Source organism: Carassius gibelio, chromosome B25 (genome assembly GCF_023724105.1).
Source record: "Carassius gibelio isolate Cgi1373 ecotype wild population from Czech Republic chromosome B25, carGib1.2-hapl.c, whole genome shotgun sequence".
In the NCBI taxonomy this organism is placed as follows: domain Eukaryota; kingdom Metazoa; phylum Chordata; class Actinopteri; order Cypriniformes; family Cyprinidae; genus Carassius; species Carassius gibelio.
The window spans coordinates 19,203,847-19,275,935 of record NC_068420.1 but is presented as its reverse complement, the minus strand read 5'-3'; the positions used below and the strand labels follow the sequence as shown (position 1 = coordinate 19,275,935).

Here is a 72,089-nt window from a genome sequence, read left to right as displayed (position 1 = left end):
CACGTGATTGTTTTTATACAATAACTACAATGTTAAGTATAATATCAGGTATTTATAGTTGTCTGCAGATGTTTGCACAGGTGTTGGTGGAGTTCTCTGTGGGGATCCACTGCAGGCCGCTCGAGCACGAAGACCGAAAATAAAGATGAATCTCATCAAACTGATCCAAATACTGAACACAAAGATATATATAAATGTATATGCATATTATAAAGCACCCCATGAAAACAAAAATCTATCTAACTGTCCGGCTCCAGACCTCTGGTTCTCAAACTCGTCGCTTGTCCCGGGGATCATCTGAGACAAGGTCTTTACAGGGGATCTGTATCTGGGATCTAGTTGTCCTGTTCTCCGCTGTCTTTCAGGGATGTAGAGGTCCTCTCTAGGTGCTGATCCATCTGGGCTGGATTGAATTGTACCCATCAATTTTTTTATGAATGTATACCACAGTATGTATTTTCAAATAATTAAAAATAATTGTAATTGTAAATTAATAATTATAAATTAATTTATCATAATTTTAACCATTAAATTACACTTGAAGTTAATAGGAATTAAAATGTTAATTTTTGTTAACAAATAGCTATTTTTAAATACAAGACAAAGTTTATTCTAGTTAACCATAAATGCTTGTCCTTACATGGTTTTTCCACCTTACAGAAAATTATGAATGAAAGTAATTATGAATATATATATATCTAATATTCCTACACAATTGGTCAAAAACACTGAAATTCAGCTAATTGTGATTAATATCAATTTAAACTAATTAATACAATTTAATTTTATAGCAAGTAAAATTATATAACAGTATAATTTTTGAAAGTATGCTTGGCTATATTATTTCCATAATGAGCACACATTATTTTTTAACATCAGGGGTACATCTCATGTTTCTCAATGCAGTGTGTCTGTGTCATGCTGCACTTTCACATCTTGATGGAGACAATTCAAAACAATTCAATCTCAGGCTCCAATCCTGACCCACCACGAACTTTCTGTCAGAGACAGTTAACCTCTGTGCACTGAAATAATGTTATGACCTAGCTTAGTGTACAAATGATAATGCTTCATTGTATTTATTCACATAACATTAAGTTTCTCTGCTATGTTTAGTATCATGTAAATTTGTAGATTAGTTCGAACTGGGTTTAATAACAACATGAAAATATTTTGTCCTCATAGAAATATTGAAGCTTTAAGGGAAGAATTAATTTTTGTCATAATTCAACAAATGTCAGAGGAGCATCTGACAAGGATCTGATCTCTGTAAAGGGGAGCAATATATTGTGAAAGTCCTTCTCAAACTGCACTGAATCCAACAGACAGCTGATTAATTAATGAACACACTGAAAGTAATTGATCTGAGTCGTGTCAGTCTGCACTCTGTGGATAGAAATGTGTTGAGCTGATCATTATAAAATTTACTATAAATACTCTGCAGATTTACATTAAACACTTCAGATTTACACTGAACACACTGCAGGAATAGTACATCCGGAGAAACTGGTTAGTTCGCTTTTGTCTCACATTAATTTCTGAGAAAACAAGAGGATCTCAGTGACTCTTCATTTTAAAATTCCACACACATTAAATTTGTCAACATAAAATCAGTTTTTTCTGTCAGCCCAAACATCAGAAGAGTTTATTGAATAGTTTTCCAAGCTCAGTTAGACATCGTCTGAGCAACACAATTTCAACAAGTGTTTTTACACCAAAACAAAAATTACTGCTTCACAAAATCATCATGTGATAATAAATCCTTGAAACAGAGACTGTCTCTTTCACGTATCTACTTACTTGTGAAGGCATCACAGCACACAACACACAGAATAAACAGTAACACAATAACAACATAATAATTGCAATACATATAAATTACATACGTGTAGGAAGTAATAATAAGCACACTTTATTTTTAAACATCAGGGGTACATCTTATGTTTCTCAATGCAGTGTGTCTGTGTCATGAAACAATTCAGTCTCAGGCTCCAATCCTAAATCTGATAATGTTTCAATATATTTATTCACATAATATTAAGCTTCTCTGCTATGTTTAGTATCATGTAAATAAGTAGATTAGTTAGAACCGGTTTTAATAATGTCACAAGGTGACGATCTTTAGGGGCGGAACCAAAATTCGGGAAGTTTGGTTCCGCCCGGAAGTGTGGAAAGTGTGTGAAAAACAGAACACCGGAACGTCCGGTAGCGCCGTAAGAGGGAAAATCAGGGAATTCGATGCACCTGTGCCTAGTTAGGGACAGCGGTTGGTGATTGGAGGATACGCTGGACAAGGCAGTACTTAAGGCCAAGTTATTTCACAGTCTGGGAGCTCTTTCTGGTGTGTGTGAAGCACTGTGTCGTGCCCGTCTTGGTGCGCTGCTGGTGGCTGTCTAACTCTCTCTCTCCCTCAGGCTGGAATTGTATGATTGTGAAGACATCGCGAACCTTAAAGGTTGAGAAGTGAACGGATTATACGGCGAATTGAGACGACGTGAAAAAGGGGATTGGAAGCGGCATTGATGTGAGTACTAAGAGCAAGCCGAAAGTGCCCTGTATATTGACCTGGCGTTGTGTAGATCTCCCCAGGAGGAGGAGGGCGGCCCTACCCCTAATATAGCGTGGTGGGAGAGCCGAAGGAATACTTATTGAAGTAGTCACAACGACGACATCACTAGCTAGGCCGCATATTCCATCGCCAGATCCGAACCAAGCGAAGTGAAGGAAGACGGGTGTCCTTTTCGTACACTGAGTGTGGTGGGTGAGTCTTTGTGCTGTGAAAACCTAAAATGTTGACGTGGTGCTGTATATTGCTGTGGGTTGCGGTGTATTGCCGTGTGTCCTGTCAGATAAACCCCCGCCTTCACGCACTCCGTCGCGGGAGGACAAGGAGACTGCTGGTTCTAGCCTAGTTCAGTACAGTATATGTTGTGAGCGTGCTTCAGATCTCCGGAGATAGCACGGTACGCTGTGTTCAGCCCAGAGGTGGGAGCTATTCAAAGCAAACTAACTGTGCTTTGTGTCCAATCTGATACCTGTGGAGAGAAAAGGAAAAAGAGAGTGAGTAACACAAGGAGAAACAGAGGAAACCTGTACTTACAGTACGCTGTGTTCAGCCCAGAGGTGAGAGCCATTTAAAGCAAACTAACTGTGCTATTGTGCCCAAGTTGATACCTGTGGAGAGAAAAGGAGAGAGAGTGAATAACACGAGGAGGAATAGAGCGAACCCTGTACTTACGGTACGTTGTGTCCAGCCCAGAGGTGAAAGCCATCCAAAGCAGAGTAACTGTGTTTTGTGTCCAAGTTGATACCTGTAGAGAGGAGGAGAGAGAGTGGATAACGTGAGGAGAAATAGAGCGAAACCTGTACTTACAGTACGCTGTGTCCAGCCCAGAGGTGAGAGCCATTCAAAGCAAACTAACTGTGCTATTGTGCCCAAGTTGATACCTGTGGAGAGAAAAGGAGAGAGAGTGGGTAACACGAGGAGAGACCGAGGAAACCTGTACTTACGCCGCTGCCTGTGGAGAAAGAGAAAGCGAGTGAGCACCCAAGGAACGAACTGTGTGAACCAGTACTTACTGTGAGCTGCAATCAGCGAAGAGGTGAGAGCAAAACCAAGCCGAATTAACTGTGCCTTTGCGTCCCAGCCGTTGCCTGTGGAGGAAGAGAAAGAGAGTGAGCACCCCGAGAACGAACTGTGTGAACCAGTACTTACCGTGAGTTGTATTCAGCGAAGAGGAGGAAGAAGGAGGGCGCTACGGATACCTAAGACTCTGGCCGGGCCCCGAGTCCCACGCCCCGGATCCCCGTGGCCCCCTTGCTCCCTGACCTCTTCCCGGCCATAGCCCATCTGGAGGGCCGAGTCAGAGTTTAGTTTTAATTGCCCTTTCCCTATTCCCCAAGCTATTTTTAAATATTTAAATAAAGATTGTTTTATCACTTACTTGTTCTCGTGTTGTTTGGCCATTGGGTTGGCTTTGGGGACCTCCTCGAGGTGGAAGTTGAGAAGGGGTGTGGCTTAGTCAAAGCATAGCCGCCCCTGGGTGTGACAATAACAACATGAAAATAGTCTGGTGTCTGTGAGTGAAGTCCTCAGAATTGAAGTTTTAAGGGAAGAATTCATTTTTGTCATAATTCAACAATTGTCAGAGGAGCGTCTGACAAGAATCTGATCTCTGTAAAGGGGAGCAAAAGTCCTCCTCAAACTGCACTGAATCAGACAGTTAATTGATGAACACACTGAAAGTACTTGATCGGTGTCGTGTCAGACTGCACTCTGTGGATAGAAAAGGGTTGAGCTGCTCAATATAAAATTTATTGTAAATACTCTACAGATTTACATTAAACACTTCAGATTTACAGTGAACACACTGCAGGAATAGTACATCCGGAGAAACTGGTTTGTTCGCTTTTGCCTCACATTAAGTTCTGAGAAAACAAGAGGATCTCGGTGACTCTTCATTTCAAAATCAGTTTTTCTGTCAGTCCAAACACAGACAGAGGCAGATGGATTTCAGAAAGCAGAAGATAAAGTGATAATAATAATCATTAGAGTTTATTGAATAGTTTTCCAAGCTCAGTTAGACATCAAGTGTTATTACACCAAAACAAAAATTACTGCTTCACAATATCACGTGATAATAAATCCTTGAAACAGAGACTGTCTCTTTCACGTAACGACTTACTATATATATATAGTATACGTATAGGAAGTAATATTGTAGAGATAAAGAAACAGCATGAATGATGTACAATACAAATGTGTGTTTGCTCTCTTAAATATGCTCTATTATAGACCATAAATATCAAATCTGTTATTAATTTCTGTAGTTAAATCTATAATCAGACTGTTGACCCTATCACTATCCCTTAACCTGTCCTTAACCTTAATCATATTCCACATCAATAGCAGTGACAATATTCTGCAATTTAATATAAAGACAATAATGTATATAATAGTTACAGACAACTAATACAAAGAGAGATTGAGTATACATAGTAGTCTTCACATTCATGTTTAACAACATTTAAATGTATAGCATGCAATTACCGTATTTTTCTGACTATAATTTGCACCTGAGTATAAATTGCATCAGTCCAAAAAAATGTCATGATGAGGAAAAAAAACATATGTAAGTCGCACTGGACTATAAGTCGCATTTATTTAGAACCAAGAGAAAACATTACCGTCTACAGCAGCGAGAGGGCGCTTTGTGTCTTCAGTGTAGAAAATTAATGTCAAATTAATTTTGATAAATAAGTCGCACCTGACTATAAGTCACAGGACCAGCCAAACTATGAAAAAAAGTGTGACTTCTAGTCCGGAAAATATGGTACTAGTTCTGTTGTTAAATTCACACATTCTATACTCCATAAATCAAATCTTCTAATAATCAGACATAGGACCATGACTCAGTCAGTTGTTTGTCTGTTTTGTAATCTTACACAGTGACAGAGAGGAATTAAAAACCTTAAATCCAGCATAGAGGGGTTCAGTGAATGTGTGTGTGAATGTGTGTAAGTGTGTGAGTGTGTGTGTGTCAGAGACGCTGTAGAAGGACAGAGTGCCAGCCGGCCAGTCCAGATACACTGCTACTCTTTTAGAGGGTGAAGGGGCAGGGATGTGGTTGCTGTCATTGTTGTGCCAGAAAACAAACCCATTAACACTGCAGAAGAGACACCAGGACTTGTCATTGTATCCAAACTTTCCAACAGTCACTTCCTTCCTGTCAATTGTTTTATAGGCCACTGCTACACGAACCCAGCCAGTCCGCTCTACCTCCCAGTAATGACGTCCAGTCAGACTCTCTCGACACAGAACCTGAGGAATATCTTTAAATCTGTCTGGATGATCAGGATACAGCTGGTGTTCATCCACATATTTCACCTCTCTATTCTCAGACAGAATGAGTTGAGTGCTCGCTGTGTTTGGATCCAGTGTGAGATCACAGAAATCTGAATACAAGAATTTAGATGAAAACAGCTGTATAATTTTCTTTGTTTTCATAAAATATGCCAGAGTGCACTAGACAAAGAACCTACATTTTTGCAATCCTGGTTGGATCCTGAAAGGCTCTCCATGGTCCAAACTGAAATTACACACATACATACAATCATAAAGTAACTGGAATAGTTATTCACATACAGTCCTTAAATTTTATTATTCCAGTTCATTTGTATAAAATTTTCCCAATAAATATTGTTACAAAATAGTTTACAGAGCTCTGTGTCTCATTGTTTGAATATATTAAGTCCATAGTGTACAGGTTTACAGGAAATATGAGTAACAAGATTTTGTTTTGTTTTTTATGAAAGTGTACTTTAGACATTGTACTAAACATAAGCAACTTTAAACTTCATATGAACTAACTCTTGATTAGAGTATTAGTAGACTGTTAGGTTAGAGTTGGCTTTAATATAATAAACTAACATATACCCTCACCTGAAGGATTATTAGGAACAATTTGTGAAAGGTTGTCAAACACAGTATTAGTATGGTGTTCTAAATAATCCTTTAGGTGAGTGTACTTGCAAAGCTACTTAGAGTCAGTGTATTGTCTATTGGGGAACAGCAGATTTTAAGCAGATGGTCTAATAATACGCGTATGTTTATTAGCTGACTTAAACTTGCAATTTTACTTTTAGTCTGCAGAATGTCTGAAGAGGAAAGATAAATTATTTGAGGATAGGGATTTAATTAGTATATGCAGAGATGTGAAGTGTGGGCTCTTGCTGCACACAGTATTTCTAAACCTGTACCCCACATACTTGAGTGTCTTTAGTGAGCAGTTTTGATCCTTCAGTTTGTCAGAGAGAAGCTGGACTCCTGATTGACCTGGGTGATTGTAGCTCAGATCCAGCTCTCTCAGGTGTGAGGAGTTTGAGCTTAGAGCTGAAGACAGATAACGACAGCCTTCCTCTGTCACCATACAGCCAGACAACCTACAAACACACATCAACAGATTACATCATCTGTGAAGCCCTCTACTCTCAAATACCTGAGGAATCTTTGTTGATCTCAGTTTTAAACCAGTATTCATGGATTTCTCGTCTTATAAAACAATATGCAGAAATGCTCTGAAGTGACAAGAAAGATCATGTAACAATCAATCAAATCCAACACAACATCTTGAAAAAGTTTAATAAAAATATTTTTAACTTGACAGCACATTAAAAACACAACTCTTAACTTTGTGCTGAACTATGTCACAAAAAGTAAAATAGTCTGCAGACATATTATATTAGTGTAATCTATAGACATTGCAGAAAGATGTTTTTTTTTTTAATCAGACATCATCAAGTCTTTAGGCAAACTTCCCAAACCTGACACCATATCCCCCGTCAGCTTAATTTTAAAGAATTAACTGGTCAAAAAGAGGGAAAGTGTTGGGTGACAACTGATCTTAAAGACCTGCTGCCTTGACAAATCTTGAGAATTTATGAATGTGTGATGTTCTAAAGACCTCAGTATCTCCAGTTTACAGTTTTGACTCTTCAGCCCATCAGAGAGCAGCTTCACTCCTGAATCCTGCAAGTCATTGTTACTCAGGTCCAGCTCTCTAAGGACAGAGTTTGATGATTGTAGAGCGGATGACACAATCTTACAATGTTCATCAGTGAGATTACAGCCAGTAAGTATGAAACAGAACAGAACACAAACTAATCAAATTCTTAACCTCATTCTACAATTAGCATTGCAAAATATATTTAATTGATGTTAAACAGATCAGAACATTCTAAAAATAAGCAAAACAAAACCCGGTTGAAAAAAAAATGGTACATGCTGGTTAGTTATGTTGGTTTAAGCTGGTTGTTAGGTGTTCATGTGCTGGTTCTAAGCTGGCACTGAGCAGGAGCTAGTTGCTTAGGATCAGTTTAGAACTAGCACATCGACAGCTTAAACCAGCTCAAACCAGCTCAAACCAGCGGCCATGCATTAAAACATACCTAACCGGCATATGCTGTTTTAACAGGGTAGAAAAGTATAACTTCAGAAACCATTCAGAAAGGACATAGGTTAAACACTCACAGAGCTTTTCTGCAGTTAATCACAGCTGATATCAATCTTCTTCTACCTTCATCTGATGTATTGTATTTCTTGAGATCCAGCTCATCCAGCACCTCCCCTGACATCTGAAGCATGTAGGCGATTGCTGAGCACTGAGATGGAGAGAGTTTCTTCTCTGAGTGTTTGTCTGATTTCATAAACTCCTGAATCTCTCTGGACAGAGTCTGATCCTTCACTTCCAGCAGACAGAGGAACAGATTGATGGCTCTTTCAGAGGAGACTGCTTTTCCATCTTTGATCTTCTCTTTAATGTAAAGTGTGGTTTTACCAATGCTCTCTGAGCTGTTTTCTGTGTGTGTGTCAGCAGATCCACTAAGAGTCTCTGATTGGACTCCAGTGAGATGCCCAGCAAGAACCGCAGGAACAGATCCAGGTGTCCATTTTTACTTTCTAAGGCTTTATCTACTGCACCTTTATGCAAATTGTGCATTACATCCAAAACCTTTAGAGCTTTCATTGTGCTGCTTAAATAGCAATAAAGCACATAGAAAGCAGCAAAAACTCTTAAACGCTCAGATGAATGAAGCAGTAGACTTTCCTCTGATGAATCACTGATTCTTCCTTAAAGATCTCAGTGCAAATCTCAGAAAACACTGAGGTGTCAGTGACGTCTATGCCGCTTTCAATCAGGTCCTCCTCATAGAACATCACATTGCCCTTCATCAGCTGATTGAAAGCCACTTCAGCAAGTTTCACAATCACTTCTCTGCTAGACATTAGGAGTTTCTCTGGAGTTACTCTTTCATCAGACTTTCTCTTAATCTGGATCAGCAGAAAGTGGATGTACATTTCAGTCAGAGTTTGAGGGATTTCTGCATTGAGATTTTCTTTGAGGAGGTTTTGAAGCACAGTGGATGAGATCCAGCAGAAGACGGGGATGTGGCACATGATGTGGAGGCTTCTTGCTCTTCTGATGTGTGAGATGATTCTGCTGGCTTGATCCTGGTCACTGATTCTCTTCCTGAAATATTCCTCTTTCTGAGGGTCATTAAATCCCTGAATTTCTGTCACACGGTTAATGTATTTGGAGGGGATCTGATTGGCTGCTGCTGGTCTGGAGGTGATCCAGATGAGAGCAGAGGGAAGCAGGTCTCCTCTGATGAGGTTTGACATCAACACACACACTGATGAAGATTCATTCACATCACAAACTTTCTCATCATCTGAAAACATCAGAGTGATTCTGCTTTCATCCAGACCATCTAGGATGAACACAACTTTACACTCTTCATAATTCTTTGAGTCCAGATCTTGAAGCTCAGGATGAAAGTCCAGCAGAAGTCTGTGAAGACTGTACAGATTATGTTGAATCAAATTCAGCTCTCGAAATGGAAACACAAACATGAAATCTACATCCTGATTGTCTTTTCCCTCAGCCCAGTCCACAATGAACTTCTGCACAGAGACAGTTTTTCCAATTCCAGCGATGCCTTTAGTAAGAACAGCCTTGATTTTCTCTTTCTCTTCACATCCTGGTTCAGGTAATGGTTTAAAGATGTCATTACAGCTGATTGGATTGTGTTTTGTTCTGGGTGTTTTCTCCATCTGTAAAACCTCATGTTCTTCATTCACTCCTTCTCTCTCTCCTTCTATGATGTAGAGCTGTGTGAAGATCCTGTTCAAGAGGGTTTCATTTCCTTGTAGTTTGTTTCCCTCAAATAAGTGTTTATACTTGTTCTTCATGCTGGTTTTGTGGTGGTCTTTGACTCTCTGCAGGACTGCTTCAGGTCTTTCCACCCTTATGTGGGTCTGATTGTGGGATGCGATTTTATCATCTTTGTCCACATTGCTGAAATTAAAAGGAAGAACAGCCAAAATGGAAATAACAGTAATTGCAATGGCTGCTGAAGATTATAAGAAACATATCAGTGTGGATTTTCTATGTTGCATATTTTATAGAACATTTAGTGTTAATTAGGGTTTAAATCAGGGCAGTAAATCAGCAGCTAAATATGTATACTAACTGTGGGGCAGAGGTCCCTTTTCCAGCACTGAATGAAAGGGGTCTAGGCATAGATTGTGCACTCTTCACAGACACACTGCTGCTGGGTCCTGCAGATTCTGATCTCAGTCTCTTCTTTCTGCTGATAGTGAAAAGAGTCAAACAAGAATGCATAGTACATATAAACACACACACACACACACACTCTCACACACACAAAGTATTATTGTATATTAAGATACATATTTGCTCTATTTGATAAAGAGATAAGCATTGTCCATTAATGATTTTCCCCCTTTTATTTACCATTCAGTATTGTTATAATTATTAAAGCTATTTTAATTATTATTATTGTATTTGTTTAATAAAATATACAGACATTACATAATAATAAAATAACTACATTACATTGGCTATTAATTTAGTTAAGATTCATTCAGTTTATTGGATACAGCATTGATAGACATCAGCCAATGCAAACAATCACCAGATTAAAGTTTATAACTTCTCAGAAATTCTGCAACCCATCAAATACAGATTGAACATGGCAACAGAAGCCAACATGGGTAATACACTGATCCAACAAACCCAACAAATATGTATAATAGTGCTGTTCAGCATATGTTGGTGCAGTGTGAATAAGTCTACAGAAATCAAACCCATGATCTTGTCATTGTGAGAGCCGTGCTCTACTGTCTGAGTTACAGAGATATAAATCACATTCATAAAATAATGCAAAAGTGCTGATGCCATACCTGGAGTCACTGGAGGTGTCTTCATTCTCTCTTTTCTCGTGTAAACTCATTTTGGAAGCACTTTCCTCCAATTCTAAATATATATGTATAAAAATGTCACATTTAACTAAATAATCTCACAACAGATGTAAGCACTTCTCTGTTGTTCCTTTAAAGTAATGAGATTAAATGAGATAAGCATATCCCTCACTGATTTCAAAATTCAATATAAAATATAAAGTTAAAAAGAAAAAGTTTAATAGACAGACACAGTTATTGTCAGTAACTTTGGATACTCACTTGTTAAGCAAAATGTGCAGTTTTATGCAGTACAAATGATAATGTTCTGCACGATGAGTTTTTACTCAAATCCACTCAATTCAGTGTATTCTGGGACAGCAGAAATAAAACTAACTAAAACAAAGCACATAACTCAAACTCAAAATAACTCCTGGTAAACTCAAACTCAAAGGTAACTCAAGATCAGCTTGTGTGAGGAACTGCCATACATCATTTGCATTGTGTAAGCACAGAAAATATGTAAATGTATAAATATTAACTCCATTGTTTGTCCTGTAAGCTAAAACAAATATATAAAAACTACAGATATTTTTTTAAGTGCACATCATGAGTTTTAACAAGCATCTCATATTCTTTCATTTGTTCAAGAGAATCAACAATCATTGGTTTATTGATATTATATGATAAATAGTATAATTAGTACAGTTTAAAAGTTTAAAATTATTCTGTCAACAAAATATCTTTAAATTCACAATAACTTACCATCACAATTACCATTACCAACTTATTTCTACACATCTACTGTATGTGGTTACATAAAGAACAAGTTCTGAACTTACCGCACTGTGCTGCCACTTAAAAGTCCAGGCATAGAATAAAACTATTAGCAAAATATTATCCTTTCTTTTACTTTCATTTAGTCAGCTGGTCAAAGTTGACTCTTGTCTCTTTCTCGTCTTGTTCTCCCTCTAGTGGTGCAGAGCATCATCATCATCATCATCATCATCATCATCATCATCGTCATCATCATCATCTCAGGTGAGTCTCAAAGCTGTTGTGTTGTTTGTAACTCAACACAGACAATACGAATGGAAATTAAACTAGTTTTCAGGATGTGTGTGCTGTGTAATATGGCAAATAAGGGATTTCTGTTTGTTTGTTTGTTTGTCAGCACTAATGACAGTGTTCTGCTGAATTTTGACTCTCTTCTGCTCCTCATCCTCCTTCAGGAACTGATGAAGTGTCTCAAACGCCTGTCTGTAATAATATAATATATAATAATATAATAACATATGAATATTGTATAAATATGTATGGAAAAAAGTCCATTACTCGATGGCGCCGCGCATGGCTGCTTCAGTGCTTGGCTCTCCAGTGTTTGTACTGTTTTTGTTCGTTTTTCCTGTTTTTTGTTTAACAAACACTATCAGTTTCACCAGGGATGAACTGCTGAACATTCGGCAGAACACACCACAAGATCTTTTACCAGATTTAAATTATTCAGACGTTTTACTGAACGTTGTTATCGGAGGAGCGGCGGCGCTGATCAAACGCTTCAGGACGCGCAGACGGGGGAAGCGAGCGGGAGCGCTCGTCAGACTCAGGAAGCGCGGATTTCGAACGCCGTTGCCTAGCATCCATCTGGCAAATCTCCGCTCTCTACTCAACAAAACAGACGAACTCCTTCTGCTCTCTCGGACAAATAAGGATTTCTCTCACTCTGCTGCTCTGTGTTTCACGGAAACCTGGCTGAATGACACCATACCGGACAGCGCGCTCTATCTGCCGGGCTTTCAGCTGTTCAGAGCGGATCGCGAATCAGAATCCACGGGGAAATCGCGCGGCGGCGGGACATGCTTTTACATCAATGAGCGGTGGTGTAGAGATGTAACTGTGTTAAAGAAGATGTGCTGTCCTGATCTAGAAATGCAGTTTGTCAACTGCAAGCCGTTCTATTCCCCGCGGGAGTTTCACTCGTTCATTCTGGTTAGTGTTTACATCCATCCGCAAGCGAACGTGAGCTCAGCTTTACAGAAACTTGCTGATCAGATCACAGAGACAGAACAACAACACCCGGACTCTGTTTTAATCATTCTGGGGGACTTTAATAAAGCCAATCTCTCCCGTGAACTGCCAAAATACAGACAGCATGTTACATGTCCCACCAGAGACAGTAATATATTGGATCACTGCTACACTACAATAAAGGATGCATATCACTCTGTTCCACGAGCAGCTTTGGGAAATTCTGATCACTGTCTGGTTCATCTTATACCATCCTACAAACAGAAACTTAAATCTGCTAAACCTGTAGTAAGGACTGTGAAGAGATGGACCAGCGAAACGGAGCAGGATTTACAATCTTGTTTTGACCTCACTGATTGGAGTGTTTTTGAAGCTGCTACCACCGATCTGGACGAACTCACAGAGACTGTAACATCCTATATTAGTTTCTGTGAGGATGTTTGCATTCCTACCAAGACTTATTTAACATTCAACAACGATAAGCCATGGTTTACAGTAAAACTCAGACATCTTCGTCAGGCCAAAGAGGATGCCTACAGAAATGGGGACAGGGTCTTGTACAATCAGGCCAGGAACACACTGAACAAAGAGATCAGAGCGGCTAAAAAGAACTACGCTAAAAAGTTGGAAGACCAGTTTTCTTCCAACGACTCAACTTCAGTTTGGAGAGGACTGAGGGCCATCACAAACTACAAGACACCATCCCCTTGCACTGAGGCTAATCAACGGCTTGCTAACGACCTGAATGAGTTTTATTGCAGATTTGAAACCCCCAACACCCATTCTGACCATCTCCCTGCACAACCATTAACACCTCCTGCAATCCCCCGTTCTACACCTACTGCTCTTCAAATCTGTGAAGATGATGTGCGCCAGGTCTTCAAGAAGAACAAAAGAAGAAAAGCACCAGGCCCAGATGGTGTTACACCAGCCTGTCTGAAAATCTGTGCTGACCAGCTGGCCCCCATCTTTTCACAGATCTTCAACAGATCCCTGGAGTTGTGTGAAGTACCTTGCTGCTTCAAACGCTCCACCATCATCCCCATCCCAAAGAAACCCAAGATAACAGGACTTAACGACTACAGACCTGTGGCTCTAACGTCTGTCGTCATGAAGTCGTTTGAAAAACTGGTTCTGGGTTATCTGAAGGACATCACTGGACCCTTACTGGACCCCCTGCAGTTTGCTTACCGAGCAAACAGGTCCGTGGATGATGCAATCAACATAGGATTGCACTTCATCCTGCAACATCTGGACAAAACAGGGACTTATGTGAGGATCCTGTTTGTGGACTTTAGTTCGGCTTTCAACACCATCATCCCAACAGCCCTCCAGACCAAACTGACCCAGCTCTCTGTTCCTAGCTCTATCTGTCAGTGGATCACCAGCTTTCTGACAGATAGGCAACAGTTAGTGAGACTGGGGAAATTCACATCAAACAGCTGCTCCACCAACACTGGTGCCCCTCAGGGATGTGTTCTCTCCCCTCTGCTCTTCTCTCTTTACACCAACGACTGCACCTCTAAAGACCCCTCTGTCAAGCTCCTGAAGTTTGCAGATGACACTACAGTCATCGGCCTCATTCAGGACGGTGATGAGTCTGCTTACAGACAAGAGGTTGAGCAGCTGGCTGTCTGGTGCAGTCTTAACAACCTGGAGCTGAACACCCTCAAAACAGTGGAGATGATCGTGGACTTCAGGAGAAACCCACCTGCACTTTCCCCACTCACCATCATGAACAGCCCTGTGACTGCAGTGGAGTCATTCAGATTCCTGGGAACCACCATCTCTCAGGACCTGAAGTGGGACAATCACATTGACTCCATTGTAAAAAAGGCCCAACAAAGGTTGTATTTCCTTCGCCAGCTGAGGAAGTTTAACTTGCCACAGGAGCTGCTGAAACAGTTCTACTCAGCCGTCATTGAGTCTGTACTGTGTACTTCTATAACTGTCTGGTTTGGCTCAGCAACAAAATCGGACATCAGAAGACTACAGAGAACTGTTCGGACTGCTGAAAGGATTATTGGTGCTCCCTTGCCCACCCTTCAAGAACTGTATACATCCAGAGTGAGGAAAAGGGCTCATAAAATCACTCTGGACCCCTCACATCCAAGTCACCCCATTTTTGAACTTTTGCCATCTGGCCGGCGTCTCAGAGCCGCAAATACCAGAACAGCAAGGCACAAAAACAGTTTCTTCCCCCAGGCAATCTACCTCATGAACAGTTAAATGTTCCCCACTTATGCTTATGCAAACAAAAGTGCAACATCCTTATATTTATTTGTTACCCCTCCATCCTAGTACATCCCTGCATCTTTTTCAATCCTATTCCATTATCATTTATAGCACAATTGTTTATACACTTATTTATTTGACTACCTCTCTTTCTTTTTTTTTTTTTTTTTTTTTTTTTTTTTTTGTCTGTGTGTTGGTGTCTCTGTGTACTGGAAGCTTATGTCACTAAAACAAATTCCTTGTATGCGCAAACATACTTGGCAATAAAGCTCTTTCTGATTCTGATTCTGATTCTGATTCTGGATTCATCTGGTTTGTTTTTAGCAGCGGTTTCAGATATTAGTTTGATGTCATTTCAAGATCCTGCTTCAGCACATTGACTTACACCTCCAGCTCCCCCTGCAGGAAACAAGAAAAAAAAATAATAATAATAATAAATAAATAAATAAATGCATTGGAAAATCAACACCAATTAATGATGTCAGCTTAAAGGTATGTTATTCTCTCAAATTATTCGGTTGTATTGACAGCTCAACATTCAAGGAGACTTTGGGAAATGAGTAAATGCATACTCTGCAACTAGAACAGGTACTGACTGTCTCTCAAGTAGTGTGTCTAATTGGATAAAAGTGTGTGATTAGTGAAGTGGTCTATGGGAACTGTAGACCAATGTGATGTGCATCAGTTTGTGTAGTGAGAAACATGATGAGTTAGTGACCTCTGGTGGTGTACAAATCGAAGTCCATGAACCGGATTCATGAGAGTTTGTTAGAAGAGCTGTTGGATTTGACAGTGTATAGTTACTCACAACTGATTGATAACATGCGTGTTCTGAAAGATGAGTCTGAAAGTAGTTATTTTTAAAGCTGCTTTAAATGACTGAACACACATAATATGAATTCAAATTAAACTTAACACAACAACAAAATACCAATTCAACTTGCTTACTACATCACCTTTTGTTCAGGTGTAAGCCTGCAGCCACAGGCCTAAACATGCTTTATTTTATGTTTACATTAAAAAAGAATAGTTCTCACAAAAAAATGAAAACTCTTAATTTAATCAGAAGCTCATTTAAATTGGTAGCAGCAAAAGCTGTTAAAAATAGTCAGCTCTCTTCAAAGAATAGACAGATCACCTCCATCAGCAGATGTTCAGCGTCCTCACAGGAGCTTCATGATACAGTAAAACTACACAGAGTCAACACACAGAGAACCAACAGTGATCTGTTTCAGTGTTTGAGCTTCACTATTTGACTACACAGAGTAGTTTCACACAGAGTAATTTCTTTCATCTGCAGGTGTTTTCATGATTCAGTGATTGAGCCCTGACCATCTCAATGTAAAACAGAAGACAAAATATGAATTAAAACATACACAATAAATAATTTATTATGTGAATCAATATTTAAGTGAATGTTAATTTAATAAAAAAAAACTAAACTAATTATATTTTTTTAAATATTGTAAGTTTTTTAAGTATACAGTAACCATTTATACATTTATAAATATAGATTATACATTTACATTTATAAATAGGAATATTTATTAATAACATTGTAACAATGTATACATTTAGATACAATTTCACCCATAAATATTAACTAAATAGTATTTAGTTTATCTAATTTGATCTCCATTAACACTTTCTTTGACAAAAATACTAAATCCACTAAAACCTTAATAAACACCTCAACATCTAAACATGTAACTTAGAGCTGTAATCGGGCCTTAAAAGTTAGGCCCGACAGGACCCGAGCCCGACAGGTTTCGGCCCGAGCCCGACAAGTACATTTTGATTGACAGCTTTTTTAAAGCCCGAACGTTTACAGCCCGACATTATTCAAATGTGCGCACGCACACAGCTCTTTTGCCTTTTGTCAACAATGAGAAATTTATTCATGTTTTAACATAATTTACTCATAACTAACGTAGACTAGACCACTTGGAAGTTGGAATAAAGAAATAAAATAAGTCCTCTGTGACATCGTAACATCTCAGCATTCTAGACATATGGGCTCATTTAACCTATAAATAGACCAACGCACCAATAAAAACGAGTCATTAAAAAAAATAAATTAAGATAAATTTTAAATTAAGATGGGTATTTGGCAATAACGAAATTAAGATAAAGGCTCCGCTGGATTTGCTTTATTTTATAAAAGAATAATGCCAACATTAGCGTAAATACTCTGTCAACATTATGCATTTAAGACTCAATGAATATTTAGTTATCATTTGAAAAACCTTTACTCACAGAGATTAGGCTAGGTCTACATGTTTTTGTGGAGGAAAATGATTGAATCCACTGTAGATGTCTTCAGCGCGTTCCTGCGCTCACTGATGGTGCGTCATTATTCACTCATTATTCTCATTATAAACAGGGTCAAAACTTTTCCACACCTCGCTCAGAGTTTGCTTTAGTTGCTGGTGCCTGCTGGTGCAACCAAAACGTAATCACCAGAGGCAAGCCTCCGTTACACCTGCTCAGCATTCCGTTTCGCATCTTTCTCGCGCTAATCGAAACACATCACATGACCGCTCCTTTACCTCGCGAACCGGAGCGCAAGCCCGAGCCCGGCCCGAGCCTGCATAAGATGATAGAAATTAAGCCCGAACCCGACCGAACCCGTCGGGTCCCGACGGGTCCCGTCGGGTTCGGGCAAAGATCTTCAGCTCTAATATAACTCTGAAAATCACATTAAAGTACTGCCAAACAGTCAAACATTAAGATTGTGTATGAATTAAGGGTGTAACGGTATGTGTATTTGCAGGGGCGTCGCACCCGTGGGGGATGTGGGGGTTTTAACACCCACACTTTTCCCGGTGAGAGGGTTCGACACCCGCACATTTTCTGCAGTTTTTCCGCAGTTTTGCACAAACGCCTTACTACAGTCGTTCCTCCGTTTCTCTGGCCGCTCTGTGTCTGCGCTCGCCGCGGCTGCCTCCCCCCTCTCAAACTTGACACCGGCTTTGAGTGTGATCGGCTGATGATTGGCTGTTCTGCCTTAAGTCCCGCCTCTCTTGGCGTGTTATCGATCAGCTCGTGCTGAGGAGGCGGGAACTTATGGTTATTTACATCTCCCTTTTCCAGGTACTTTGAATGAGTGTATGCTTTAGAGGTATTTAAATAAGCTTGATATGTGTTTGGGAAGATGTTCTGTTAATCGTTTTGTTGACATGTCGAGTGTTTTTGGTATTATATTTCGTTTTTTAGACTAATGCTAATTGCTATTATTGGGATATTGTTTGCATACCTGTTGAAGAACTATGAAATTAAAGTGTATATTATTTTAATGTTTAAAAACAGTAAATTGTTACATGATTTATACCACCAGAGAAAAAGCTTTGTGTGGGCGTTTTTTTCTCTCCTTTTCTGATTTTGCGTTTTTTTTCTCCCCTTTTCTGATTTTGCGTCTTTTTCTCCCCTTTTCTTATTTTTTTTTTAATGTAGGATTATTTTTTCCCAGCCAAACGCTGCAAGCCAGAAATCCCGCACAGTGCCAGATAACTTTAAGCCCTGCATTTTGTACCCCTCTGTCAATGTGTTCATAATTTTTATTGTTTATAAACAAACCGCATCCATCCCCCACACTTTTGAAAAGCTTGCTACGCCCCTGTGTATTTGTACCGGACTGTTTCGGTACAGGGCTTTCGGTTCGGTGCACATGTGTACCGAATGACGGAATGCAATATTTTGTGCGCGGAAAATAAGTACATTCTAACCCCTCATTTACACTGAACACGTGTGCGGCGCATTACGGCTGCGACACGGCTACCGGAGCTGATCGCGCCCATTCTAGTCAATGCTTGTGTTTACACCGCATTTCAGAAGCGCATTTCAGAAGCTTCCCAGAAGCGGCTCTCCACGCCGCTTCGCTAAATATAGGCGCCTAGTCTATTTTTGACGGACGCGCGTCCAAGTCGCACCGGAAATACAAAATAATAGTAAAAATCCCTGTCAATTTCAAAATAAACACCCTGTGCAGACTCCCAAACGTATTGCATGTATATTGGCAATATTGGTAAGAGACAAGAAATGGACGATGAGAGATTCATTCTGGATCTGGAATCAGAAAAACACGTCGGACAGGCAAATCACGTGGTCTCACGCATCCAGTCGCTCCGCTTCGGATATGCTCCCGGTGTGAGTTGGCACCGCATGGAGGACGGAATAAAACCTTGTAGCAGCCGTGATGCGCCGCACACGTGTTCAGTGTAAATGAGGGGTGAGGCCGGCGACACACTGGATGTGTGGCGCAAGCGTCTCAGCTGCGTGCGGCTCCCATGTTAACAGGTTAGAGCTTGCAGGCTGCCTGCGTTGAGACCCGCATCTCAGGTGCAGCTCGAGCCGCGCGGAAAACACCTGCATGCTAGAAATAGAACCGACGCCTATGATTCATACTCTAGATTTAATACTGTCACATGGAATTGATGTTGATAGTGTTGAAATTATTCAGCCAAGTGATGATATCTCAGATCATTATTTAGTTCTGTGTAAACTTCATATAGCCAAAATTGTAAATTCTACTTCTTGTTACAAGTATCGAAGAACCATCACTTCTACCACAAAAGACTGCTTTTTAAGTTATCTTCCTGATGTATCCGAATTCCTTAGCATATCCAAAACCTCAGAACAACTTGATGATGTAACAGAAACTATGGACTCTCTTTTTTCTAGCACTTTAAATACAGTTGCTCCTTTACGCTTAAGGAAGGTTAAGGAAAACAGTTTGACACCATGGTATAATGAGCATACTCGCACCCTAAAGAGAGCAGCCCGAAAAATGGAGCGCAGCTGGAGGAAAACAAAACTAGAGGTATTTCGTATTGCTTGGCGGGAAAGTAGCATATCCTATAGAAAAGCATTAAAAACTGCTAGATCTGATTACTTTTCTTCTCTTTTAGAAGAAAACAAACATAACCCCAGGTATTTATTCAATACAGTGGCTAAATTAACGAAAAATAAAGCCTCAACAAGTGTTGACATTTCCCAACACCACAACAGTAATGACTTTATGAACTACTTTACTTCTAAAATCGATACTATTAGAGATAAAATTGCAACCATTCAGCCGTCAGCTACAGTATCACATCAGGCACTATAGACCCCTTGAGGAACAGTTCCACTCATTCTCTACTATAGGAGAGGAAGAATTGTATAAACTTGTTAAATCATCTAAACCAACAACATGTATGTTAGACCCTATACCATCTAAGCTCTTAAAAGAGGTGCTTCCAGAAGTCATAGGTCCTCTTCTGACTATTATTAATTCCTCATTGTCATTAGGATATGTCCCCAAAACCTTCAAACTGGCTGTTATTAAGCCTCTCATAAAAAAGCCACAACTTGACCCCAGAGAACTTGTTAATTATAGACCAATCTCGAATCTCCCTTTTCTGTCCAAGATACTAGAAAAGGTGGTATCCTCACAATTATATTCCTTCTTAGAGATAAATGGTATATGTGAGGATTTCCAGTCAGGATTTAGACCGTATCATAGTACTGAAACTGCTCTCCTTAGAGTTACAAATGATCTGCTCTTATCATCTGATCGTGGGTGTATCTCTCTATTAGTTTTATTGGATCTTAGTGCTGCGTTTGACACAATTGACCACAACATTCTTTTGCATAGACTTGAACACTTTGTTGGCATCAGTGGAAGTGCATTAGCATGGTTTACATCGTACTTATATGACCGCCATCAGTTCGTAGCAGTGAATGAAGATGTATCATATCGATCACAAGTGCAGTATGGAGTACCTCAAGGCTCAGTACTAGGGCTGCTACTCTTCACGCTTTATATGTTACCCTTGGGAGATATCATCAGGAAACATGGTGTTAGCTTTCACTGTTATGCTGATGATACGCAGCTCTATATTTCCTCGCAGCCCGGTGAAACACACCAATTTGAAAAACTAATGGAATGCATAGTCGATATAAAAAATTGGATGACGAGTAATTTATTACTGCTAAATTCAGAAAAAACAGAGGTGTTAATCATAGGGCCTAAAAACTCTGCTTGTAATAACCTAGAATACTGTCTAAGACTTGATGGTTGCTCTGTCAATTCTTCGTCATCAGTTAGGAACCTAGGTGTGCTACTTGATCGCAATCTTTCCTTAGAAAGCCACGTTTCTAGCATTTGTAAAACTGAATTTTTCCATCTCAAAAATATATCTAAATTACGGCCTATGCTCTCAATGTCAAATGCAGAAATGTTAATCCATGCATTTATGACTTCAAGGTTAGACTATTGTAATGCTTTATTGGGTGGTTGTTCTGCACGCTTGGTAAACAAACTACAGCTAGTCCAAAATGCAGCAGCAAGAGTTCTTACTAGAACCAGGAAGTATGACCATATTAGCCCGGTCCTGTCCACACTGCACTGGCTCCCTATCAAACATCGTATAGATTTTAAAATATTGCTTATTACTTATAAAGCCCTGAATGGTTTAGCACCTCAGTATTTGAATGAGCTCCTTTTACATTATACTCCTCTACGTCCGCTACGTTCTCAAAACTCAGGCAATTTGATAATACCTAGAATATCAAAATCAACTGCGGGCGGCAGATCCTTTTCCTATTTGGCGCCTAAACTCTGGAATAACCTACCTAACATTGTTCAGGAGGCAGACACACTCTTGCAGTTTAAATCTAGATTAAAGACCCATCTCTTTAACCTGGCATACACATAACATACTAATATGCTTTTAATATCCAAATCCGTTAAAGGATTTTTAGGCTGCATTAATTAGGTAAACCGGAACCGGAAACACTTCACATAACACCGTACTTTCTACATCATTAGAAGAATGGCATCTACGCTAATATTTGTCTGTTTCTCTCTTGTTCCGAGGTCACCGTGGCCACCAGATCCAGTCTGTGTCCAGATCAGAGGGTCACTGCAGTCACCTGGATCCAGTACGTATCCAGACCAGATGGTGGATCAGCACCTAGAAAGGACCTCTACTGCCCTGAAAGACAGCGGAGACCAGGACAACTAGAGCCCCAGATACAGATCCCCTGTAAAGACCTTGTCTCAGAGGACCACCAGGACAAGACCACAGGAAACAGATGATTCTTCTGCACAATCTGACTTTGCTGCAGTCTGGAATTGAACTACTGGTTTCGTCTGGTCAGAGGAGAACTGATCCCCCAACTGAGCCTGGTTTCTCCCAAGGTTTTTTTCTCCATTGTGTCACCGATGGAGTTTCGGTTTCTTGCCACTGTCGCCTCTGGCTTGCTTAGTTGGGGTCACTTCATCTACAGCGATATCATTGACTTGATTGCAAATAAAAACAGACACTATTTCAACTGAACAGAGATGACATAACTGAATTCAATGATGAACTGCCTTTAACTATCATTTTGCATTATTGAGACACTGTTTTCCAAATGAATGTTATTCAGTGCTTTGATGCAATGTATTTTGTTTAAAGCACTATATAAATAAAGGTGATTGATTCACGCGACACGCAATAATATCATAATATTTTATTATATGATATTGGTTTGAGACTTAGAGTATTTTATTTAGTGGAGAACTTTGCAGCAGTATTTTATTTCTTATTCTTTTTTATTTTATATATATTTTATTAAAAAGTATTTGAAAAAAAGTGTATAGTAATAAACAACCTGCAGTTTAATGTTTGCATTTCTTTCCCTTACTGTACCGAAAATGAACCGAACCGTGACTTTAAAACCGAGGTACGTACCGAACCGTGATTTTTGCATACCGTTACACCCCTAGTATGAATGTATGTTTTGAGCAGATGATATCGAGCATCTTGTTAGTTCAGTCAGGTCATGTTAGTCACGCTTGCATCAGCTGACAGTCATCTGTTCTTGACGTGTACCAATCCAGTCTTGACACCTATCACCTGCGGTCTATTTAAATTCCCATTATTCAGTGTCTCTCCATCGCATTGCTGCTTGCAATTAACTCCCTCCTCCAACCCCAACTCCACCAACTGAACCTGTAATCTGATCTAACTTGTTCTTTCTTTACAGTGTCTTCATTGGAAGCAGTCTCCATGACATTTTTACAACTCTTACAACAAACTGAGAATTGTAATTATGTATCATGTATGCTTATAATGGTTCTGTTCTGAACCCCGGGGGGGTTTGTCTTGCTGCTTTCCCCGCTCTGTCCAAGCATGGCTGCAATCACCAAGATCTTTACAAACTTCTTTCAACAAGTTTACTAAATATAAGTTGGGCATACATGTGTGGTTCTCAAACAAATAACACATATTAAGGCGACTCGTTCATAGTAAAAAACAACAACAATTAAATAAAATTAAACCCCAGTTGAAAGAACAATTCATTTCTACTATAAATTAATAAAGTATTTGTATAGCGATGTTGAGTGGTTTATTCTCTGTACACACAGAAGAGGGCATCACTATGTGAATGAACTCTTATTGACCATCAGCAGATATGAGCTTTTGACAAAGAACTGATGATCAGTTATCTTCAACATATCACTTAAGATTGTGTTCATACAGACAAAAATAAAGAAGTGCAGCACATATTCATTGTCAGGATAGTACACGGAGGCAGAGGTAAGTGAATTCAACAGTCTTTATTTAAACAAGGGTTCGTGAGAGGGAAGGAAGTGCAATCTTGGTGCGGGTTCTGTGGAGTTCGTGTCCGTGGAAGCCAGGTGAGTTTGCTCATGTGAAACCCAGACGAGTTTGTTATGTATCAAGATGTCAAAGCCAAACAATACGCGATATCAATATTTGTCTCTTCTCTTTGCAGCAGGAGCTCAATAGTCGAAGAATCACATGGGCACTCAGGAGATATTGAGGTACGTAGGGGAGTTCAGATCGCAGAATATGCTAAGAGCGTTCTGGAGACAGGAGAACAAAGACACACAAGTTAACTTCTCAAATGTAAGTATACGTTACTGCTGGTGTTTCCGTGAAGACGAGGTGAGTTGGAGACAAGATCATGAGGTCGATTCCTGTTGGAGGCTTGACAGTTCACTGGGGTCTCCGGGGGTGTCTTATAGTGCAGGAGTAATGGAAATCAGGTGCTGGTGATTAGAATTTGGGAGAGTGTGAGCGCTGGTGATTGACTGGGACCGGGTCTGCCCGATCCCTGACACTACCCCCCCCCCCCCTCCAGGGTCCGTGCCGGTGTCGTGGAGGTCTGCCTCGAGGTCGTGGAGCGGGTTTCTCAGGATCCCGTACATGAAACTCAGTAATTAGACTTGGGTCAAGGATGTCCTGGCGAGGCACCCAACACCTCTCATATTCATATAGTGAGGGAAGCTGGGCAGAGAGTCCACCCACATGCCCGCATGTCTCTTCCATGGATGGTTTGTCATGCAAGGGCATATTTTCCCCGGTGCCTAGCGGAAGAAGACATTGCTTGCGATGTCGATGAGGCCAACAGACGGCGGGATCCATGAGTCAACGAATGCACAATTTTTTGCTTTTTTTTGCTTTATCTGAATTCATGTTACTGCAATGTACAGTGATGCAATGTACAATATTGAGTAGGCCTATTTGCTTTTTTGGTTGTTTGAAAATGTGCCTCCTGAAAATATGCCTTCTGAATAAACAGTGAATATCAAAGACTGCAGTGTTTTATATAAAGTAGACTAATGTCTAGTCTGTACTGCTGTGTATGTGTGTGTGTGTTCACTTCTGTGTGTGTGTGTACTTGTTTTTCTATTCTGGTGGGGACTTAAACCTGAATACACACAGACTCATGGGGACTCGTGTCACGGTGGGGACCTAAATTGAGGTCCCCACGGGTAAACAAGCTAATAAATAACACAGAATGAAGTTTCTTGAAAATCTAAAAATTCATAAAGTTTCCTGTGAGGGTTAGGTTTAGGGGTAGGGTTGGTGTAGGGTGATAAAAAATACGGTCTGTACAGTATAAAAACCATTACGCCTATGGAGAGTCCCCACAAGGATAGCTGACCAGACATGTGTGTGTGTGTGTGTGTGTGTGTGCGTGTGTTCACTGCTGTGTGTGTGTGTGTTCACTGCTGTGTGTGTGTGTTCACTTCTGTGTGTGTGTGTGTGTGTGTGTGTGTGTGTGTGTGTGTGTGTGTGTGTGTGTTCACTGCTATGTGTGTGTGTGTTCACTTGTGTGTGTGTATGTGTTCACTTCTGTTTGTGTATGTGTTCACTTCTGTGTGTGTGTGTGTGTGTGTGTGTGTGTTCACTTCTGTGTGTGTGTGTGTGTGTGTGTTCACTGCTGTGTGTGTTTGCTTCTGTGTGTGTGTGTGTGTGTGTGTGTTCACTGCTGTGAAAGTGAAAGTGACGAAAGTGACGTGACATTCAGCCAAGTATGGTGACCCATACTCAGAATTTGTGCTCTGCATTGTGTGTGTGTGTGTGTGAGTGTGTGTGTGTGTGTTCACTGCTGTGTGTGTGTGTGTGTGTGTGTGTGTGTGTGTGTTCACTTCTGTGTGTGTGTGTGTGTGTGTGTGTTCACTTCTGTGTGTGTGTGTTCACTGCTGTGTGTGTGTGTGTGTGTGTGTGTTCACTGCTGTGTGTGTGTGTTCACTTCTGTGTGTGTGTGTTCACTGCTGTGTGTGTGTGTGTGTGTGTGTGCGTGCGTGCGTGCGTGTGTTCACTGCTCTGTGTTTCACGAGTTCACCCTTACATCTAATCTGAAGGCGTATATTAGGCATATTTTGGCGTGCTGTCCTGGGGGAGAGGTTCGGGCCCGGAGCATAGCCCGAACCCAAATAATTCCCCCTATCCCCAAGATGGAATAAATAGATAAGAAGTGAGGAGTTGGGGTGGAGGAGGGATGCCGAAAAACTGTCATAGGACAGGAGGTAGGAAGACTGGATATATATATGCTTGTGTGCTATTTAAGATGATTAGCTAAACGAGATGCACCTGTGCCAAATTGGATGATTATCTGATCGTGCTCCTCCTGAACTTTGTTAATAAAACCACATTTGTGCACTTTGGATGGGGTTAAATGCAGAGCACGAATTCTGAGTATGGGTCACCATACTTGGCTGAAGTTTTTTGTGGGTCAGATTAGATCATCGAGTGGTGTTGGTGCACAGATGTCATGTGATCATCACTAATGCAGACTCGTCTCTGGAGGATCGACAGCAGGTTCAGTGTCTGCAGACTCAGATGCAGGTGCAGGACTGTTATTCAAACACCGCAGCGTTTATATCTTCAGAATCTCTGCAGCCAAACAGTCTTTAATCAATTTAGACAGAATTTTTTTTTTTTTTTTTTTTTTTTTTTTTTTTTTTTTTTTGTGCACACAATTATGTTGTAATATTTGAAAATAAAATGATGGAAAATTGTTAATAAAGGTAAATAGCAAAAGAAAAAAAAATGAATATCTGTAATATCCTATATTATGATAAAGAACAATTGTACACAATAATTAAAAAGTGTATTCATCAAGGATGCATTAAATTGCACTAAATGATCGACTTAGTAAGAATAAGATGTAAATGACTGTAAATGACAGACTTGCTGAATTTGACAATGCATTTCTCAATCACTAGAGGGCGCCACTATATAATTTACCGTAAGTATGTAAGGTAGGGTTTTTTTTTCTGGGTAAAGGTACAGCGATAAAGACAAACGGCAATTTGGTATAATAATATAACCTGAAAATAATAATAATAATAATAATAATAATAAATAAATAAATAAAATAAAATAAAAAATGCAGGTAAAACACACAACCTGCCAGTCTATCTGGAACAAATACAGACAAATGGAAAGCCAGTGTTGATGATTTTGTGATTTGCCTTGGAGATGTATTACACATTTACTTTTTATATTTTGAAGTTTTATTAAATAATTAAATAACAGCATAATGTCAATCTAAAAGCTAATAAAACTCTTCAAGACAAACTAAAAGCAACAATACTAATAATAAAAGAATTAAAGATTTTATTGTCGGCTAGTCAATTGGGTGAAGACTTTATTTTTATTTATTTACACGAGTGCAAAATTATAACAGAGCTGAAGTCGTTTTCATTTCGCGAATCTGTTCATTCAAACATTTTGTTTCAGATTGTCTGCCTGCGTCCCAGTGTGCCCACTATCCATCTTTAATACTTTGTGATATTGGTAATTTCCAATACTATTAAGGGTGGATTGTATACACATGGGAAGCAGGGTCTGATTCAAACGATTCAGATTCAGTGACTCCGAACTTTTTAAACGGTTCACCAAACAGATTCATTATGTGGGGGTCGATGCTGCATTTGTGTAGTAGAACAAAAAATGGCGTTTATAGTTGCGGTATTCAAACCGATACAGGCGTTTTTATGCTGTTTTAACCCATTGCTAAAATATAAAGTCCCACCTCTAAACTTCCGGGTTGAAAACGCCCCACTGAACGCCATAGCATTGTAATTTGCCCAAGTATAGGTCTCGTAATTTGTGGTTTCAGATGATCAGGTGGTCCGCTCAAAAACACAATACCTGACACCCGCATACTCTAAACTTCCCAAATACACCATTGATAGGCTCATTATTAAACATGTCAGAGGCAGTTCAATGAATCACGAGTTGCTGATTCACTGAATCTTTCAGGCTGCGTTTGGTGAATCTGATTCAAAACCCGATTCGTTCTTAAATCGAACGAAGTTTGGTATCTGACTCTGAGGCGCAGATGGATATCCATGCTAAAAGCAAACAAGCAGTTAGGAATCAAATTTATCGCTAAATGTATTTCATATTTAGGCAACATAGCCTATTATATGCACAACTATTGTGGCTAAATTATGAGGATACTGAAAATGTCAGTAGGCTAACAAATGTATTTCCTTTTACCAACGGATACCTTAAGCACATAAATAGATGGCGTTTTATTTCCGTGCAATTCTCTTTTTTTGAACGCCAATATAGGACTTTTAACTTTAAGGCAGTATCAACTCAGATCAACAGAGCCAGGCGCACAATGGAAGCGTTAGTAAAACCTGAATTACTTTCCACACAGAGGCACGTGTGTACAGTTGTAACCCGCCCTCCCTGAGCCTTTGAAAGAATTTGCTCTGTCTTTCCTCATTAAACTGGGCTGAAACATCGCCTTGGATTGTGTGTTAAACTTGAAAACATGCTCCTGGAAACACAAACGCACGGCGCATTTTTTCTGGTGGTCACAAAAATGTCGTGATTGAGTGAATATTGTTGTTGGAAGATGAAGAGAGCAGGTGAGTGTGTTTTTCTTCTTTTTACACGTAATACACACTAAGTCACAACTACAACCATTTCAGTTATACAATAAGCTGATGTAATATTTAAATAACGTGTAATTTAAAAGACAAATGTGAAAAGTGTGTTATCACAAGCTCACCACTTGTTTATTTTATGCTTGTTTGAAATTCCCTTTTTAAAAGGAAAGTCAAATGTAAATGAAATAAGTCGGCTAGTCGTCACCCAGAGAGTTGTCAAAATATTGTAACACCTGTTTTCTCTAGGAGGGGTTTGGTTTGGTTTTTAAACTCCTTCAAGCGTCTACTCGAAATATTGACTGGAGTAAAATGTCTGGCAGCTATTAGTTTCAGTCTACCATATTTATCTGATTTTTGTTTTTAAGTGTTATTTTAATAACGTTAACTAGTAGAATATGCAATATAATTATTACTTTCATTGAAGCTGGGGACTTTCCATGTACAGTACATGTAGTGAAACTGAAATGACAGAAACATATGGTGCTTATGAGAACAACTTTCTGTTTTGGGCTTTGATGGACTCCAAGCCTATTAAATGTTTTGGCTAATGTAACACTTAATGTAATCACCTAATTGTATAAGTAAAAAACATAAAGAATATATTTCGATATTACGGTGCCTGGGAGATGACATGGTCAGTTCACTTAGTTTTGTCATGGCCACGAGATATTAATTCATGGGAACGTCATATTATGTCATGTCCTTCCCTCAACATAAGAAGTCATGGCCACGAGAAATAGATGTCGTTCCCTCAACATAGCATCTCAAGGCCACGACTTCTTATGTTGAGGGAAGGACATGGTTTTTCTCGTGGCCATGAGTTTAATGTTTAAACAAACCTGCCCGACCATAGCGACCTGGGATTATCAGAGATTTATTCATTCATATTTTATTTTGAATCGCAAAAATTTGTACATTATTTATTATAGAAAATATTTAATTATTGAATTATTATATTAACCATATGCCTTGGCTGCCGGACTTTATTACCTATTAGAGCTGAAACAACGAATCGATTTAATCGATTAAAATCGATTATTAAAATAGTTGTCAACTAATTTAGTAATCGATTCGTCGCTAAATAAATTTTATTTGCCATAAGCGGCTCATTTCGTGCATATTTCAAATCTGCGGTGACCAAAGTGTGGCAGTAATGAGCCACCGGAGGTTTTACTCAGCCAGTACAGCAGGTGAAGTAGCGAATAGCCAATAGCTGGCCTCGTTTTATGTCACGTGCTTCCCGAACAGCGTCTCTGCAGCTTTTCGCTTTACTTTACTTTGAGCCTTCAAAATGAAGAGTAACCTGTAAACTCTGCACTACTGAACTGTTTAAGGGGCCGTTCACATATCGTATCTTTTGCGTGCTCAAGTTCGTTATTTCCTATTTAGGCGCGCAGTATGCACTCTCTTAATGGAAGCGACGCGGTCGCGACACGCACGCGGTGCGATGCGCCCGTTTTTCCAGGCATGTCCACACCGCATCCATTTATCCTTTGCTGAAATTTCCGGGTCTTCATGGAGAGGGCACGTCATGGAGAGAGCACGTCATAGTTGCTTAGCAAAGGCAGACGCCTGGTTGCTTAGCAAAGGCAGGGGCGCTTCTGCCCGAGCGCTTTGGAAAGGAGGAGAAAGCGGCGCGACTAGCGTTTTTCACGCGTTTTTAGGTGCGATATGTGAACGGCCCCTAAGAATTTTATTTGTGCAGATTCTCCAGTACAAGGTTGTTTGCAAATGTTTAGTCGTAAAAGCTGATAACATTGCTTTTTAACAGTTAACATTTAAAGCTTTACAAACATGTTATGTGATCAGTTTGTCGTTTACCAGTTCATAATTCAGACTTGCAGCCTAATTATGACTGAATGAGAGAGGTAAATGTTTGAGTATATTTAAAATGCACTTCTTTTCTAAGTATTCACTGCTCTTTTTCACACAGCAGGTTTTTTGTGTGTGTCCCAATTTTTTTTTTCTGGACAACCTTCTGATGGATTTTAATTTAAATTGTGAGTTCCATTCAGGTTTCATGCCATTGGCACTTTTTTTCGAAGGATTGTTTACAATTTCACAGCATAAGCTATAAAGCTTTTTCCCAGTAAATAATAAAATACAATGCACTGCAATTTTATTCTGTTTTATCCTTATACTTCGTGAAAATATGTTCTCAAAGATTCCTTAAGCTTTGTTTGGGATGTTAAACTACTTTAGGAGCTCTAAGGACTGCCATGATGAAAACAATATTTGAAATCTCCTTGTGAATTTTGCTAGAGTATGGGTCAGTGTTTTGATTGCAGAAGAGTTCGACAAAGGATTACTAACATAATAAAACAACTCCAGGTATATTTTTGATGAGGATATGACAATGCAAAATGGTTAAAATCTCTTAAAAATCTATGCTGAATGATAAAGACCCTTTATTAATAATTTACTTGGGGAAAAAATGGAAAAAACTAAAATATAAGTACATAAACCGATTAATCGATTAATCGTAAAAATAATCGACAGATTAATCGATTATCAAAATAATCGTTAGTTGCAGCCCTATTACCTATAATAGTGAGCATTCAAAATGAAGTTTATCATGAATAAATGTTACATAAAGTGCATAATATAAAATAGGCCTACAGGAACACATTTTTATCTGTCCTACAGTCTTGTAAGTCCATTAAATGATCATCTTGTTACCGTAATATTTGTATACAGTTGAAATGATCTTTTGGCCACGACATAATATGAAATTCTCACAAGTTAATATGACATTCCCACAAATTAATATCTCCTGGCCAAAACATATTATCATGTTCCTATGAATTATTATATCATGGCCACGACGAAACTAAGTGAACCGACCATGTCATCTCCCGTTTTAAACTGTGTTTCAGCCAAATAATTATTTTCGTTGTTCATATTTCTGTATGTGCTTTTCTTTCTCCTCTCAGCTGGTGATCAGAAACCACCTTTGGCACCAAAACCCAAGGTTCTCCCACCACCGATGCTAACAGTACATCCACCTGCTTCAAAGCTCTGTGTTTACCAGCCTTCCTTGCCAGCTGTTAAATGCAAAGTTAAACCTGATGTGCCACCAAAACCATGCCTCTCCAAACTCCCCCCTCCAGCTTTCAATATGAAATGCCTATCATCCAAGGTTGGTCATCAAGCTGTTTCACAACAAACGTCTGGCATCACAAAGAACGTTGGTGCTTTAAATTTCAGAAATGAAACTCAGAATAGCAACAAGCCAGAGTGGGATTACATCATTCCCATCTGCGTGTGCAATGACCGAAACTGTGCCAATTGCTCACCGAAGGAAAACAACCAAAATGTTCACCAACAAAGTTCTGATAAGTATAAAGCGAGCAAAAACAAAGGACCCGGAAAGATCCCATTAAAACCTTCCTTGAAAATACCAGAAGAACAGAAGCATTTAGTGACACCCTCTTTGTCGAAGTCCATCTCTGAACACAGTTCATCCAATAGTGATCATTTCCATCCAACTGAAAAACATCGGAAAACATCCCAGAACACAGAGCCACTGAAGGCACATCAGAGTGGTTCTGAGATGCAGTTGACCAGGAAGCTCCAAAACAACATTGTATCTAGTGTTAATTCATCTGCTGATAGTAATCCAGAACCTCTAGAATGTCAACAAGCCATAAGTAGTGTGCAATATTGTCCATCCACTACAAAGCCACCTAAAAAAGCACCAGTGGCCATGCAGCGCAAAACTATGAAGAAGCAATCCAGCATTGTCCTTCAGGAGGCAACAGGCATCACAAAAAAAGAGTTCACTGTCTTACCAGTTGATGTTAACAATCCAGATCCATTATGGAAAGAAAGTCCAAAGGTGAACATCAATGCTGTAAGACATTCTAGAGAGAACAAAGATCCTCAGGCCTCAAGAGGTGCAAAAAGCACCCAGTGCATCAGCCAGAAGGGCGCTCCAATACCTGCCCCACGCCAGAAGATCTCTCGGGTGCAACAAAATAAATCCCAGGATATTGGTGTACAGGGGCCTGTAAAGAAAGCAAAAAATCTGGATGTAACCACTGGGGTCATTGACATTTTGGTATCAAGCAATAAAGACATGAAGAAGACCCAAAAACTTCGACCTGATGGCAACAGGCTCAACAACATTGGGGCTACAGAGCTTTCAGTAGATAGGCTTCCTAAAAAGACACCAGAATCCCAATCTCCACTGAGAAACGATGGTCACATTGAAGAACCTCTCCCTCTTGCAGTTGAGAAGAAGCAAGCAAGTCATGTGCCAAACAAGAAGACTCTCAAGCCGAAATCTAAGTCCTTATCATCAGCAGACACCCATAAACCTAATGGCCTCAAGAAGACCTCCTTTCTTAGGATCATGGACCTTGAATCTGGCAAAAAGGTGCCTAAGTTATCCGTCAAGAGCGAACAGACTGTCGATCCCGCTCCGGTTATGAATGAACACCCAGTGGATACAGAGAAAAGCAAGCGCAAAATCTGCTCTCTGGAACTGCTGCCACTGCACAGTGTACTCCCAGATGGACTGGATTTGAGTCCAGCAGTGAATGGGAACATATTAGGAGTTGAGCAGTGTGTCGATGAAGGTATGGAGAGTGCTGGTGAATCTGAACATGCATATGAAGACATCGCAGAATATGAAAACCTGCCTCCTTTTAGCCCTGCAAAGGCACAGGATACCATTAAATGCCAATACCAGTCTTCAAAATATGAGGACGATGGTATTTATGAAGTTCCTGATGAGTTCCCAGAACACTGTGTAGATGCCAAAGAGCAGCAGTTTCTTGAAAGGTTAGTATGCATGGATATCATTATAAATTGTCCAATATGTTGGGTGTCCTGACTTGAGCACCTTTCCTGATGACACCCCCTTCTACACTGTGGGGTTGTGCGAAAAATCTAATGTGATTTTCATGCGCATCTCGTTAGTAAGTAGTTTTACTTAGTAGTTTTGTGTAGATTGTTTTGTGAAAACACAGATTAGAATTTTTTTTTTTGTCAATGTTAAATAACTATTGTGATACTTGAATTTAGACATAACATTATAATGTACAGTATGAAATAATTAATGATTTCTTGATTGCTGAATTTCAACTTAAAGGGTTCATACGACGTTGCTAAAAATAACATTATTTTGTGAATTTGATGTAATGAAATGTTTACGCGGTTTACAGTTCAAAATATAAATTGTTGCTCCTGTATGCCCCGCCTTTCTGAAACGTGTCGATTTTTACAATGCTCATCATTCTTAAAAGCATGGTGTGCTCTGATTGGCCAGCTATACAGTGCAAAGTGATTGGCTGAATACCTCAAGCATGTGACGGAAATGTTTCACCCCTTACCATGTTTGGAAACACGAGATGGAGGTGGTGAAAACAATACTACTGCGAGAATAAAAGTTATGCCTTCTTTTTTTGCTTGAACATTTGGGCGGTGTTATGCAAATATCCGCACATCATGATGTAAACGTGGGGGCATGTTTAAATGAGCTGTTTTAGGAGAGCGTGGATAAGTCTCTTAACTTTTGTAAAGAATATCTCTTTGGGTTTGAGACTTTAATCTTTGCGAGTTTACGGATCTTATCTCTGCACATAAAGCTTGTAAAGCTGTTTAGAAAAGTCACGTTTGTAAAAGTTTGTTTTTCAAAAAGGTTAAAAATATTGACGTTTACATGCTGTACCTAGGGATGGATATTTGTAGTTAGTTTACATATATAATCATATTTAATACATATTTTAGCAACATATTTAGAAAATTCATATTCCTGTCATTCATACTCCAATTCCAATTTTCTTTGGGTTTTATCTAATTAGATTTAATTCACACTCATAAATGGAAAAGGAGACAATTATTTTGTATAGATTTAAAAAAAATAAACTCATATATAAAAAAATCTCTTAATATCACCTTATTTTAAAATAATCATTTTTTTTATTACATTTTAAAATGATTTTCCACAATATTAGTGACAAAATAATTTAATTAAGGCTAGATAATTTGGCAGATGGTTAAGTTTGGTTTAGAACTGTCTTTCTTGTTTTTACTGCAATAATCAGAGAGCTGCTGTCTGACAGCACCAGCAAAACATAAGGTCAAAACAAACTTAAAAACATGTTTTGTTTGGTTTATGTGACGCACCCATTCCACATAGAATCTGAAGAATGGCCAAAGCATTCTGAATAGATGTTGCTGAATGATTTCACATTTGACCTACATTTAATTCAAACTACAGATTCTGAGTCATAACTATCCACTCTTCTGGGCCCTCATATATCAACACTGCAATGTGTGCATAATGAGAACCACCACAAAGTGTGTGAACTACCAACTTATATGTAGGAATGTGCTGAAATATAAGGACAAAATATAGAACCTTTTCTACGCACTGTTTATAAATGAGGCCCCTGGTGCTGTAGCTGTTCTGGAGGGAAGATGGTAATTTGGTGATGCATTCATGACAGCTCTTCAGTTCCTCTTTTGATTTCTTTCCAGAAATATGTTGGAAGAAGTGCTGGATTTGGATGATACACGTTCAGAATATGACGATAGCTCAGAAGATGAGGATAACAATGTCAATAAAGGAAAACAGGTACTGTATTCACATTATTTAGAAATGCTATAAAATCTTCTAACACTTCATAAGTTAAAGGGATAGTTCACCCATAAATGAAAATTGTAATAATTTACTTACCCTCATGTCTTTCTAAACCTGTATGAGTTGCTTTCAGTTGGTGGTTCCCATTGACTTCCACTGTATTTCTTTCCCCATGGAAATCAATGGGAACCACCAATTGTTTGATTACCAGTAATCTTTAAAATATCTTCTTTTATGTTCAACATAAGAAAGCAACTCATACAGGTTTGGAACGACATGAGGGGCAAGTAAATGATAACAGAATTTTCATTTTTGGGTGAACTATCCCTTTAAAACTTCATTGATCCTAAAAAAAGAAAAGTTATTTATTTACAGAAATATAACAGAACAGGATATACCATTTCTATACATTGTTTACTTATTTAATTAGAGCTAAACGGTTATTTTTGATGGTAATTTCTTATTTTTTTTCTAGACTGAAGCGAAGAAAACCAAGGTTGCGTACATTGTAAATGAGATCTCATCTTCAGAGAAAGTGTAAGTCTTGTTCGCATAAATTCAATAAATACAGAGTTCTGGCATGAAACTATAGAATGCGCAGTCCGATAGGTCTACCACAATCTGACCTGGCGACATCATTGTCACATGGCAGCTGATTGGTTCTCTCCTGTATCAGTAGCCAATGATCTTATTGCTCAATATTCAATACTTTGTTTGTTTGTTTTTGCTGTAGCAGTTTGCAGCGCACTTTAGAAACCCTTCTCCTTCCCCAGCTCCACCTGTATAGATCTGCTATGGGGTGATTCATGTATGCTAAATGGAGGTTATTCATATGTGTTATATTTGCAGCAGCAGTATTTCTTACATGCTCACAGCAACATGTTGTGGATGTATTGGCAGTAGCAAGTCTCTGTACCTACTCTGCCGCAGCAACAGCGTAGCAGATCTGTTCCGCAAAAGAAAAAAATATACATTAACATTGTCATGTACATTACCATGCCAATCCCTCTGAGAGTTGTCATGACAGAACTTAAGTTTTATTTGCATAAATCCTTCCTTTTGAAATTTGTATTCTTTCTTTAAATTCTCTTAATTGTACTTTTTATCTACTTATTTCCAGATTCGTGAAAGTGCTGAAGCTCCTTCATGTAGTAAGTGTTCACTATGACTTGAGTTGATTTATGCACAGTCACGTTAAGTAGCAGCCATTGCGTAATGTCCCATGTAAAAGCCTGCTTTTGAACCTGTTTGATGAAATGTGAGTAAATCAGTCACATGGGCTCTTTTCTAAATCTGCTTTTTAATGCTTCATCTGCTTCTTGTACATTATTAGTGAAAGCAGACTGACTTGCAGTAGCATTATTGCACTGAAACTATTAGTTTCTCAGTATTATTGTCACTATTTTTTAAAACCTAAAAATAGTCGTCTGGTAGCATCAAAGTAGCAACCTGCTTTTTTTCATTCAGCTGTTAAAGTAGAGACTAATTAGTTTAATTGAAATGTTACAACAAGAGTCATATACATTTAAATGAACACACTTTACTGTTTGGGATCAGTAATGTAATAGGTTTGTCTGCCGTCTGTTAGGTATAAATCAATCCTGGGTAAATAAAACCAGTTTAAGCATTTGTTTTTATCCAGGAAGGGTTCACCCTTATTTTCTCTTATAGTACTCATGTCAGTATGAATTCAGTGTATTTCTTCTCGAATGATGAATATTCTGGTAATATAATAAGAAAAATATGGGAACTGGGTCTGTCATGCTCCAATTAATTGAGCTCATTTGAACTATTAGGATACTTTTATTGTGTTAAGTTTCAAAGCCTTTGGCCATTTTGAGAGCTTTTGGTGTTAGTGATGGTAAAAGGTCTTTGGAATAGCATCTAAAATAATGGTTTTCTGTAATTTAATATCACTTCCTTTCGCCCTGCAGGATTTTCGTGACGCAGTGATGAAGGCCTCCTGTCAGGCGGGGAAACCCGTAATCGACGAGCGAGTCTTGAATCAGATCCTGTGTTATTTGCCGCAGCTGTACGAGCTCAACTGTGACCTGCTGAGAGAGCTGGAAGAACGGGTTGCTCACTGGTAATGAAAACATCAACAAACTACCAGAAAGCGACAAATCTTCATACCTTTTATTTATATTGTAATGCTGGGAAGTCAGTAGCTGCAGTGCGTTTGTAGGTCACCGTTTCATGGAAAATGTCACTGTAGAGCTTAAGACAAATATATGTTTGATATTTATGTAATAGCTAAGCTAGACAAAGATATTAGCTTTATTAGTCAATGACATATGTGACCCTGGAGAACAAAACCAGTCATAAACAGCACCGGTATATTTGTATAGCCAACAATATACTGTATGGGTCAAAATTGCTTGTTTTTCTGTTATGTCAAAATCATTAGAATATTTAATAAAGATCATGTTGAAATTGTTTAATAAATTTTACACAATAAATATATCCAAATTTATATTTTGATCAGTAATATGCATTGCTAAGAACTTCATTTAGACAACTTTAAAGGTGATTTTCTCAATATATCACCCTAATGTTCCAGATTTTCAAATAGTTGTATCTCGGCCAAATATTTTCCTATCCTTACAAACTGCACATCAATGGAAAGCTTATTTATTCATATTATATATAAATCTCAATTTCTAAATATTTTCCCTAATGACTGGTTTTGTGGTTCAGGGTCACATGAGTGTGACATTTAAAATCCAGTTTAAAACAAATGTGTCAAGTTTTAGAAATGTACTCTTTGTACTAATGTTGGCTCATATTCAAGGTAAATTAAAAATGTAAAAATTAAATAAATATTTCTTAAATATTACATTTAATGTGGTGTGGTGTAACAAAAATTTTTTTTTAATGTGTGCAAATCTTAATAAAAAAAATAGATTTATTTAAAATCAATTTCTACAGTAAATATCCTGTTTAAAGTCACAGTACATTACATTTAACAATTTTAACTAATATTAAATCAAAAAAATTAAAACTTTATTTTATTGAAACAGTTTTTCAGTCAATGTATGTATTGATTAGTTTAATAGATCAAAATATAAACATCATATCATTAACCCATTTAATTCATAATTTTATCCAAAAAGTTTGACTAGTCACTGAAATAAACACTTCAAGAATTTAATAATGTAAATATTTAAAAATGTTTTTCTTTTCCCACTTGTCATTCCAAACTTGTTTGACTTTCTTCTGACACAAAAGAAGAAACTTTAAAGAATGTGCTAGTTGCTCCTTTCATGACGTTTCGAATGAAAAGGACTGCAGCTTTAAAGCTTCATGAAGGAACCACATGCACAACAAAATATCATAGAAATAGTCTAAATGATTCTTGCACTCTTTTCCTCGTCCCTAAAGGCGGTCGCACACCGGACGAGACGCGCCGCGTCGCGTCGCGCCACATGTAGGACAACTCGAGGTATCGCACACTGGACGCGCACATTCTATATGCGTGAGCTCAATTTCGCAGCAAGATGGGAGAGTTTTAACTTCATCTATTATTTTAATTTTAAATATATGATTTTAATTGATAAAAGCTGAGTTTTTAACGTTAATTAATGAAAAGAATCTGTGTTATTATAATAAGTCTGTTATTGTTTTGTTGTATCTGTTGTCTAGGCAACTGTGCTGCTGAAAACGTAACCAAACACTTTGTAATGTTTTATTTGAATGAAACAAGTGAGCTGTACTTTAATTTCAGTTTCAGTTTATAACATCTGGGTTTTTTAATATAAAACTATGCGGATGGCGCTCTGTGGCGCGGCAGAAATTTGAACAGCGTTCTGAGTCGTAGCTGGGCGCCGCGGACAGACGCCGAATGGCGCCGCCGGTGTGTGTACTCACATAGAGAATAATGTGTTCGAATTTTAAAGACGTGGCGCGACGCGACGCGGCGCGGCGCTGCGCTTCTCGTCCGGTGTGCGACCCCCTTAAAGCAATGTCATAACCTTCTGTGAAAAACAACCGGAAATGTAAAATTAGACAATCAGCGGTGTTCTTTTGAATCTAAATCAAATGACTCTGAATCTAAATGATTCATTCACAAATTGAACTGATCTGTTTCTTTAAGAGCAACCAGGACATTCTTCTAAATATCTTTATGTGTGCGTGTTCCACGTATGAAAGAACGTCTTGCGGGTTTGGTAATAAATGTAAATAAATGATTACAGAGAGTATTTTTATTTGAACTATTAATAGCTGTTTCCTTGTTCAAACAGGAATGAGCACTGTTGTGTAGCAGACATATTTGTGAAGAAAGGCCCGTATCTGAAAATGTATTCTACTTATATCCGAGAGTTCGACAAGAATGTGGCCCTTCTGGAAGAGCACTGCCGGAAAAACCCAGCGTTTGCCAAAGCTGTCCGAGAGTTTGAGGTGACAGAACCACTCCGACCTGTCCGTTCAGTTCACTTCAGACACTAGTAACCCAGATGCTCTAGTTTGTGTGAATGGCGGTGTTTGGAGTAATGTGAATGGCCTATGGGTTACACATTCTTAAAAACTTCTCTGAAAATGTCCCTCTGGCCATCATCTGCCTTTCTCTTTCTGTCTCACTGATGCAGAGCCTCCCATGCTGTGCAAACCTGGCAGTGAGAGATTACATGCTGAAACCCATCCAGAGGATCCCACAGTATCAGCTGCTCCTGACCAGTGAGGATCCACTCATGAGTTCATGACCGTGTTTTTTTTTTTAAATACACTGCAATTGCTAAGATGTTCTGAGTAGTGTTTTAAAACACTACAGTTGCCGGGGTGTTGTGGTTGGTTGCTAGGGTAAGTAGGGTTGCTAGGGTAGGGCAGTGAGAGAATTTATTCCATGAATCATGATTGAATCAGGAAATCTGCACTGATACCCCGATCTACAGATTACTAAGAGCAAGAGAACAGTGAAACCTGACAGCAAACACCTCAGATAAAGAACTTCCACACATCTGAACACAAGAGCGACACGTTTTCAGAAGAGCATGTGTGTGTGTGTGTGTGTGTGTGTGTGTGTGTGTGTGTGTGTGTGTGTGTGTGTGATATGCAGTTTGCATGCATTAGTTTGACACCTAATCAGCTTTCCAGAGGAAGCAGAAGTCTGAGCTACATGCTCCTTAATGCTTGTGTTGTGTAAGCAGTTCAGGCTTAATGCTGCAAGAAATGTGAACTATGTATGTTATAATACAAATGCATTGATCACATAAATGTGTTCAAACTAAGGATTAGTCTAGCTCTTCATGATTACATTAATCAACTTGATGAAATAGTTTGAAACTTAAGGCACCGTTATCATGGAAAACAATCAGCACCTGCAACGCATAGATATCTTTGACGAGAAAGAAAGAAAATGTGGAAATGTGATAAAAATCAGCAGTGAAATGGCTTAATGACAACTTCTAATTGTTTATTATTCAGAGTGTTCTTTTGTATAAGCGTAAATTTAAGAAATGTTTAAACATACTGTACACCTGTGTTATTTCTGCTTAGATTATCTCAACAATCTAGATGAAGAATCGCCAGACTACAAAGACGCAGAAGGTGAAAATATATGGTCTTATTAGCCACACAATAAATCTCAGTCTTTTATTATATGATATATAAACACTATATTTATACATGTTTACAGCTGCCCTAACGATAGTAAAGGAGGTGGCTAATCATGCAAATGAAATCGTAAGACAAGAGGTAATTCAGAATCTGTTTTTTTTTTTTTAGTTTCTAAAAGATACATACAATGTCTTAGGCTTTTTGTCAAATTTTTAGGGATGTGAAATGTGTTTTTTATGCAGGACAACAGCCAGAAGCTCTATGAGGTTCAGTGTCGGCTGACTGGGAATCATGTGATCGTCCAACCAGGAAGGGTACATTGACAACTGCTAATTCCTGTTGAATTGTTTTTAAGCGTAAATGCTTGTAATATATTAATGTGTGTTTTTTAGGTTTTGTTAAAGGAAGGGATCTTGATGAAGCTCTCCAGGAAAGTGATGCAGCCTCGGATGTTCTTTTTAGTAAGTGACAGTCGTCACACTGATCATTCAGTTTTATTAAAGGGGGGGTGAAATGCTATTTCATGCATACTGAGTTTTTTACACTGTTAAAGAGTTGGATTCCCATGCTAAACATGGACAAAGTTTCAAAAATTAAGTTGTACGTTTGAAGGAGTATTTCTGTTCCAAAAATACTCCTTCCGGTTTGTCACAAGTTTCGGAAAGTTTTTTTCGAGTATGGCTCTGTGTGACGCCTAAGGCACTAAGGCACTTCTGCCGGAAGAGAGCACGCTCCCGTATAGCAGAGCACTGAGAGCACAACAGACTTCACTGATCAGAGCGAGAGCGAAATGTCACAAAAGAAGTGTGTTTTTGGTTGCCAGGGCAAGACAACCCTGCACAGATTACCAAAAAAAAAAAAAACAGCATTAAGGGACCAGTGGATGGAGTTTATTTTTACAGAGCATCAACGGAGTTGTGCAAGTGTTTGTGTTTGTTCCCTGCATTTCTAAAATGCTTGTTTTACAAACAAAGCCCAGTTTGACGACGGATTTGCGTATCGTTTATTTCTTAAGGATGATGCAATCCCAACGAAAAAGGGTCACGATCGTGTGTTGGAACTGCAGGCGGTGAGTAAAACTGCTTCAAATATCTCTGCCTTCTTGTTAGTGCGTCCGCCTCCCATCGGAGACCCGGGTTCGAGCCCCGCTCGGAGCGACTCGTTGCTGCTGCTGCTCTCGTTCAGTTTCAGCCTTCGAAGCTGTCACAGCTTCCAAACGCTCTCATTGCAACTGCCGCTTGTGATTCTTTAGCTCCGCCCACACGTCACGCCTCCAGGCGCTCGTGTTTTTCCGGGAAAAATCGGTACAGACTATCTTTCTCTTATGAATATAATAAAACTAAAGACTTTTTGGAGTTATGAAGGATGCAGTACTACTCTATATGTACTCAAGATTAACAGGAGATTGAGTGAAAACGAGCATTTCACCCCCCCTTTAAACATGACATGAAACAATATTCACAATGCAACTTCTGGTATGAGGCTTGATTCACTCTGTTCTATGGGCGAGGCTTAATTTTACCCGTTATGATTTAGTTGGATGTTATGGTGTTATTGTTGATTAATAGATTTTTTTCCACCTTGGTTATTTCAACTGAAAAACAATGGAAAAAAAGGACACACACACAGAAAAAAGTTTGTTGCATCCAGTGTAGTGCAAGTTACTTCCAAACTGTAATACATTATAGATTACTTTTTACTTTTATTTAAAAGTAATTCTTCAATTTACAATAATGCCGTCACATAACTGTAATGTGTTACATGACTCCTGTATTACTTTTGAGTTACTTTCACTAAAATAACTACAGATGTAGAACCGAGTCTGTTAAAAGTATGGTAGAGGTAAAGTGATTATCTGGCAATATCTGTGAATTGCTTGGGTCTGTTCATATTAGACACAACTGGACTATAATATAACACCACACACAGCTATTGACCGAGCTATTGAACAGGAAGTAGTACTTACTTGCGGCATTTTTGATTCGTTAATGTCTCGCTGTCTTTCTGCTTAATTTTTTCTTCTAACAATCACATTTTGGGATAAAAGTGTGTTGTTTCTGAACATGTATTGAGTAAAATATTACTGAAAATGTATTCGTAATGGCTTACCCTACTGCGTTACAGAAAAAAGTAATCCGTTACAGTAAAGCATTACTTCTGTAACATGTTACTCTCAACACTGGTTGTATTCTTTTGATCTTATGTTGAGTGTTGTTTGATTTGTTGGCTTGTTTGTTTTGTTTATTGTATGCTAATTTTGATTGTAGATTTTTTTGTTGTTATTAGTTGATTTATGTTGAGTTTTGTTGTTTTGATTTTTATGTTTATAGTTTTTTGTTTTGTTTTTGTTGGTTATCTTGACATGTTAATTTTGTTTTATATTGATTCCATGTTGACTTCTGTTGATTTTGATTTTGTTGGCTGTTTGGTTTTGCTTGTTGATTTTATGTTGACTTGTTGGTTTTGTTGGATTTGTAATTAAATTTTTTTTTTATTTTGGGAGTTTTATTTGTTATATATTTCATAATATAGAGACTTGTTAATTTTGATTGTACTGATTGTTTTTGTTGTTGTTAGTTCATTTTACATTGATTTTGCTGTTTGATTTGTTTATTGTTCATTGATGTTTGTTGACTGGTTTGATTTTGTTCTTTTTTTTTTTTTTTTTTTTTTTTGATTTTTTGTATGTTTTTTTATTTTTGTTTGTTAATTCTGTGTTGACTTGTTTGATTTTGTTTGTTTGTTTGTTTTATTCTGTTGTCTTTTGTTTTGTTTTTGTAAAAAATAATTCCCTAATATTGGCCTTTTTCTGACATAAAACATGAAATATTGTTATTTATCGTGTATTTCTTATTTCTTCTTGAACAGTTGAACGATAGTCTTCTGTACACCTCGCCGGTAGCAACGGGTAACTTCAAACTGAACAACATACTGTCATTAGCTGAGATGAAGGTGAGATTTTTTTTCTTTGAAAATGTCACAGTAAAATGCAGTCCTGCTTATAATCACGTATTTTGTTTGTTTTGTTTTTACATGTATATTTTTACATCTTTACATAGATTTCAGGATGTCTTATTTTCTATTATTGTCTGTATTACGCTCAGGTCAGTAAACCAAGTCAGGAGGGGTATCAGAATGAGCTGAACATTGAGAGTGTTGAACGATCTTTTATTTTATCTGCCAGGTGAGAATCTTTCCATAAAATGCTTAAATATTAAATGTGTGGGCTGTGGTGGTGGTTCTCATTTGATCCTATTTATTCATTAATCCTTACACCCAAGTTCACCCAAAACCCATCATTTTCTGAGGCTCATTTTGCTCCAAACCTACATGACAGACTGTGTTCTGTGAAACATTAAACATAATTTGAAGAATATTGAAACATTTATTTGCCCCTACAGTGAAACTTGAAAGTCAGTCGTATCCAAAATATCATTAAATTGACAAAAAAAACCACAGACATTTAAAAATCGAAATATCTTCTCTTCGTCCGAAGAACGTTATGCAGATTAAAGCAGGGTGAATAAATGATAATTTTGGTGAACTTAAAAAAACGTTTATATTGTACAGTGTCCAGATTCTTATTATTCATCACTTACATTTATTTCATGCCCGGTAACGTGAAATCCATACAATTTGTAGACCATGTACTTGTAATTCATACAGTTGAATGAGTACTGTATGTTTCTGACTGTTACACTCTTGTGGTTTGATCCTCAAAGCTCTGCTGCATGTCGAGATGAGTGGCTTCAGGCCATTTCCACCGCAATCGACGATTACACCAAGAAAGAGACCACCTTCACCTCCGTCAGAAACCCTGAGATGGTAAACCAACTGATTGAAATTACCTGTAACTGAGTTTAAATCATGAACTTTATCATCATAATGCTTCATGTGTGCAGTTTTATCATCAACTCATCAATATTTTCCAGGCAACCCAAGATGTTCCAGACAGCGGGGCCCAGCTGGGATCCAAAGCCCCGATATGGATCCCGGACCTGAGGACCACTATGTGCATGATCTGCACCTGTGAGTTCACCCTCACCTGGAGACGCCACCACTGCAGAGCCTGTGGGAAGGTGAGATGATTGCCCTTAACAAAAACCACATTCACACCTGAAATTATCAGGGGCAATACGATCACAAGGAGGAAAACCAGTGTAAAACATGTCCAATATGAGATCTTGAGGGTTTTTGGTTAAATGCTTGCAATACGTTCAGTGGTAAACAAAACCTCAAGATATTTTAATGTTTTATTCTACTATATGTAATGGATACAAAGTAACTAGAGTTACAGTACGTAATCAGATTACTTTTTCAAGCTACTAGTGGAGTAATGCATTACTTTTACATTTACAATGAAATACTTGAGTTACTTTTTCAATTAAATAATCAAGTTACTTTGTGTTCCCATTTATAGATGCTTCTTTCAGTCTGAGGCCTTTTCATTTCACTTTTGGTGTGAAAGAAAGGGCCTTTACAATTGCCAAAAATATCACCTTTGGGGTTTTTGTTATTAAAAACAAATAAGCAAGCCCAGCCATTTGCAATACATTACATAAAATAAATGGGACAGCAAAGGCTATGCTACTTGCAAGTTCAGTTACAGTTTGTATGAATATAAACGCAATAAGTAAATTTTAACTCAAACTTTCCACCTTGTAGAAGGAATAAGCTTAAGTCAGCCTACAAACAAACTACACTATAATCTTAAAACGTTACCGTAACTAAGCTTCGGACAACTCTTTTAAATAAAGATTGAAAGAGTTGTCCGAAGCTTAGTTACGGTAACGTTTTACGATTATAGTGTAGTTTGTTTGTAGTCTGACTTAAGCTTATTCCTTCTGCTAATTGTATTTAGGCTACAATATTCGGAGTTGCTGTGCTAATTTGTGAAGATTATCATATATGAATAAAACGTGTAAGAATCATAAACATTTGCTGGTCACTTTTTTTGTGCAGTTATTCAAAGTCAAATAGCCTTTTTGTTGAGGGCAAACATTGTATGATAATGCTAGCAACATGCTAACACATATAGCAACAAAAACAAGCTGATACATGCACGCAAAAACGTGTTAAGTTCTAGAAACACGCTAAATTAAAACATGTATGCAACATACAAGGAACTGCTGAAAACATGCTTATACACGCTTGTCACAACTTCTAGAAACATGCGACAAGCTACAATATGCTTGTGTTAACCTTTTAATTATATGTTGAAACATGCTGAATCTATCTGCATCTATCTATCTATCTAATCTATCTTTTAAATATTTAAACCATAAGCTTGTAAAAGGTAAAAATGTCAATGTGATAACTGTCTTAATCATATACAGTATTTGTGAACTATTGATTCAAATTCAAATTATAATTATAATATTGATATTACTTCAGAATACTTTTACCTTACAAAACATTTTAAGGATACTAAGGAATTAATAAGGAATAAATACTATTTAACTTGATATAATCACTAAGTTGACATTTTAAGAATCATGAAGTTTAAACTATTGTTAGAAGTTGTGTAAGTTTTCAAATCCAACATGAACTTGGCATATGTTTTTGGACAATTTTTAAATGTATATTATATATACTTTTAATTTTTTTATTATATACATATTTTTTTTATTATTATTATCATTTCCACATGCACCAGATTTCTTTCAGTCTGTCTGCCAGCTAGTAGTTGTTCACTGCATGATGTTTGCGTGTGTTTATGCATGCCTTCTCTTCTCTTGGCGTGTAGGTTGTGTGTCAGGCCTGTTCAACTAACAAACATCCGCTGAAATACCTGAAGAATAACCTCGCACGAGTTTGTGATCTCTGCTTCTCCGCTTTGCAGCAGAATAGTTCAGGTTCATGACACAAACACACTCGCACAGAAACCGTCTGCTCGAAGCCTCTACCTATATATTGATTTGTAACAAGAGTCTGTGTTTATGTGTGTGTCATTACTAATAATAGGTGAACAAGAAACCATTAATTCGCCTCTGTCACCTACTGGCAAGCCGCCAGGGGCCTTTCCCTTCAGAAAGCAGAAGAAAATACCAGCTGCCCTTAAAGAGGTGATGATGCAAAGAACTGTCTTTCATATGCAAGTCAAAGCTGACCGAATCTAGCCTAATATCATAAAGAGAGGTTTGTCTTGCTCCAGCCATTGAGGATTTAGTTTTTGACGTAATAATCAGAAATGGTTCTTGAGCAGGTCATGATGTGACACTAAAGACTGGAGTAATGCTTCTGCAATTACAGTTTTAATAACAGGAATAAATCACATTTGAACATTTTTTAAAATATAATTCAGCTATTTAAAGTTGCAGTCAATATGTACAATATCACTTCCTCTGCTGGATTTTTTTCTTAGTTAAATGCTGCCTTGATTAGCAAAATATGCTTTTTCAGAAAGTCTTAAATGTTGGATTTGGTCTGTGTACATGTACATTTATTTTAGGTTTCAGCGAACACAGACGGGTCCTCGATGAGCGGCTACCTGGAGAGGGCGAAGGCCAACCGAAAACAGTGGAAGCGGTTCTGGTTCGTCATCATGAACAAAGTTCTGTACACTTACGCTGCCAGTGAGGTGAGAGTATACAGCCGGGGCCGTTTAAATTCAGTAAATAGTGTCCATCTTTAGTTTTACGCAGACTTTGATGTCAGTTTGAAATGATCAGTAGGTCGAGGCTACTCTTATTGGTGGGGTTTCAGCTGTTTTGGAGTGATAGTATCAGTGATGGTGACGGGGTGGGTCTAGTTTCTAAACAGAAAGAGCCATTGAGGTGTAAACGAGGGCAGTCGTGTGTTAATGTGTTCGGGTTTCTGTCATCACACAGCGCATGAGATAGCAGATCTTCAGTTTAGTTTCAATAGATAGTATTTTTGATGTTTTTATAGCATTATTTTTGTTCTTGTCAAAAGGTAAATTTGAATTAAAAAAAAATTTTCATTGTATTTTTTTTTTTAATTGCAGTTCAAATTATGCAGTATTTCTGGTATATAACCACATATTTTAGTATTTATCCAGTATTATTTCTATGTAACCAGGCAGCTCAATGCATTAGATAAATATATTTTATACACTAGTATAAATTATATATATCGTATTTTTTACCCTGTTTGTGTTTATTGTATGCAGGACGTAGCAGCTTTGGAAAGTCAGCCTCTTCTGGGATTTTCTCTCCGAACAGAGAAACCCGAATCTTCCCTGCATTTTAAACTTTATCACAAAAGCACTCTGTACTACATCTTCAGAGCGAGCGACAGCCAGATCTGTGACCGGTGAGTGTAATATAACACACGTCTGAAACACTCCATGTGTTTCATATTTTTGTCATTTAAATCTCACAATCCTATCTTCCTCCCAGATGGATTGAAGCGATCCAGGAAGCCACGGTCCTCTAACCCTCTCTCGCTCTCGACCTGTGATGTTTCCAGATCAGAGCGTCACACAAAAGACACACACATGCATTAAAATTTATTAAAATTACGGCACGCCACATTTGCGTGTGCAGTTGGTATTATGAAGTTGTGAAATGTATGTTTTCACTTATGTAATAGTTCTCCATAGCATATCTGATCATTATATACTACACATCCTTTAATTATGCTGTTATATTTATGCTTTACGGCAAATACACTGTAACCAGTTAGTTGCATTTAATAAATGTATTTTTATACAATTTCATTTCAATATATTGTCATTTTAGAATGTTCAGTCAAACCAAAAATTATTCAGACACCTGATATAGTGTGTACGTATATATTGAGATGAATTTGTTCTGACACAGTTTTACGGTTCTCGTCATATTTTATTACAGTTTTCTAAACTGTGATATAATGTGAGACATGTTAAAGGTTTCTGAATACATTTTTGTTTGACTGTAGGTTGTTTCAAAAATATATAAGTTTTCTACTGTAGCCTAGCTACTCTATTATGTTTGGTCACCTATCAGTAGAGTATTAGCAAGCCTCTGAGGTAATACTGTGGTAATACCGGCTCCAGCAGGACAGGTAGGGGGTGAGACTGATCTCCAGTGGGTCAGGGGTCACGCTGCCTACGTCACAAGCTCCTAAGATGGCGTTTTGATGACGACGGGAGAAGTGAGGACCCCTGCCCTTGTTTACAAGGTATCTGAAAATACACCGTATATGTGTTTGTTGTCGCATATAAACGTGATGGAAACATCTGCGCGATGCTGAATTGAGGAACTGGTGGTGATTATTAGCAGTAACAACAACAGCAGCTGCTTTAAATGCGTTTCGTGATCTGCTGGTAAGGTATCATTTCCTGTTTTCATTTTAAACGATCTTTAAATTGTTCGTCGTTTACCTCTTAGCAGACATCAATTGGATATCCTCGGATCCGGGATGGTACAGAGTATAAAACTATAGGTTAAATGTATGAGTTTTAGCCTGTACACGCCTATAAACGAGCAGTGTCCGCGTTTATAAAGACATACGTGTAACGTTATATATTTACTTCAAACCCTGAGGGGGGTGTTCGCGGACGTGCTGTTTTCGACGAGTAGATGCTGTTTTATAATTTGATAACATTATGAAATGAAACCAAAACACATTTTTTTAAAACGCGTGTGGTTTCGCAATTTTGATCAAAGACCAGCCCTAATTAATTAGCACATGCGCAGTCGGTCTTCAGGATCTTATACTGTTCATCTGTAACTCGGGCATTATTTGTTTCTACACTGTAATTCTAGGCCCCTTAAAACACAAATAGAACCTGAAACCCGGCGATGATTGTTATTTTACTGTAATTATGATTTATGCCACTGTCTTTTAAAAATATCCTCGAATCGGAGCTTCTGGTCGAAATGCTGCGGTTTTTGCTAATACTGTAAAATCATAATAAACTGTAGTGCACGCGTTTGGAATCGATTTCATCTAGTTTCGTTGTTAATTTTATTTGTTGTTGTTGTTTTGGTGACTGGCTGATATGAAGTTACAGCGGTTTTATTGTAGTAATAACTTTAGTGAGCATCAAAACATGTGGTTATTTGTTTCGGTAAGAGACGCTTTTAATGCCTTCGAATCATTTCTTGTGAATTTAAAGACCACAGTAGAGTGCAAAAGTAAAAATCATATTTATTGTTTTTTATTCGTTATTATTATTATCAATAGCGTTTACAAGCGTTTTTATCAATCATAGGTTACTATACACTGCCAAACTACTCATTGTATATGTAAAAAGTGCTGGGTAGTAACTGATTAGGCTACATTTAATCCGATTACATAATCAGATTCAGAAAAGTACTTAAGTACATGCACCAGATTACAGTTACTTTTTTTATGGATTAGATATTAATCAGACAATGGAAGTACATTATTGATTATTAATGATTCCTAATTAATCTTCTTTCTTTTTTAACTTTCTAAAAATTCTACTTTATCGTACAGTTAAGTTTGACTATTCACAAATGTTGTCTAAATAAATTTGCAAACGAATTTGAAGGGGGGAAAGCACATCGCAAGCTATTAGACCATGTATAAAACAAATAATGATACAAGTTACTTAAAACTGGTGATATATAGCTATTAAACACTTTCTTCATCATATCCAGTGACCTTCACTAACTGTTGGTTCTAGAAGTCAGGACAAAAATGTTTCAGACATGGAAGACTTTGGGCATGTCACTGTCTTCGTGTTTATTAATGGGTTTTTTTTATTATTATTATACGTAATGCAGGGATTCCCAAATATTTTAAGCTGTTTTGAGTAAGTTAATGCTTCAAATAATGTAACAACATATTTGCATGTTCACAGTTATCTGATCTCTGTTAATGGTCACATTAACATGCAAGAAAACAAATATATATTTATAGTACACGTTTTTAAATGTAGTTTTATTTTTACATTTTCATTATTTGATTTTTAGCTTTGTTCAATTCACAATTCCACTGCAGTTCATACATCAAGCCCAGTATGGGAAACCCTGTTGTAATGCAATGTTTATTTTGTTTATAGTTTTTTGGATTGTATTTTGTGTATTTAATTATGTTGATGTTAAAACAAAAAAGCTATATTTATAAAAAATATATCAATATGTTAAGTTTAAAATACGTTGGGAAAGAAATGGAATTAAAATTTTCAGAATACATTATCTAACATGAGTGACCTGGATTACGTTACTAATCTAGACTATAATTTGTAATTAATAGGCTAAATACTTTGCCGTCAACTTTCATGTTTAAAATCAGTGACTAAATGTCAATTGAACTCTAAGTACAGTCATGTTAATTAAGTTGTCTTTTTTGCTTAAAATCAATATTTAAGTACTGATGTGTTATAGAACTCAATAGAAATCACTTTTGAACTCAATTGACTTATATGATATAACATTAACACAATTATTAGTTTATTGTGACTTTATAATTACAATGACAATATGATGACAACAAGGAATAAAGCACTTTATCAGTAAAGGTTTTTGTGTTTTTTTGTGTGTGTGTTTAAAACAATGCAGATGCAAGCGATTATCCTTGAGGTTTTGTGTCACATCAAAATAACATCAAGCCATCTTTTCTTACAGTGAAACCAATGCAAAACATCAAGGGTAGGCGATGGAGCTCCCAAACTACGCCAATCAACTGCTTCTCCAGCTCAATCAGCAGCGCTCCAAGGGCTTCCTGTGCGATGTCATCATCATGGTTGAAAACACGCTCTTCCGGGCCCACAAAAGTGTCCTCGCCGCCACCAGCCACTACTTCAAGTCCCTTGTCCTTCATGATAACCTAATCCACCTCGACCCTGACATGGTGGATCCAGTTGTTTTCCAGCAAATTCTGGATTTCATTTACACCGGCAAGTTGGAAGAAGAGACCTTTGATGGTGTGGATATAAGCTCTCTGCTCACCACAGCTAACTTTCTCCAGCTCAATGACCTCGCAAACCTCTGCTCCAGTAAGATCAACCAAAATGGGTCCCTCAATAGCGGTGCTCGTGGAAGCTCCAAGTTTTCAATTCACCTGTACGAAGACCACTCATCAGACACTGAAACATACACGTGTATGACGCCTCCCAAAAAACGGCATAACGCCGAAAGCAGATGCATTTCAAGGAAAAAGCAGGAGTTGTTGTTGGATTTGTCTAAGAAAAATTCTAATTCTGAGACAACAGCTACCGACAAAGTTTTTCAGTCTAGACCCATCTCCAACAATATGGCAATAAATATGAAGTGTGTTCCAAAGGAAGAGAAGTGGATAATTCCTTTGGACGGAGCTCAGGAAAGAAAAAGGGCGGGATCCCGAAGAAAATCTAAGGTCAATGGTTACGTTCCTCCTAGCAGGTCTGGAAGTCAATCAAGCCAGAATCAGACCTTCACTTTACAGTTGTCTGTAAAGAAAGAGAAAGGAATAGGAGGGAAAACAGATGAAATTGAGGGCCAAAAACCAAACAATGGCAGCACCAATTTTGTTTATCAAAAGGAGACCTTTCTCAAAGAAGCTGAAGGGGACAACCCTTATGTTTGTATCCCATGCGAAAAGGGTTTTCCCTCCTCAGAGAGTCTTAAATCCCATGTGGAAAGCCATTTGGATGAAGATGTGGATGTGAAGGTTGAGGATGAGGAGGAAGAGGAACGTGACGGAGAGCCTGGAGTCACCAGAGTTTCACCAGAAGCTCCCGAGAGCTTGGAGCAGAGTCCGGTGAAGTCCCTCAAAGATGTCGACACCGTGCGTCCCTTCCCTTGCAACATTTGTGGCAAGATGTTCACGCAGCGCGGCACTATGACCCGCCACATGCGCAGCCACCTCGGTCTAAAGCCATTTGCGTGTGAGGAGTGTGGCATGCGCTTCACCAGGCAGTACCGACTCACTGAGCACATGCGTGTCCATTCAGGGGAGAAACCGTATAAGTGCCAGGTCTGTGGTGGGAAATTTACGCAACAAAGAAACCTCATTAGTCATATGCGGATGCATACCTCAGTATCTTAGAACAGATCAAAGAGCCCTACACTAGGATAACACAGATGCCCACAGTTCTCCATAGTGCTTTTGTTTGGGTTTTATTTAACTAGGGTTCAGTTTTCCAACAAGTTCTCCAGAACACTACAAAGATTCCTCTAGATCCTCTTTTCAGGGGTTTTACTTTTTGAGCTAATGAAGGGTCTTTAGTCTTACCCACAAATTTTCTATGATTCTGCAAAGAGTCATCTTAGTTAAAAATTAAACCTCTGTAGTGTAATCTACAACACGTGTCAAACTCTGGTCCTGGAGGGCCACTGTCCTGCAGAGTGTTGCTTCAAAACGCCCGTCTGGAAGTTTCGAGTAATCCCAAAGACCTTGATTGGCTGGTTCAGGTGTGTTTAATTTGGATTGGAGGTAAATTATGCAGGACAGTTGGCCTTCAGGAGCTGAATTTAACGTCCCTGATCTAAGGTACTATTTTGGAAACACATCCTACAAAGATTCCTCTAGCTTTTCTCCACAGAGTTTACTAATTGAGCTAATTTAGGGTTCAGTTCAGGCCACACATTCCCTAAAATGCTACAAAAATCCACTAGATCTTCTCTACAGCGTTTTTTTTATTTATTTTTTACAAAAACAGTGTCCACTTTCACCCACAAATCTCTAAAAAAAATGTAACAAAGATTCTTCTACCCCAAAACGGAAGCTTCGGAAGATCTATAGCAGTCTAGATCTCTTCTCTAAGTTTTTTTCTGGGGATCCTACACCAGGGGAGGGCAATGGATTGCTGATGTCCTGCAGAGTTTAGCTCCAACCCTTGTCTTTAGCCTTAGTAATCCTGAAGACCTTGATTAGCTTATTCAGGTGTGTTTGATTGGGGTTAGAGCTAAACTCTGCAGGACAGCGCCACTCCAGGACCGACGTTGCCTACCCTTGTCCTACACCATTCTACACCATGTGTAGGACAAGGGTAGTCTAAATGAGGAGGACACCAAAATGCAAAGTGGTGGACAGGTTTAAGCAGCACTGATCAAGATTAGGGGTAGTCAGCTTTGCACCTGGAAGGCTACTTTCCTGCCGGCTTCAGTTCCAAATCTGCGTCAACACAATTGGAACACCTTGACTAGCTGGTTCAGGTGTGTTTGGTTAGGGTTGGAGGATGGTAGGGTCACTCAAATTCAGACGTGGAGGCCCTGCAGGGTTTTGCTTAAACACTGAACAACTTACCTACTTGTAACTCTGCATACCTTGGTTTGATTCTTCAGGTGTCATTGATTAGGGTTGGTGCTAAACTCCTAATTTGTGGAAAACTGATCTATGAATCGAATTCAAGAATTATAATTCTGAGGATTTGTGACTAGAACTAAAGCCTAAATTTTCTCAAAGAGGGAATCTTTGTAATCTATTCTAGAGATCAGCTGTGGCCACAAATCCTCTAGAATTCTCTAAAGATTCATTTAGATCTGCTTCAGACACTTTATCTTTTGAACTAATACTGGATTCCGTTTGGATCAAGAGTCATTTATAATTTAATCGAAGAATCCTCGCCAAAGTGAAATCCTAGATGATCTCAAAAAAGGGAACCTCTGTAGTCTATTGTAGGGTTGATGTTTGGCTACAGTCCCTCTATAATAATAAAGAGATTCACAGATAAACCTTTTGAGCTAATCTAGAATTCCGTTTGCATCACATTTAGAATTCTACAAACAGTTCTCTAGATCTTCTCCGTACTGATTTTTCATTCACAAATTCTCCCAAAATCCCTTTAGTTCAAAAGACTTCTGTAGAGAAGATCCAAAGCATTCTATTTGTGGCATTCTTTCTAGATAGTTTAATCTAGGGTTCACAAGCGATTCTCTATCAAGTTTACTTTTTTAAGCTAATCTAGAGTTCAGTTTCCACAGCAAATCCTCTAGAATGCTATAAAGAATTATCTAAATCTTTATAATAGGATGGCAATGCCATTCCCTGAGAAGCATAAAAATGCCAACGTCATCCAATACCTGCTGTTATACCTCTTTCTTCATACCTTCTTATTATTGTGCATGAATTGTTTGTTATTGTTAGTGTGTAGCTAAAAACTATCAAGTTTATCCAGTTAGCGATTGTAGTTTAATCGATTCAAATGAAAATTACCTCAAATAGCGAGTAATCCTCTCAGACCTGAAACAGCCGAATGTTCCTGGTGATACCAGTTATTTTACAGCGGTGACTTGCGAATGTAATTTAGGAGTCATGATCGAGTTTATGCTTCAGAAACAGACGCTGTAATAAAGCTATCTGGGTTGTTTACTTGAATACACAAACTTGCTACCTCAGATTAAACCAAACCCTCTGATTAGCCTGCATGAGATTACAAATCCATATTAGAGAAGATAAACTACACGGTGTCTTCCATATTACAGTCACTCTTTCTAGTTTAATTAATGAGCTTAAACTGACATCTGATTCTGAACCGAGGAAAACACACTGCCTGTGTTAATAAACACTTTTCAGGGGGTCAGGTAATACTTCACCGTAGTAGGGTTGCGATCTGAGCTCGTGAAGTTGTATTGCTTGAGTGATTAGGGTGCTTTGATGTACAGTTCCAAAGAAATATTGAATGTTGAAATGCTTAAGAAATACTGTAAAACTATAACCAAATCTATATTCTTGCTAAATATTTAAGTCTAATTTAATTCAGGTTTATATCAAGTCTTTCTTCTTTCTTTTTTTTCAAGGGTTTTTCTTTTGGGGTTTTCTTGCCTTTTCTTATTTTAATGCTTCAACCAATGGCTTAATTTATACAGCATGTTGTCCATATTTTCTTGTGGCTTGTGCATTATTCTTATGAATTAAAAAAAAAAGTTAGGTTTAGCAGATTGCATTCATGCATTAAGTGTTGAAACGAGACCAAAAGCATAAAATCAATTCCTATACTGTAAATATCTTTGGGTATCTTGACGTGTTATTATTATGAGTTGATATATCAATGAAACTTTTACTTAATCGGAGATTAAATAATTTTCTTATTGTGTTTTGATTTCTCTACACCATGTTGGGTTTAAACTACCTCTGGTTGGGTTTTTTGTATGGGTTTTCATCATGCCGGAGGGCTTTTTAAACGATACCTAATTTCGAGGTTGTATTCATTTGTTATCTAGTAATATCAAAAGAGGTACTTTAATTAAAAGATCAACTAGCCTAAGATTTGATGTGCTGAATTGACTTTTCGGGCACTATTTGATTGTTTTGTGCTTGCTTTTTCTCTATTTTTGCTTTATATTAAGATGATTATTTGACACTGTATGTAAATCAATAGGATTCTAGAATATTCAGGAACTTTTTAATACATAATGGGACTTGAAACTGAACTTCAAAACTGTGACAACACTTTGATTTGCATCCTCTGCAAACCTCAGGGAACACTTTTGGGACACGTCCCAGTTCACTTTTTGAACCATAAAGCGCCATTTAACCAATGTTTTTGCAGCTATATGTCTGTTTTTCGATTTAGATAGTTTCAATATTCTCCACAATGGACACAATGCGCCTTCAGGAGGTTAGGCAGCTCTTTGCATTTGCAGTACTGGTTTGTGTGTGTGTACATGTATGGTCTTGATGCGGTTTTCAAATGCTTTTGAAATGTCAAGTAGTTTGTTCTGAAATGATGATGCTTGAGCATTTGCAACCCGTTTATGAAAACCAAAGCACATTTTCACTCTTTGAAGAATTTAAGGTCCTGTTGTATGTAACATTGTTCTCAGTAATGACATGAAATAAAATTAAATGCTGATCAAACAACTACACTTTCCCATGTGTTTTTTATTGACCGGAAAAGAAAGTACTTAATTTCTGGAATCTGATAATCCAGATTACGTGTTATCACTTACTACACAAGGCTCAAAGATCAGTCAACCTTCAGTTTCAAAAGACAAAAATCGCTCAAATGCTGATACTCGGAGGAAATGGCCAAATTAAACATGAGCATAAACGTGAGTGGGTCATCTTCCCTAGTCTTACTCTACTTGTTTGAAAAGTTCATCATTGCAAACTGTATACCATTTTAAACAATAGTGTGCAGTATATATACGGCACAGATAACAACACTATTATAAAATATATATATATATAGGTAGCCTACAAAAGGGGCAACATTTTTACAAAAGACACTAATATGTTGCATTTTGGTACTAATATGACACAAATGTGTACCTTTAAGGAACTGGGATTCATCCTTTAGGGGGAATAAGATACAAATGTGTGTCTTTTGAAAGGGTCCAGTCCCAGTGACAGCTTTTGTTCCTCTTTCTGAGAGTGAACTATAGTGTTTTCGTTTGTTTTCCAGTAGGTGGTGGCAAAGATCCACACAACTAGAGGAAAACGATCGGCTTTGTTCACTTTGTGGACAGCTGTGTGAGAGTTGAGCTTTGGGAATGGGAATTTTGCAAATACTTCAGGATTAGGTTTTAGCCTGATCAGTGAATTATGTTTCTTTGAATGCTTTCACTTTAAGCTTCATTTTGCACCTCGATTAATAGTAGTGACAGCTATACACATATGTTTAGCTTTTTTTCCCCTCTCTTTTCTACATCTTTATATGCTTCCGGTAGAGTTTCTGTTGCACCACATCCTTCATTTTCCATCAGACACCTACCTGTTACAGATCCGCATCCCCTCACATGCCAGCTGAGTCCTCTTGTCCTTAAGCTCCAGTGAACTCAAGATAAGGCCCTGTGTTTTCACATGTAAATGATGGCCGTATTGTTAGCACAGAGTGGCTCGGAGGGGCTTCTGAGTTGTTATCTGATGGTGTGCAGGCCCTGACGGGAGGACGATTGAGGCTCGGGGTCTGGGACGGTGGCAGGCTCAGGTCGCTCAGAGAATAGCACAGCTGGCCGTGTCCCACGTGCGGCTCCTGAACACAGAGAGAGCAGGGTGGGAACTCACACACTAAGACATCTACAAACAGAGCAATCCCCATTGTGGCATTATCAGAGCGCGGCCAGCTTGTGCAGCACACACACAGACAACAAGCACACAGAGAAAGAAACATTCAGAGCAGCTGAATAAGAAGTCTTTGCCCACTTTTACTCTTCTTATCTCACTTTTGCATAGTGTTTGCATAGTTAATGTTTCGGTGACCGGCTTCATTTTGCTTTTTTTATTTGAACCTTTTAAACTTTAATTCAAAAGGATAAAGATGCCAATTCACAGATCTTGTTTTTGATCTACCAAGAGGTCATTTAAAACCACAAAGAATTTATTTTTAATGATACACACATTTTTTTAATTCCCTGGACTTTAAACAAACATACTTTATACTTAAAGATGCCAGAAATAAATTAATCTGATCTGAAATATTGATAAAATATAATCAACGTAAAAGATAGATAGATAGATAGATAGATAGATAGATAGATAGATAGATAGATAGATAGATAGATAGATAGATAGATAGTATCTATCATGGACAGTATACCGTACACACAGCTTCAATGGAGGGACTGAGAGCTCTCGGACTAAATCTAAAATATCTTAAACAGTGTCCCGAAGATTAACGGAGGTCTCAGGGGTTTGGAACAACATGAGGGTGAGTTATTAATGACATCATTTTCATTTTTGGGTGAACTAACCCTTTAATATCTTGAGAAACCGTAAAGCTATGTGTTTGTAAGAAATGTTTTTATTTCGAACCATCGCTTCAAGCTAAAATCCATGTCCTCTATCCATAGTAAAGCTTCTTCCAGTGAAAAATGTATCTGGACAGATCAAGCACTGTTTATAAATCCAAAACAGTCCAAAAGAGATTTCAACAAATATGTGAGTGGATTTTGATGTGAGAGACAACAGGAGATGGACTTTTTCACTGGAGGAAAGTTTTATTAGGAATAATGCACACGTGTTTGACTAGAAGGTTTAAGGTTAAAATACCTTAATGATGGATTTGTTTCTTACAAACACACACCTTTTCACTTCACAAGACATTAATTGATGGACTGGAGTGCTGTGGATTACTTTTGGATCATTGTGATGTTTTTATCAGCTGTTTGGACTCTCATTCTGACGGCACCCACTGGTGAGCAAATGATGAAATGCTACATTTCTCCAAATCTGATGAAGAAACAAACTCATCTACATCTTGGATGGCCTGAGGATGAGTAAATATTCAGTACATTTGCATTTTGGGGTGAACTCTTCCTTTAACAGTTTAGGAGCCTAGCCAGAAATGAGTGAATAAATGAAATGTGTTGTACAATCAAGGCAGGTTGCGTCTCTTAAGTGTCCCGCTGTCGTTATGTGTTTTTCTGTCAATTCACAAACACATAAAGGATAGGGAATGTCACTTTTGTCCTGTACATTCCAGGTTGCAAGGTGGAAACAGACTTGAAAAGACAAAAATGATGCTGTAACGCGCGCTCGCACAATAGAGGGCAGCTTAAGGGTCAATTAGGCTCATTGTAAAGCGCATTACAGGAGTCGAAGTAATGTTGGCAGTAAAATCACGACGTGTGTGTGGTCTCAAATGAGCAGAGTTACACTTTATCAAGGCCCCGTGCTTGTCTCCCAGTGATATATGAGTTTCTGTATCAGTAATAAATGTAATGTGCTGCGTGTGCATTCGATGAATACTCTTGTGTACGTGCTCGAGTCCACGCAGACGCATTTATCAAAAGCAGCGCTTTATCAGCACCCTGCTTTCGCCATATAAATATTCCCGCGTCCGTCCGGAGCAGAGCTGGGTCAGAAGCACAGCCACAAAAGAGCACGGAGAAGAAAAGGCAGAAAGTGTAGCGGGTTTGGTTTTGATTGGGCTTTTGTTCGCGGCTCTGCACCCTCCCCTTCAGAGGGACAACAGCGAGGCCTATTCAGCGGAGGGAGTGGTGCTCCCAGAACACCCCTCGGCCCGGGACGGTCACCAGCTCCTCTCTGTGTTTGAGGCTGTCAAAGGGGCCGGAGGGATCCACCCCTGAACTCAAACACCACTGTCTGCCCCGCGAGTGACTGACGTGACGCGACACGACCAGAAGACTCCCATCACAGCCAACAAAGCTGTGTACAAAAACAAGAAAACCTTCCGAAGGACTGCTCTGGCATCTGCAGCAGAGTGGTAAAAACAAATATGTAACTTAAATTTTATTAGTATTGAAATTAGTAATGGTACATGTAGCCGAGGCATCTAAATGATCAACATGATCAAAACTCTGCTGAAAATCCTGTTGTACACCATCTACATGCCTTATGTCCTCAAAAGACCCTTTTAATAACGCCTAACTCTAAAAGCATCCACCTTCAGCTCATGTGTCTCTTTTTATATTGTTAGTGATACTTCAAGAAGACAATTTACTGGACTAAAACAACTTAAAGGTTTAAATTCTCAAAACTATCACTTTCAGTGTCTTTAAAATAAGTATTTTCAATACATTCACAACATCCAGCATCAAATGACAGTGACACTTCACGGCTTCAGTACATGCTCTGCGAGTAAAGTCATTCAAGGCAGTTCAGTTTTTGCCTGCGGTAATTATGAGTGAAGCATCACATGATCTTTGTGTATCAAGCAGTGCTACATTGAGGACTAAATGTGAATTGCACTCATTGATTCATTAGATATATATAATTATTGTTGCGCAGGAAAAATATATTTTCACTATTTCATACCTCTTTTTACAATATAAATAAATAAAAAATCAGAAACCAGACATTCCTTTCTAATTTGTTTTCCTCTGTTATATTGTTCATAATGAATGGATGATATAATAAATAGACTGGATAAGAACAATGTTGAGTGTTATTTGATTGTAAAGTTGTGTACATACAGTATTCCTGTAAGTGGTGGGACTACTTTTCCTGGTGGATGAATACACACGTCATTCCTGTGGGTGGATGTTTGTCTGTGTAAACAGGTTGTTCTGTGCATGTATGGTGAGTTACAGTGTGAGCTCAAATGAAGTGTTTTTGGGCTGAATGTGGCTCGGGCTCACAGAAGAGGATGTCTCTTCTTCTTCTTCTATGGTTATTAATGAGCCTCTCTGTCACCACGTGAACCCTGAGCCATCTGGGGGTCTCGGCCCTCCCCTGTGTATGTGTGTGTGTGTGTGTCCTCAAAAACATGTATATCTGGCCAAATTTATCACAATATCAGAATTTGTGTCCCATTAAAACCATGACAGTAACGCTGTAGTTTGATGCAATATAAAATAACTGTATACTCTCTGTAGTCGGCTCACACTAGTGTTTTATAACTTCGTTGCTGACTGCTTAATTTCTAATCTACTGCTGAATCATGCCATTTTTTTAGGCCAAACTTTGTTCATTTCCCCCCAAAAAGTAGATATATACTCGTTCTCGTCCAATAAATCACCTATACTGCCATCTTTTTCCCACTGGTATGGGGATGAATACGGTCTGAAGAAAAAAGGGGAGAGAAAGGAGAAGCGGGGGGATATTTTTAGCCTAGACCTTGTTTCTGATTTGTGACCAGCAAAAGCAGACTCGTTTAGCATTGCAGACATGAATAAATATGAAATAAAAAAATACTATAGCATGTGCCTTTATGAGATCTATGGGACAGCGGGTAGGATACATGTTTTTGTTGTTGGTCTCAAGAGGACGAAGGTTTGATTCCTACATGATGCCCTTATCCCACCCAACACTTTCGTGATCCTTTGACTTTATATTGTAGGCAAAAGTTCAATTAAAGTTTCTTTTGCTTGTGTAAAGTATCTCAGTTTCCATGTTCAAACAATGAGCAAATATACGAGTCACATCCGGACAGGCTTTCTCTTGATCAGCCGACATCTTTTGAGAGATCTAACGTTCAAAAAAGCTTTGTTTCATTGCCCAGTGGTTTTTGGTCACTCTGAATTTGGTTGCCTTCCTGTAACTGTACTTCAAGCAAAGGTTTCTATAGTGACCTCAGCAGCTATTTACTTCAGACAAAAGCCGAACAATGCATCACTTAACAGAGATGTCTTGCTTAAGCTTTGACCTGCTTTCTACCCCAAAGAGGAAGAGACAGTGCCTGCAGACACAAGGCCGAACACAATGGAGTCGTAAAATATCACAGGGTAATATACACGCACCAAAGCAGTGGCAGCCCCAGACAAAAAGGCATCTGTAAATAATGCTGGTCAAGGCGGCAGCATGCTGAACTTCTGACCCTTTGGATAACCCTAGATGCCAGTGATTTAAGACAATTTGGTCATTATTTACATATTACTGACGCATTACGAACACAGAGACTCACCCTGTGTCCCAATTCGCGTGCTATCCACATATTAGTGCTCATGAAATTATAGTACGTGAATCAGATTGCCTGGATGATGGTGGATTTTCACTTTGTTGACTAATATTGCTAACATTGCCTCATGGAAAAAGAGTAGCTTGCAATTTATTTTCTTTCAGCATTGTCAGTCGACGAAACTCGGCAAGGCCTTTAACTGTTATTCTGTGTTATTTATCTAGATGCTAATGCTAGACAGAATTCAGCTAAATGCTAATGCAAACACAAGCAGCATGTGATAAAAGGAGCCTTTCATATCCAGACATAATGAATGTGGTGGTATAAGTTTATAGTTTTAAGGCACAAAACATACGCAGGCGAAAGCAAATCATTCTATAATACATCAGACTGCAATTCAGAATGTAAATGTCTTCTGCGGCAGTTGGTTTTCTCTTTCATGTCAATATACAGTATCATGTCTTTTCATGTCTTATAAACATGTTTAAAGGTATGGAACCACAGAAGAAAAATATAAAATGTCACAATGTTTACGTGAAGTTTATGTCTGGTAATTCTGAAATTTTATAAAATATATATATATATATATATATATATATATATATATATATATATATATATATATATATATATATATATTCCAAGTTGACATTTCACAATTCTGAATTTTGCCTCAGAATTTTTATCTTTACATCATTTATACCCGGAATTATAAGTTTAAATTTCACTTTTTTAATAATTATACTTGGAATTTCAAAATTATATTTCACAATTCAGAATTCTTAGTTTACATCAGTTATTTTCTTCATAATTCAGAGTTTACCTGTAAATCTCACGATTCTAGCGACACCTGACCAGGAACACACATGCAGAATTCTGAGAAAAAAGTCAGAATTGTGTGAAAAGTCGCAATTACCTTTAAAAAAAAAAGAATTTATATCATGGTGTAAAAAAGCTTCCATAGTTAGTTATCTGAATAGTGAATCTTAAAAGTCATTTGAATTCTACCACCCCCTTGAGTACTGGCCTCTCTTAGCATACAGAACATATTTTAAAAGAAAATTTCCACCCAAAATGGAATTTCTGTAAATTTTGGATGATCTTTTCCTTCTGAAATGCACTGACTGTGATTTGTGTAAACTTATGTATGCAAATTAGGATGATGCTGGGAGAAAACAGCTACTGAAGACACGGAGATGGCAGCATCTGCTAGGCCATCTGATACGGTGCTTCAACATATCAAATGCTCTCGGACAAGAGTGGGAGGATAAGAGATTTACTGAGAGGATATCTCTTCCCAGACAAAACAAACGCTACTTGTGACTCTCTAAACCAGGGACCCAGGAGGTGGAGGGGGTTTACACAGAGGAGAACGGCTCATCCTCTTAATTTGCAGGACCAAGAAAGTTTGTGAAAAGTTCAAATCTACATGCTGGGGGTTTAGGACAGCGGCCGCTCAATGGGCCTGTTTAGTCATCGCAGCAGGACTTGGGATTTGTCATAGATCCAAGTCTCTCACCAAACCGTATCCATCCACTTTCTGTTCGCACACCAAGAAGGACGATTTCTTTGTCAACCATCTGAGAACATCTTAGATCAACAGAACCACCTCCAAGGCCTTTTTGTTTGCGCATTGGTGCATTAATCTGTGCCTCCAATGTCCCTCGCCGCAAACGCTGGTAGACCACCTCTCCGTTCCCTCTTCGCCCAAGGCAGCGGTCCCAAACCAAGCTGCTTTCTCATGTTAATCACACACTTTGTCTCAGGGTGGATTATCCTGCCGTGGCTTTTGTTCCAGCCCCTAGCAGAGCCCCGCGGGGTCGACCTTGTCCTCCGCCGCAGACACAAAGATCCCTCGCGCACGCAGCCCAGCGCTAAGCACGTCCCTCCACACACAAATTAGTCAGGCACAATCCAGCACTCACAGCGAAGAGGCCTCTCGCTCGTTAAAAATGACTGCACATGCTGCCCAACCGCCAGTGTGAGACGCAACAGTGGCTTGTTATGGCAAGGCATGAATCAGATCCATATGCTGATGTGTTATGGCATCCCATGATGCATTGTGAAGCTTAATGTACTACAACCTCTAAGAATTACGTCTTATGTGGCCGCTGTCAAGTGTAAGGGATTTTCCTTGCCACTGATGCTTGGATAACCCCCTTATTTACACTGCATTACAGCTCCGACATAGCCAATCTAGTCCACCAAGCCTACCGGCACATTACGGTATTCGGAAACACTCTCTATGCTACTTTGCTAAAGATACACCCAAGTCTCCTTCGATTAAAAATAATGGCTTGTGCGATGGCTGCGAGATACTTAACCTACCAAACTCTGTCTTCATGACTTATTACAAGAGGACAAAAATAAGTTTTAACTGAAAAACACCATCATCATTTTAATCATTTTTCTTAAATATCGCAAAAGATTTGAACAAATATGTAATGGAAATGCAGCTACTGTCTCAAACTGTTCTTAGGTTTGCTCTCAACACACAAACACAGTAAAAAGACTCAAAGGGAACTCAAATTTTTCCCAGTTAGTGTCTATACACCGTTATTATTAGGCACATTGATATTCTGCATTTATTGCATATGAAGGAATTTTAGGAGAAATACCCAAAAGCTGACACTTAAATGAAACAAATCTGAGATACTTATGAATTATCAACAATAATATTTCTCTGTGAGATGTTTATATTGTAACCCATGATTAAAATCCTAAAGAAGGTGTTTTCAGCATCTCATTTGTTTCTCATAGACTGTAATGTGAGCAAACTGATACTTAGCTACTTCTGATATTCAGAGTTTTCCATTGAAAATAAAACTCCAAGACTGTAATCTCACACATCTCCAAAATAGATCGCAACCAAGATCAAATATCTCAATAAGAACATAGAGATTTCTCATTAAATTCACCCTATTTGGTTTTATTTTTACTCTATCCCGGGAATTTTTTTGAGAAACATCTGAGACCAAGTTGATCCCTTATCTGAGACCACCTTTAATTCTCCTGAACTGTAAAAGTACAGCTTTTCCTAGCAATGCAATTTCTCTCTGAGAAATTACATAATAACCATAAAAAAAATCCAATAATTTCACATTTCTGATCAAGAGATGTTTAAGAGATCACAACTATGTCTCAAACTGAGCTCAGATTGGTGTTTAATGTACTATTTTGGTGGAAAAACCATCTTGTTGTTCTCCCAAAGAATTTTAAGAGGAATGACGGAGACAAGCTCCCTAAAACAAAACTAAGACCACTAGAAAGTGAGTCTTGAAGGAGAACCTCTGAACGCTCAGAGAATGAGACACACATACTCATCATAGCTCTTGTTTTCTCTGACATGCACTGTTTCCCATGTGTTTGGCGTCAGGGCAGATCCACTCTTATTCTCTCAACCCTACGATGCTCGATAACTCTACAAGCTCTCACAGGTTTGTTAATTAGAGGCATGCTGAACCCTCAGGAGGTACAACGACAAGCAGCTTCTGCACAGTAGTCTTAACCTCATTTGAACCAGTACAGACTGAGAATCAAGGGAATGCATTGGCTTTTTAACATGCATTTATATAAACTATAATGGAATGACTTTCAAAATTATCACGTTAAAGGTATGCATGTAAAGATATTTATAATAACATTTTTAAAATAAAATGTTAATTCAGCTTGGCAGGACAAACTAAGAGTCCAAATAAAACATAATATAAATACGTTGACAGCTTGCTGACAGACAGTGCTAGAGCAAAATTATGAGGAAAGAAAGACTAGACGTTAAAAATAATCTCCCAGTTTCTCCTTAGCGACACAGAGGTATTTCTTTCCCTTAAAGTAATTGGCCACCCAGGCTTTCTCTTGATTGGGATGGGGTTTTTTTCACACGTGGATGTCGTCGTTTTGCCAAGAGTTTCCCTCTCGCATGTCCAACCAACAGATAGAAGAGTATTCATGGAGAACCGCCAGAGACCCAGAGAACGAGAACAAGGCTTACAGAGAGAATTCTTCTGATTGGCCTTTGATCCTATACTGATACAGCATCTTCATTCATTTAAAATGCTAAAAATAAATAAGTGCATATCAAAACCATTTTTTTGATGAAAAAATAAATAAATAAATAAATTATTGTTTCACTAATTTATTTATTTAAATGGCCCATACCTAATTTATCCTAAGGAAGGAAGTTGAACAGTAAATGAGTCAATGAAAAAAAATTAATTGTGAATTGTTAGCCCTTTGTGAAAAAAGAAGTACACTTTAGCGTACTTTAAACTTATTACAGAAATAAAATACTTCCAAAGAACATACTTAAAGGCAAACTTAATGTAATATTTTTTATGTTAATATGTATGTTAATTAAAACTTAAAGTACATCCAACTATAATATGTTATTATTACTCATACGGTCTCTGAAATGAGGTTAAATTGCACAGTTGAATGTACTCACAATCATTTATGGTGAACTAAAATATACATATTAAATATGTAATTTCTATCGAAACTTGTATACCATGTACTTACACGTCTCTAATAAAATTGCAATTTAGTTTTTTTATATATATATTAAATTTAAATATAAATGTAATATCAAATAATACACTACAGTTAAAAAGAATATCAAGTACTTTACATATGCTTTAATATGTTAGTCGGCACATTAATAAGCGTACTTTTAAAGCGCAAAAAAAATTTTTGTAAAACAATAATTAGCACTTGTTTTTGTAGTAAAATTTACATTTTACTCTTTTACAAAGTATACTTCAATGAAACTGTACTTAAGTGTGTTAAGAAACAATCATGAGATTTACTCTATTTAACAGGATAGTTCACCAAAAACAAAATGTTTGGAAGAAAGTTAATAAGCAAAAAAGCTGACGGCAGCCATTGACTTCCATTGTATTTTTTCAATGGCTGCCGTTACCAATATTCTTCAAAATATTTTCTTTTCTGTTCAACAAAGAAACTCGTACAGGTTTGGAACAAGTGGAGGGTGATGACGACTGACGACTGACGACAGACATTTTTTCATTGATATTATCTAAGAGTACATTATTTATATACTTTTAAGATGTTAAGTACACAGAAGTGCACATTCAATATAATTAAGCACACTTCTTTTTCTAAACATCCTTGCAAACACCCTAAAAATCACATAGAAACATGCTTTAACCCACTTAAAGCTTAAAGCAAACTTAGCTAAGCATTGGTGAGTTATGCAGTAGCAGGCAACAGTATTTATTTTTTATTTTAAAAAAAATCAGAAAAACTAAGAATCTAGGTGAACATCTCGAAACCTCCAACACAAAACATTGTGCTTTAATGACAACCTTTTAAGACCAAGCCTGTGTGATTTTGCGTGGTTGGAGGTCTTAGAAGTTCTCACACATCCTTTTTGTTTATTAGATTAAATGGAAGCAGGAAGAAAAGCTGAGGGTTTGCAGGATTCTTCCGCGGAGTAGCGCCGGGGTGATAGATGAGCCAAGAGCACGGCTCATAATTTCATTAGTTAATTAGAGCAATGACATAATCCGGTCACCCCAAGACCCCGTTACAGGTCACCATTATTCCTCCAAGCTCCCTGAAAACTTGTTTGGAGGAAATGAAGCAACAACAAGGAGAGTAATTTGATTGCGCGGCAGCTCCATATGGCGCTCGATGTTTGTTGTTTTCATGGGCAGATTCGTGTGGACGGCTGGTCGGAGACAACAAACGCTGTTCAAATGCCAAACATCCTCCCCCAAACCTGTAAAAACATACATGACGAATCTGGTTAGGGAATAAAAGATGGAGAGGACAATGGTGGGTGGAAAACTGGAGGATTGGCGTGGGGTGAAAGAAGGGGTGTCAAGTGATCCACAAAAACCCCTAACACTGGGCCGCTATGGGACACACAAAAAGCACAGGCACCTCTTTTCTGCTTCGTGCGACTGAAAGGCCAAGATAAGGGAATTTGGCATTACAGAGACGAGCGGCGATATTATGCATATGTGTTGGAGAGTTTAGGCTGATGGTAATGCAGCACTTTGTTTGACAAGTCTTACTCTTTTTGGTATAGACTCTCTTTTTTGTGCCGTGTATTGTGATGTGAGGCATTAGCTGAGCTCGTCTGTGCAAAGACACGGAGGTCAAGGTCTGACTTTCACAGCCTCCGAGATCTTACACATAAACAAGCGCAGAAACGATCAGTCTTTTGTAAAAGACCAAATACAGAGGGCCTTGCATAAGGAAAAGAGCTGTCACTACTTGTTTATTTCTTAATATGACAGAGGTTGCAGTTGTTGTTACCAGATCCTTTTGTTACAGTCATGCGGTGCTGTACTGAAAGTGCACATTAATTTTAAATATTCGAAATATTTGAAATATACGTCTTTTGCAATATACAAAAGTGATAGTTATGTAAAGCTTTAAACGATATGAAATGATCAATCGTTTGGTACTGCATGCAAACTGCTAAATTATTTTCAGTAATTTTTTAATTAATTTTTAAATAAAATAAAAATATGCATGTAATAATTATAGTAATACTGTTATGTAAAGCTTTAAACAATATTTTCAGCTATGTTATAATATATTAACAGTATTTTTTTTTTTTTTTTTTTTTTTTGCCATATGAGAAATTTTAAGACATGCTATTTCTGGTGCTTAAAATATGATTTTAAAACATTTTGGGGTTTTTTTTTTCTGAGAAATTGCTAGTAAATGACTGGTAAATTGCTAGTTATTTTTCATTTTTTATTTTAATTTATATATATATACATAAAAAGAAAACGCTTTTAAATAAAACGCTATTTCAGTAATTCTCCTTCAAAATTTTCACCTTCTAATATTGAAGTTGGGCTCTTCTGGCTTGAATTACTATCTAGCAACCACCCTGGTAACCGTCTAGCAACTCCACCAAAAGAGCCCGGGTTGTGTTCTTCAGAGAATGTGAAGTGTGATTTGCACTGTTTTGTCTGTGACTACACAACCATTATAGGTTTACAGCATTAATAAACAAGAATGTGAAATAGACATACGTGTCAAACCAAACGTTTAGCCAAAGGGCTCCTGCGGTCTCATTTTAGATCAAACAAGCTTACAGTTGTCATTTATGTCAAACTTAAGAGTTTCTTCCTTTATATCCATGATACTGTACTTGAAAATGAACATAATTACTTCAACCCTAGGCTAGTCAACAACTCTGAAACATAAACTGATCTAAATATATATCATTAGCTCCATATATCCCACCTCAACCCCTTCAGCAAAGTTTTTTTTTTATTATTATTATCCTGGATATTCGCCAACTACAATTTCATTGGTTTCTTTTCAAAGAGTAATAACATAAATCATAAAAGACTCATTGCTTGGATATTTAAGGGCAAAAAGATTAATCAGACTGTGTTTTTCCAGGCTGCATGCGTGCGTGTGTGTGTGTGTGTGTGTGTGTGTGGATGTTTGGAAAATTCCAGTGTGAGGTGAACTCAAGGTAGTTTGGAAAATATGAATTTTAACTCTTTGTTTGTAGGTTATGCTACTGTGTATGAGAAAAGTTTAGTATTTAATCACACTTTCTTCACATCTAATCCATATTGGCATCCTTTGGGGATGTCTGTGAAGTAGTAAAAGGATAGGGTTGAGATCTGTCCAAATTTTAGAACACATTTTGAATTAACATCAATGTTTTTTTAAGAAAAAAACAAAACAAACATAAAAATATGGAAAATATACCTCTCAGAGTGTGGCTGACTGTTAATAATCCCTAATTTAGTGTTTATCTTCTTATTGGTTTAATGTAAAGACCTTTAACCTATGAGGGCCAATTTAACATTGTATTTTAATTGTTTATTCAATTAAACTTTTATTCAGAGCAGTTATGTTTACCAAATCAGTCTCTTTTATTAGTTTGTAAGCAGTGTTGAGGAAAGTTACTTTTAAAAGGAATGCATTACAATATTGTGTTTCTTCATAAAAAGTAACTAAGTAATGCAATTAAATTCAAAAAATTTTACGCTGACTCTTACAATTTTTTGTTTTTTTATAAAACTGAGTTGATTAAAAGTTTTTTTTTTTTTTTTTTAAGTGATAAACATTTTTTAATATTGATTTTAAATTGCAACACATCTATGACAGTACCCCCTCCTCCAGGGCCCACTACCGAGGGCCGAACACCCCGATGGCATTGGTGGTCTCCCTCTGCCTTGAGGGGCTGGAAAATCTGGATGGGCCGTGTGGAATTCCTCCAGGAGTGTGGGGTCAAGAATATCATTTCTCGGGACCCAGGATCGTTCCTCCGGGCCGTATCCTTCCCAGTCGACAAGGTACTCGAGCTTACCACCACGTCACCGGGATTCCAGGATTTCCTTGACCTTATAGATGGTTCATTCTTGCAGGAGTAAGTCTGGTCAGGCTCTGTGGAAACAGGAGGGTGAAAGGGTTTTAGTAGGGACACATGGAAGGTAGGGTGAATTTTATATTGTGGTTGGAGCTGGAGCTTATATGTGACAGGGTTGATCTGATCCAAGATGGTGAAGGGGCTGACGAATCTGGGACTGAGTTTACGGCAGGGAATGCACAGTCTGATGTCTCGAGTGGACAGTCAAACCTTCTGTCTAGGTTGGTAGGTCGGAGTAGGTGTCCTAAGAAGGTCATCTGCCATCTTCTGCCTGCGCACTGCCCGTTGGAGGTGGTGATGGGCCTCATCCCAGACTCTCTCGTTCTCCCGGAACCAGTAATCTACCGTAATTTTCTGCTTTGTTTGACCACTTGATTGGGGGTGGTAACCAGATGAGAGATGGTCATACCTAGGAGAGAAAAGAAAGCTTTCCATACATGGGAGATGAACTGGGGCCCACGGTCTGTCTTCAGGGAGACCAAACAGGCAGAATACCTAATTGAAAAGGAGTTCAGCAGTTTCTAGGGCTATGGTCAGACCCTGTAGGGGAAAGAGGTGGAAGGTTTCCGATGTCATAATTTTTCTCCGCCGGGCTGAGCTTTCTGGAGAAAGATGCACATGGATGGAGTCGAGGAGGAGAGCTTTGCCGCTGGGAGAGAACTGCTCCCACTCCGGTGGTGGAGGCATCCACTTCAACTACGAAAGGGAGTTCAGGGTCCGGATGTACAAGGAGGTGAGCGCTAGTGAAAGCCCATTTTAGGGTGGTAAAAGCTTCGGTGGTGGCTGGTGTCCAGGACAGAGACTTGGGTTTGTCACGGAGGAGGTTGGTTATAGGGCTGGTGATGGTACTGTAATCTTTGATGAATCGATGGTAGAAGTCTCCGAATCCTAGGAAGCGCTGGAGATCTTTGATGGTAGAGGGTTGTGGCCAGTTGGTGATAGCTTCAATCTTCCCCTTGTCCATGTGGATACCAGTTTCATTAATTATGTAACCCAGGAAATGAACGGAGGACTAATGGAATGTACATTTTTTGGCCTTGAGGAAGAGGTGGTATTCTCTGAGTCTTGAGAGGATGGATCTTACATGCACGTGATGTTTGGCGAGGTTCCGGGAGTAAATAAGGATGTCATCAATATATACAATCACAAAGCGGTTGAGATACTCCCTGAGCACTGCGTGCATGAGGTCTTGAAAGATGGAAGGGGCACTGACAAGGCCGTACGGCATGACCCGGTATTCATAGTGGCCAGGTGGGGTCAGAAATGCCGTCTTCCACTCATTATCTCCCTTACGAATGCAGATGAGATTATAAGCACTGCGGAGTTCTAGTTTTGTGAATATGGTGGCTCCCTCGAGGACTAGGAGATGGATGGATTCAGTGTGCACAATGCCAAGTGTCAACCGGAGGGGACCCACGCTGAACCTCACATTCCTTTGAGATTCGCACATTGGGTGGCTTGCTGAATAAAGTTTTCAAGGCCTTGGGAATTGTCGTACATTGCCATTTGGAGGCGGAGTCTGGCTTCCAGCCCCTGACAAAAGGCGCTGATGAGTGAAGCCTCATTCCATCCACTGGTAGCGGGGAGGGTTCTAAACTGTAGGGTATACTCGTGCATTGTCATTTTGCCTCGTTTCAAGTGGTATAATTGCACACCGATGGACAAATCGCCTTTCATAGTGCTCAACACTTCTCGGAAATGAGTGATGAAATTCTCATAGGTTAGGGTTGCGGGACCAGCTTGGGACCAAATGGTCTCGGCCCATCAGAGTGCGGGACCTGTGAAAGATGAGATGACAAAAGTGATTTTTGCATGTTCAGAAGGATACTGTTGAGGCTGAGTGTGGATGGCGACAGAGCATTGGAAAAGGAACCCGTTGCAGTCCTCCGCAACGCCAGCAAAGGGCACTGGCTGGGTGATGGGACTTGAGAACACCACACGAGGTGAAGACCCGGAAGTAGCGTGTTGTGTTGGTTGAGCCCGGACAGGGGAGGTCAGCGGAGGGATAGCTGGCTGCAGCACTCGCCGTAACGAATCCACCAGCTCTTGAAAATGGTCCACTTGCTCATCTTCTGTATAGGTCCGATATTCTGTAACAAACGGACACTAGGACAGAAGATAAGAGCGTGTTAGTTTATTTGATGTTGTAATGGAGAGTACAGGATAGATGCAGAGATTGAGGTGAACCATTAAAGCTGTTTTCGGCAGGACAAATGGGAT

General features: G+C 38.5%; 2 protein-coding genes, 2 long non-coding RNA genes and 1 pseudogene across 6 annotated transcripts; 3 read left to right on the top strand and 2 right to left on the bottom strand.

Annotated features, from left to right (window-relative positions):
- Positions 1-2,936: 2,936 nt before the first annotated feature.
- LOC128013802 (uncharacterized) lies at positions 2,937-3,488 on the bottom strand. The gene is made up of 2 exons (XR_008183407.1): positions 3,364-3,488; positions 2,937-3,090 (listed from the first exon to the last, which is right to left on the bottom strand). It is a non-coding gene; the product is annotated as an uncharacterized LOC128013802 (long non-coding RNA).
- Positions 3,062-3,943, top strand: LOC128013796 (uncharacterized). Its single transcript, XR_008183399.1, has 2 exons — positions 3,062-3,123; positions 3,397-3,943. It is a non-coding gene; the product is annotated as an uncharacterized LOC128013796 (long non-coding RNA).
- A 642-nt stretch (positions 3,944-4,585) lies between these two features.
- Positions 4,586-10,815, bottom strand: LOC128014059 (NLR family CARD domain-containing protein 3-like; annotated as a pseudogene).
- A 17,143-nt stretch (positions 10,816-27,958) lies between these two features.
- On the top strand, positions 27,959-48,035 carry LOC128013736 (FYVE, RhoGEF and PH domain-containing protein 6-like). Its single transcript, XM_052596926.1, has 21 exons — positions 27,959-28,196; positions 31,151-33,002; positions 34,704-34,800; positions 35,282-35,343; positions 35,927-35,957; positions 36,741-36,892; positions 39,048-39,204; positions 39,393-39,480; positions 40,300-40,350; positions 40,439-40,497; positions 40,602-40,673; positions 40,752-40,820; positions 43,228-43,311; positions 43,464-43,543; positions 44,082-44,184; positions 44,292-44,438; positions 46,106-46,214; positions 46,324-46,424; positions 46,811-46,939; positions 47,492-47,634; positions 47,721-48,035. Exons 1-21 carry the CDS (start codon positions 28,184-28,186, stop codon positions 47,755-47,757), a joined length of 3,636 nt encoding a protein of 1,211 aa, XP_052452886.1. The 5' UTR covers positions 27,959-28,183; the 3' UTR covers positions 47,758-48,035.
- A 288-nt stretch (positions 48,036-48,323) lies between these two features.
- LOC128013743 (hypermethylated in cancer 2 protein) lies at positions 48,324-56,058 on the top strand. 3 transcript variants are annotated; one of them, XM_052596933.1, is made up of 2 exons: positions 48,324-48,483; positions 50,901-56,058. In XM_052596933.1, the coding sequence occupies exon 2, from the start codon at positions 50,932-50,934 to the stop codon at positions 52,300-52,302; it is 1,371 nt and encodes a 456-aa protein (XP_052452893.1). In that variant the 5' UTR covers positions 48,324-48,483; positions 50,901-50,931; the 3' UTR covers positions 52,303-56,058. The 3 variants fall into 3 exon arrangements, with proteins under 3 accessions (XP_052452893.1, XP_052452896.1, XP_052452895.1); XM_052596936.1 differs by having other exon boundaries at positions 48,464-48,633; XM_052596935.1 differs by having other exon boundaries at positions 48,481-48,628.
- The last annotated feature ends 16,031 nt before the right edge of the window (positions 56,059-72,089 follow it).

Bases quoted from the DNA above. Each gene is read 5' to 3' on its own strand.
- LOC128013743 (XM_052596933.1), top strand. From the start codon at position 50,932: ATGGAGCTCCCAAACTACGCCAATCAACTGCTTCTCCAGCTCAATCAG.
- LOC128013736 (XM_052596926.1), top strand. The intron at 40,351-40,438 runs GTGAAAATATAT...ACATGTTTACAG, and splicing joins AGACTACAAAGACGCAGAAG to CTGCCCTAACGATAGTAAAG. The intron at 47,635-47,720 runs GTGAGTGTAATA...TCTTCCTCCCAG, and splicing joins GACAGCCAGATCTGTGACCG to ATGGATTGAAGCGATCCAGG.